At 35.1% G+C, this 72,089-nt stretch overlaps 6 protein-coding genes and 1 pseudogene across 6 annotated transcripts; 4 read left to right on the top strand and 3 right to left on the bottom strand.

Moving 5' to 3' along the window:
- The first annotated feature begins 12,769 nt into the window (after window positions 1-12,769).
- LOC132304059 (probable aspartyl protease At4g16563) lies at window positions 12,770-14,931 on the top strand. The gene has a single exon (XM_059801563.1). It carries the CDS (start codon window positions 13,054-13,056, stop codon window positions 14,533-14,535), a length of 1,482 nt encoding a protein of 493 aa, XP_059657546.1. The 5' UTR covers window positions 12,770-13,053; the 3' UTR covers window positions 14,536-14,931.
- Window positions 14,932-24,334: 9,403 nt separating this feature from the next.
- Window positions 24,335-26,695, top strand: LOC132305438 (uncharacterized). The gene has a single exon (XM_059803080.1). It carries the CDS (start codon window positions 24,335-24,337, stop codon window positions 26,693-26,695), a length of 2,361 nt encoding a protein of 786 aa, XP_059659063.1.
- A 2,911-nt stretch (window positions 26,696-29,606) lies between these two features.
- LOC132304057 (vesicle-associated protein 1-1-like) lies at window positions 29,607-35,840 on the top strand. Its single transcript, XM_059801561.1, has 8 exons — window positions 29,607-29,962; window positions 30,075-30,145; window positions 30,450-30,531; window positions 30,842-30,957; window positions 31,153-31,308; window positions 31,764-31,805; window positions 33,317-33,394; window positions 35,375-35,840. The coding sequence occupies exons 1-8, from the start codon at window positions 29,911-29,913 to the stop codon at window positions 35,483-35,485; spliced, it is 708 nt and encodes a 235-aa protein (XP_059657544.1). The 5' UTR covers window positions 29,607-29,910; the 3' UTR covers window positions 35,486-35,840.
- Window positions 35,841-38,066: 2,226 nt separating this feature from the next.
- On the top strand, window positions 38,067-39,026 carry LOC132304058 (uncharacterized). Its single transcript, XM_059801562.1, has 2 exons — window positions 38,067-38,391; window positions 38,488-39,026. Exons 1-2 carry the CDS (start codon window positions 38,274-38,276, stop codon window positions 38,844-38,846), a joined length of 477 nt encoding a protein of 158 aa, XP_059657545.1. The 5' UTR covers window positions 38,067-38,273; the 3' UTR covers window positions 38,847-39,026.
- A 1,640-nt stretch (window positions 39,027-40,666) lies between these two features.
- On the bottom strand, window positions 40,667-42,530 carry LOC132304055 (23.6 kDa heat shock protein, mitochondrial-like). Its single transcript, XM_059801560.1, has one exon. It carries the CDS (start codon window positions 41,606-41,608, stop codon window positions 41,033-41,035), a length of 576 nt encoding a protein of 191 aa, XP_059657543.1. The 5' UTR covers window positions 41,609-42,530; the 3' UTR covers window positions 40,667-41,032.
- On the bottom strand, window positions 41,512-50,522 carry LOC132304056 (vesicle-associated protein 1-2-like; annotated as a pseudogene).
- Window positions 49,806-50,448, bottom strand: LOC132305437 (26.2 kDa heat shock protein, mitochondrial-like). The gene is made up of 2 exons (XM_059803079.1): window positions 50,286-50,448; window positions 49,806-50,134 (listed from the first exon to the last, which is right to left on the bottom strand). The coding sequence occupies exons 1-2, from the start codon at window positions 50,446-50,448 to the stop codon at window positions 49,806-49,808; spliced, it is 492 nt and encodes a 163-aa protein (XP_059659062.1).
- Window positions 50,523-72,089: the final 21,567 nt, after the last annotated feature.

The following is a 72,089-nucleotide window of genomic DNA, read 5'->3' as shown; positions in this document are numbered from 1 at the left end:
ATTTAAATTATTGAGAAAGGAAGAGGAAATTACTGTTAATTGGTTTTTCCTGTGAAAGAGAATGTGTATTTGTGAACCATCCACTGATGCATTATCTAGTCCCTATGGGATTTTTTTTCCCTCTCCTTTTGGGTGCTGTGAATTATCCATAACTTAACTGCTGAGGCATATGGAAGTTGGAGAGGCTTGTGGATCAGTAGGTGCATTAGTGCTATTTGGCAAGCATCTCCATTTTGCATGGGATTATTATTTTGTGGGAGAGAAATAGCTGTTCTTTTGATGGGGCCGAGACATGTATTTGGGGGTGAAGTATTTCCTGCCGAGGTCCTTATTTTATTGGAATCATCTCTGTTGATAGTTTTTGGGACATATGAGGGTATAGTCATTATCTCACTGCATAGATAGGTTGCAGCCCCTTTGGTGCTCTTTAATAATGTACTCAACTCAACAAAACCTTTTTGTGAACTATTTGGGTCCGCTACATGAATTCTTATCTGGCTAATATTCTTTATTATTTCTGATGAAAACTACCCATTTTTTGGATTTCTGTCGAATAGGATATGGAACATCTTTTTTGCTTCCTTAAAACCTTGGTTGTATACCACTCAACTAGTGGGTTGCACGGCTAAAAAACTTAATAAGATTCACAATGAAGCTCAATTTTTACTCTCGTATAAACCAACTTAAGTTGTACTTGAGTTGATCTCGATTTGAGCTTGAGTAGGTTTGCCTTTAATATAGTTTCAGAATGGTTGATTTGCTTATTTAGCCAAGTTTAAGACGAGTATGATAGATAACGAGCTTCAATGTGTGGTCAGGACGGTCTTTTTAATCTCACAAAATACAAATTAACCTTGAATGAACATCTGAGCCTATCATGAGCAAAGCTTTTGAGTGGGCGGCTTGGTTCATCTAATTCCCCATCTGTACTTTTCATGGAAATGGAAATACTGGTCTTATTTTTGTGTATCTTATATTGTTACCCATTTTTTTCTTTTGCCATGCAAATTTGACATATCATGATGAGGTAAGATGCAAACTAGTTCTCACATGTTTTTTTAATTTCTTTATTTTATTATTTTAAAAATGAAAATTTGATTTCCTTCGTTTTTGAGGGTGAAGACTGAGCATCTGTTATAGACAAATTATTTTGATGGGTTTTGCATAATGTTTGAACTAGTACATTTGTTTCTATAAGACAACATTTGGTTTTTACTGTTGATTGTTATTATAGCTCCTTTTGGTGGATTATTCTACACAAATGACATGTTCAAACTTTAAATGCCCTGATAGAAGTATATATGTGTATATAATTAATTAATCGACTTTGTTTGAAAATTGATAGGCATTACTTGGTTATTCTTTTGGAGTACAGCCTTGAAACAACAACTTCATTGCCTATCACATTGTTCGTTCGAAAATATTTCTAGGCCGAATTTGGCCCAGACCGATGACACACCCACCTTGTGTCTGTCGGCTTGGGCCTAATTCAGCAGGACTCTTATTTGTTTAGGGAAAGTTTTATATACTTGGACAACTTCAACAGTTAGGGTGCCTAAGATCTAAAGTTATTATGGTAGTTCAGTACTCAATGATGTTTTATTTACTGGCCTTCTCAATTTTAGTTGAATTCATGTTATGTTTCGTTATTTATACGGAGCCTCCTATTAATTTATATTGATTGTTTCATTCACATGCACACACAAGAAACACACGCCATCATGAAACTAAAAATATGTTCATGTTGGAAGTTGGATGGATGTTAGAAAATTTAGATGCGTGTCTTTGAAGTAGCTCTTAAAAATATCCACCATAAAATATATTGCTTGAATCGTCTCTTGATATAATATGATCTGATTCTATATATATGTTCTAGCATGGCATATTGATCCACAGAACATGCTAGTAAGTTAGTAGCTAAAATCAGGATTTAGAACACAGTATGTGATGCATAATCTATATGTGTGCGTGTATGAATATATTTACTTCCTTCACTGGTCTTATAATCTGATCTGTGCCCGATAAGTCCCATGAGTTCTTATATTTATTTTTGTTTTTGGAAGTTAAAGTAAACACGTCCCATTACCCACGTGCATATGTTCCTAGTGGGACCTGAACCCAGGCACGGACCCAGTTCAAGACCAGTGGGGACGGATACCCCCACTGAATTCTTTATAATTTACATTATTACTTATCGTTCTAATTAAATTTTCAAAAATGCCCCCACTCAATTTTTTAAAATACCCCCCTTCAAATTTTTACCTCACTAATTTCTCCACTAGATTTTTTCTAATTTATATTATTACCAAAGTTTTGTTGGCTTTTTCTCTGATACCACTTTTTGACTCTCTGATACCACTTTGTTGAAAATAGTGGTCTAGATACACACAATACTCAATAATATTTTGGAAGAGAATGATATGGAGGAATACTTGAATAATTATTTTATTCCACTTCTTCTTTTATTTGACTAGAATACATGAATATATAGGTCACATGAACATAGGTGTAACAATTACATTTAAGTGCCCAATTACTCACACTAACATAACTTTTAGGCTTAACTCCCACTACTCCCACTAACATGGTATTTAGAAGGTTTAATTCCCACTAACATAACCATTTAGACTTAACTCTCATGATCCTTGGTTTTACATAACCTTCACTATCACACTAACTCTCATATACTAATTCTCATTAAAATAATTTACTACCCACTAACATGCTAAATGCCCACATATACTATATAAGACAAATACTTAAAATGATTAATTAAATACTAAAATCAAGTTTATTTTTCAACACCCCCCTTTAAACTTGATTTTGTAAATTGAAAACCTTTCTTATTAATCTTGGGAGCTTGATCAAAGGTTCGATGATTGATCTTCAATTCCACCTCCTTCAATAGCTTCATTCTTCTTGGCCATTTCCATTGATGTGTAGGGCTTGTGAAACTTCTTCAAATGCTTGAATAATGCCCTCTTATGATCAATATTTATCTTCTTCACATAGGCGCATCATTCGTTTTCTCTCTTCTTGAATTCTTGAAACTTCTTAAACTTCTTATGTGCTTCTTCTTTGGAATCAAAAAATAACTCCATATTCACCCAAGCTGTGTCAGTTACCAAATTTTCCGAACTATCTTGTAAAAAATAATTTGAAAAAATTATTATCATCTTGAGCTTCAATCTCATACTTCGTTAGAATAACTTTCTCCAATAAAAGTTCATCATTCTCCACAATATGAACACAATTATCATAATATTTGATTTTGCTTTCCAATTGAGATGAATATGAAAAAATCAAAATTTTATCAAATAAGTTATATCTAACTTCTTTGAAATTGGAATTTGGAACCATACCTGAAACTGTTAACTCACCAATTTCATCAACTTTTGCCTCTTCTTTAGCACTTTCTTCTTCTTTAATTTCTCTTTTCACTTCAATCTCATCCACTTTTTCAATATCTTTTTTAACACCTTTCTTTATCTCTTCCTTATTCTCTATTTCACTTTGGCCTTCAACTTTTGAATCTTCAATTTCTTCAACTTCATTTGTGTTGTACGCCTCTTCATTCTCCACAAATTTCTCCTCAAGACTTTCATAATCAGCCTTCGTAATCTCATCATCCTCAAAGCATTGTACCCAATACTCTATGGGTAGTGATTCACCTATATGATTGGAAATGATAGTCTCGAGCATCTTCCAAACACAACTTGGAGTTTTGGACTCTCCAAAATACTCCCAAATTTCTTGATGTATTGCCTTTTGCAACACTACCAATGCCTTCTCTTCTTTCTTCACACGAATCGTGTTAGACATGCCATTCTTTGGCTCTTCTCCAACAACATCCCACAAATCACATGCTTTGAGGTATGAAGTCATGATGATTCTCATTCTCTTGTAATTAGAGAACATCGTCTTCTCACTAAGAAAATACATTTTCCCCTCTTCATCATCATCAAGGAGAAACATGTTCTTCTTAAAATGTTGAACCTTCTAGGATCAACTTCGTTAGGCCTTCAGGATCATCTAGGCTCTGAACATGAAACCAAACCTAGCTATGATATGGAACCTGGCTCTGATACCACTTTGTTGGCTTTTTCTCTGATACCACTTTCTGACTCTCTGATACCACTTTGTTGAAAATAGTGGTCTAGATACACACAATACTCAATAATATTTTGGAAGAGAATGATATGGAGGAATACTTAAATAATTATTTTATTCCACTTCTTCTTTTATTTGACTAGAATACATGAATATATAGGTCACATGAACATAGGTGTAACAATTACATTTAAGTGCCCAATTACTCACACTAACATAACTTTTAGGCTTAACTCCCACTACTCCCACTAACATGGTATTTAGAAGGTTTAATTCCCACTAACATAACCATTTAGACTTAACTCTCATGACCCTTGGTTTTACATAACCTTCACTATCACACTAACTCTCATATACTAATTCTCATTAAAATAATTTACTACCCACTAACATGCTAAATGCCCACATATACTATATAAGACAAATACTTAAAATGATTAATTAAATACTAAAATCAAGTTTATTTTTCAACACCCCCCTTTAAACTTGATTTTGTAAATTGAAAACCTTTCTTATTAATCTTGGGAGCTTGATCAAAGGTTCGATGATTGATCTTCAATTCCACCTCCTTCAATAGCTTCATTCTTCTTGGCCATTTCCATTGATGTGTAGGGCTTGTGAAACTTCTTCAAATGCTTGAATAATGCCCTCTTATGATCAATATTTATCTTCTTCACATAGGCGCACCATTCGTTTTCTTTCTTCTTGAATTCTTGAAACTTCTTAAACTTCTTATGTGCTTCTTCTTTGGAATCAAAAAATAACTCCATATTCACCCAAGCTGTGTCAGTTACCAAATTCTCCGAACTATCTTGTAAAAAATAATTTGAAAAAATTATTATCATCTTGAGCTTCAATCTCATACTTCGTTAGAATAACTTTCTCCAATAAAAGTTCATCATTCTCCACAATATGAACACAATTATCATAATATTTGATTTTGCTTTCCAATTGAGATGAATATGAAAAAATCAAAATTTTATCAAATAAGTTATATCTAACTTCTTTGAAATTGGAATTTGGAACCATACCTGAAACTGTTAACTCACCAATTTCATCAACTTTTGCCTCTTCTTTAGCACTTTCTTCTTCTTTAATTTCTCTTTTCACTTCAATCTCATCCACTTTTTCAATATCTTTTTTAACACCTTTCTTTATCTCTTCCTTATTCTCTATTTCACTTTGGCCTTCAACTTTTGAATCTTCAATTTCTTCAACTTCATTTATGTTGTACGCCTCTTCATTCTCCACAAATTTCTCCTCAAGACTTTCATAATCAGCCTTCGTAATCTCATCATCCTCAAAGCATTGTACCCAATACTCTATGGGTAGTGATTCACCTATATGATTGGAAATGATAGTCTCGAGCATCTTCCAAACACATCTTGGAGTTTTGGACTCTCCAAAATACTCCCAAATTTCTTGATGTATTGCCTTTTGCAACACTACCAATGCCTTCTCTTCTTTCTTCACACGAATCGTGTTGGACATGCCATTCTTTGGCTCTTCTCCAACAACATCCCACAAATCACATGCTTTGAGGTATGAAGTCATGATGATTCTCATTCTCTTATAATTAGAGAACATCGTCTTCTCACTAAGAAAATACATTTTCCCCTCTTCATCATCATCAAGGAGAAACATGTTCTTCTTAAAATGTTGAACCTTCTAGGATCAACTTCGTCAGGTCTTCAGGATCATCTAGGCTCTGAACATGAAACCAAACCTAGCTATGATATGGAACCTGGCTCTGATACCACTTTGTTGGCTTTTTCTCTGATACCACTTTCTGACTCTCTGATACCACTTTGTTGAAAATAGTGGTCTAGATACACACAATACTCAATAATATTTTGGAAGAGAATGATATGGAGGAATACTTGAATAATTATTTTATTCCACTTCTTCTTTTATTTGACTAGAATACATGAATATATAGGTCACATGAACATAGGTGTTACAATTACATTTAAGTGCCCAATTACTCACACTAACATAACTTTTAGGCTTAACTCCCACTACTCCCACTAACATGGTATTTAGAAGGTTTAATTCCCACTAACATAACCATTTAGACTTAACTCTCATGACCCTTGGTTTTACATAACCTTCACTATCACACTAACTCTCATATACTAATTCTCATTAAAATAATTTATTACCCACTAACATGCTAAATGCCCACATATACTATATAAGACAAATACTTAAAATGATTAATTAAATACTAAAATCAAGTTTATTTTTCAACAAGTTTTAGTTAAAATTTCAAAAATGCCCCCACTCAAATTTTAAAATGGCTTACTTCACTTTTTTTCTACAATTTTTTTTTTTCTTCTTTGACGATGCTCCCTCAAAAAAATTACTGGGTCCGTCACTGCTTGAACCCTCAACCTCCCCATTTGGGGAGGAGAGTTTATACCATTGGGCTACAAACCCTTTGGTCATGAGTTCTTTTGTTGAGATCATTTTGAAATTTTCTCTCATTCTTTCTCAATTTCTCAACTTGCCACATTGATCATGACCCTAGCTCAGCTGAAGTGTTTTTCTTTGTCATGCGAACACACGTCCACAATATTGCCCCTAACAGGGCTCGAATACTCAATCTCTCCTTTGGAGAGTAGAGATCATACAATTTGAACTAATATCCGTTGGTTGGCTCAGCTGAAGATCCGGTTTTTCAATGACCACATTTAAGAAAGTAAGTGGAAGAGCCTTGGATCCCAATAATTCACCTTATATTGCCCCACTCGAGCATGGGAAGGTGGGGCTTTTAGTTAATTAAGTGCCTCTGAAATTTATACTGTTGGACAGGAAATGATCAAGAGGTGAAGAAACAATGATTTATGGCTCGATCATTGATGACATGAGTGACATACATCTAGATTCATACAAAGCTCACAGATGGCAGTGACTTTTGTCTTTGTCATACATGATATTGCAGATCATATGTTTGGAAACCGAACAAGTCTTGTCCATTCAATAGAAAAGTAAAAAGTTACATAGGACTACCGTGAGAAAGTAACATTATCATACATTTCTACTGCTACCTATGATATTCATATCATCTTAATGCCTCGTCTCCACAATCTAGTCCTAGCACCAAAGAAATAGGTTCACATGCATGGCATGTAGTGAGTCTAAAGACAGCTTGCAAAGGCTTCAAGTGGACTTAGGTAGGTTTTTTGTGTTTTTTTTTCCTGGTAAATTGATGTATGCTATAAGTTGCTAACATCTACTGAGTTAAAGCATAGTCACATATGAACACGGTAAAAATATATACAAATAGATGTATAAATTGTTCAATAAATACAGGTGAATGTATAAATTGTTGTTAATAGGGAAATCATAACCATTGGCTTACTGTTGCACATCTATTAAGATATGTAGTGCATATATTCGTTTATATGTATGTCTGAGAATATAGATTTTTTTCTATACACCAAATCTAAGAAAACAATTTCTTAGGTTTGTTGTATCTGAGTTTCTGTTGGGTTTTTTGTTTTTTTTTTTTCGGTAAATTGATGTATGGTATAAGTTGGTAACATCTACTGAGTTAACTTAAAACATAGTCAGGTATTAACATGATGAGAAAAATACATACAAGTATATGTATAAATTGTTGATTGTTCCGAAGATACCAGTGAATATGTAAATTGTTCTAGTGTTGAGCTGCTTTATAGGGAAAACATAGTCATTTACTTACTGTTGCACATCATTGGATTAAGATACGTAGTGCATATATTCGTATAATCGTATCTCTGTTAATGTATTGTGTGTATTTACTTGAGATTGCAATATGCAGAAATAAAACGGTTGTATTTTTACTATGATTGCATATTGTGTTTTGTCCTGTAATGAAGAATATTAGCCGAACCACCTGAACTTATGGGGGTGCTGGAGATCCATATTTGATTATATATATAGTATAATTAGCATAAAAAACATGATGATTAGCATAAGTTGTTATCGTCTAAAGTTGATATATTATATATAGTATTAAAAGGTTTGGTGATCGTAAGTTGTTATCATCTATAATTAGCATGAAAGACGTGATTATTTTTATTCTGAAAACAGAAAAGGAGTTGAAAAATGACTAGTGGTATGTATTTAATTGATGAGAGGTTGAGACACGACGTATTTTTTTAGGTGCACCATACATTAGGTAGAGACTTGTTAGACACACACACGCACACATATATATATATATATTGTTCTTTATACAATTTTAACAAAATGAACTCACAATTTATTACTTAACTCGGTCTCATAATAATTGATAATTTGAAAAATTTAGGCTCACTACCACCTTTTATTTTTGAATCATTTGATATTATTTTTAGTCATAGTCCTTTAATATATTTATATACTACATATATCTCATACTGAAGGTCTATTTCGATAACTTTAACTTGCAAAAATTATGAATCAAAATTTTTAAAGTTGACAACTAATATGGGACACGTTGGTGAGAACAACCAAGTGTTTGCTATGAAATATATTTATTATATATATATATATATATATTTATATATATGTGTCTATATGTATATATATAAATATATAGTATAAATTAGCAAAATATTTGGTGATCCTAAGCAGCTGGCACTTATAATAAAGATGAAAGGGACTCGTGTACGATGGATAGATTATTGACTTTTCTTTCTTTCGGTATGACAATCATCATTCCTATCAAACGGTAAAAATAAAAAATTCCTATCTACGCAGTGAGTAATTTACTTGGTAATGTTTTATTTTTTATTTTTTTATAGATATGTTTTGTTTTTCCTTTCGATAAGTATCCCTAACTCACACACATTTTGTTTAAACAATAATCAACTCACTGGTTAGTCACTTTGTAAGAATTGAAGACAAAATCGAGTGTTTGTCACAAGAGACTCTTTATGCACTGGATCATCTGTGCAAGTAATTTTTTATTCGAGTCTCGAATACTTATTTTAAAACGTTTTAAAATAAAACACACACATATACATACATACATGTATATATATATATATATATATATATATATAATATAACAACAGTTACATACCTCACCTTCATAGTCTCTCTCAGCTACGAAGGAGATAGAAAGAGGTCCCCGTCAAGCATGGTTGATACAGCTGTGGTTGACTGGTGAGGTCATGTATCTAGTTATCTACTACTATCAGAGAAAATAAAGAGGAAGAAAATAAAAAAAAAATAAAAAATCGAAAGTGTTCAAATAAAGTAATATACAGCTGTGTTTAATGTAGGACTAAAAACGTAAGTAATAAAAAAGTTGCTGGTCAGGTACGTTGTTTAAGTTTTAAATGCTGGGCCTAGATTCATTGCCCATTCTTTGTTTAGTACACAAGGTTGGTGAAGAAAGTTAGGGTATGTATTGTATTGTTGGGCCGTAGTGTCTATTGACAGGCACTGTGGGCTCAAGAGAATCTTTCTCGACCCAAAGATAGAGATAAAGATAAAAGATATACAATGATCGAGTATCGGGCCCACATATTTTGGCCCATAAGAGCTGCCCATTTAGCGCCAAAATAAAGGTTTAAAGAATCGTATTATGCCACGCGTCTAGTTCCCACGCTCGTTTGTCTTCATTCTTCAATGAGCTGACTTGGGGTTTTGGTTGCACAGATTCTGAGCATCTCTATTTTGTCTTGGACCAAAATACCCCCATGATTATTTATAAATGACCATGGATTTGTTTCGAATGACTAGTATCAATTGGCTAATATAAAAATTTTGATCTTTAGATAACATACATTTTTGTTTAGCGGAAAATGTTTTTTTATGCTGTGTTTGGCAAACATAGCATGAAATTGGTAAAATTTTTGGTTTACATACACCTAAAACGTGAAAATTAAATTTAGAGATATCTAATTCTCCAAACAATTAACAAGATTATTCATTACTTATATATTTATGTCACTTTATGAGTTGAGTTGATTTGACTTGACTTGACACACCAAACTCATGTATAGTATTAATTTTAATTTTATATTAAAAAATTTTAATTGTAAACTCTAAAATAGCAAGATTTATTTCACTTTCTTGGTATCATTATACTTTACCAAGCATGAAAAAATTAAATAATCTCTACTATAAACTTTCCAGCAAATTGTTTGGAGGAAAAGAAAGTTCTATTAACTTCCATATTATAGCACACAGTCTTGTTTTAGTTTTGTTATTGTTAACTCTGGTCTTGTTAATGATCTTGTCAAGGATTGACCATTAGATTAAGTCCTTGGGTAATACAGCTCATGGGTTGACTCTAGACAGAGCTGGAGCTTAGTTCATGTTTGACCTTATCATTTGTAGCTATTATATATATATATATATATACACACACACATACTATAAGTGTATAATATATATTTGTGGAGTTGTGGTCAGACTTGGAGTATGTTTTGCTTGGCTGGGTTAAGACCTGTCCGCATATATTTCATTAAAGTTCTTCCATTCGTTTGTCAATCTTGTTTGAATTGTTTAATGAAGCTTAGTGATCCATAAATATGATTTGAGCTCATTTATCAGTAGAATAATTGGACTTTGGAGGATTACATGAATCTTATGTCGAGTCACTTTACTTCAAATAAGAATATAATCACTGTACTAGCGTCTCTTTCGTGTAATAAGAATTCTTTCATTTGACCATTTGTAATGAATTTAATACAGTGAGGTGGGTCCCGACTGGTTGCCGACTTGGTCTAGATAATCTAAAGAACTACGAAAAAGAGAGGTCTGAGTTTGTTTATCAAACAATTTTCCCATTTTGTAATAGGTTATATACCTTCTTTTATTAATAATTATTTTTTGAACTAATAAAAAATGTGAGAACTTTATTAATTGTTTTTGTTTATTTTGTTAAGTACCATCTTTTTTTTAACATGCCTTTTTAATTTTGATAATCAAGATGAGAAGTTTGAACTCGATACTTTGACTTCAAACACTTGTAACTTTCATCATCATTAATTATAGAAAAATAATATTTAGGTTCAATGGTCTACCTAAAATAATGGGCCAAGGTACTCATGTGGGTCCTCTATTGCATCCACGTTAGAAGATTGTTGGATTTAAATATCACAACTTTTAAAGGAACACGTTCCCTCCTTGTGAGATCTGATCTTTTTTTGGTTGAATAATGATAAATAGTTCGAAAATTGGATGTATCCAATTGTTTTATGTGAGTGGGGATGACACCATCATAATATCATCCTTTACTTACAGTTTTAGCCTGATCTGTCCGACTTTCTATCATTATTCTTTTTAGTTAACACAATTTTCAATTACCCTTTTAAAAGTCAAGAATTTACCTCGTTAATTTCCATCTATTTAACATAAGAGTTCATGTAAGCATCACTATTGGATCAGAGTGGGTGAATGTTTCTTCGCAATTAGAAGGAGGGTGGTTGTGATGTTCATACATGAATTTTAATTATTTAAATTTTTTTTGAACCATTAAAATATAGAACAGACAAAAAAGTAAAGCCAGAATATGATCCTTTGCTTCACTCGTCACACCAATATTCTCATTGTGACCCAAGCAATCCATCCTTTAGGTACATATCAAAATCAATGTACCTCCTCAAATGGAGCAGCCACTTCTAACGTGCGCCGCTCATTGTCTCCACTTTTCAATTGAAATCGTCATCCGGTAAGTAGTCCTTTTGTATGCATTGGGATGGTTGTGATTTTAATGCTACGTGTTTCCATCTCAACTATTGTACCGCCAGCACGCCTAGCCCTAAATTTTGGTGTTACAGTAATTTTCAGCACCATTAGATTTATCTGTCACTGCATCTAGATCTATCTTTCATTAGTCAGATTTAGCCGGTTAAAAAAATAGATGTAATTGTGTCTATAATGTAAATGTAATGTATTAAAAGTATATAATAGAGGTGCACAAAGAACCATTAGGATTAGGAATCACTTTGATTCCGGTTCGTTTTTAAATATTTGAAACCGTTAAGTTTTGGTTCCGATTCTAAAATGTGGAACCGATTTTGTTCAGTTTCGCTTTCACATTCCAAGAATTTTGATTTTTAGAATTGTCCTGTGTGCACTCCTGATATATAATGCCACTGCACTGCAGAGTCTGCACCCTTACATACAGCAGAAGAGCAGACAGATTCACTTCGATAATAGTATGATCAAGGTCACTCACAGGTGTACACGCGATCACTCTTCTGTATAATAAAACATGGTTAGTGATGACAAAACACCCTATCTGAATCCGTTTAGAGTGGTTTTGGGTAATGGGTTTTAGGGCGAGGAGAGAAAAAAGTCAGCCAGCCTGTTTACGGTGTGATAAATTAATTTCTAAATATTATTGTGATTTTTTGCAATTGAGAATGTGGATATTTATCTAATCCACGCAAAGAATTATTTCATTATTTATCTTTGTTAAATTTATACTATCTGCTTCCTTATTTAATTATTTATCTCGTAAATTATGATTTACGTGTGTGTGTTAATTATAATTTACGAGATAAATAATTAGATAAGTCACAATTTAAAAGATGAACAACTAAAAGGAGACGAGGGAGTAAAACAATTACCTAAAATCGTTTGCCTCGTTTAATAAGGGTTTTGGCCAAAAATTTTTACACTACCCCCGAGTAACAAGGTCTCCCAACAGTAGGATTATTCAATATTCATCAGATGGGTCTCACAATTACATCAAAAAAGTAGGGAGACGCTAATGGCTATGCTAAACGAACCCGTTGCCATCCCTACTTAGATGGTGCTGTTTGTGCAGAGGATTCGCCTACACGAGTACACCCTGCCAACAAACGAGTCGACAACTACTTAGAGCCTTCGTCCTCTTCTCCCTAATCCCCATACCCCCAACCCCTTTAAAACCCCTTCCTCTCTCTCTCTCCTAAATTCAAATTTACTCTCTCTCTATATATATTGCTCTGTTTTCAGTACACTTCCATTTTCATGGCTTCCTCTGTCTTCTTTATCTTCCTTACAATCTTTTTAACATGCATTTCTCTCTCCTCCTCAGAAATGCTACTTCTGCCTCTAACCCACTATCTCTCTACCACCCAATTCAACAGTACCCACCACCTCCTCAAATCCACCTCCACCCGCTCCGCCACCCGCTTCCACCACCACCGCACCCAACGCCAGGTCTCCCTCCCACTCTCCCCCGGCACCGACTACACCCTCTCCTTCTCCCTCGGCTCCGATCCTCCCCAAACCATCTCTCTCTACATGGACACCGGCAGCGACCTCGTCTGGTTCCCCTGTTCCCCATTCGATTGCATCCTCTGCGAAGGCAAATACAACCCCTCCACCATCCCCAACCCCACCCCTCTCAACCTCTCCTCCTCCGCCGCCTCCGTCAAGTGCAAGTCGCGTGCCTGCTCCGCCGCCCACTCTTCTCTCCCCTCCTCCGACCTCTGCGCCATGGCTCGATGCCCATTAGAAACAATCGAGATATCGGATTGTGCGTCCTTCTCTTGCCCACCGTTCTACTACGCTTACGGCGACGGGAGCTTCATAGCTCGTCTGTATAGCGACAGTTTATCGATACCCATGGCGTCGCCGGCGCTGGTTCTCCGGAACTTCACCTTCGGCTGCGCTCACTCTGCCCTCGCCGAGCCCATCGGCGTAGCCGGGTTCGGCCGTGGACTCCTCTCCTTGCCGGCTCAGCTCTCCACCTTCTCTCCCCAATTGGGTAATCGGTTTTCTTACTGTTTAGTTTCTCACTCATTCGACGAGGAACGAGTCCGGCGACCGAGTCCACTCATTCTGGGTCGGTACTCGCTTGATAATAAAGAGAAGAAAGAGAAAGGAGTTGAAAATGAAATTGAGTTTGTATACACTCCTATGCTTGATAACCCAAAACACCCTTACTACTATTGCGTCGGGCTCGAGGCGGTAACCGTCGGGAAGCGGCGGATTCCGGCGCCGGTGAGCTTGAAAAGGGTTGATGGAAGGGGTAACGGCGGGATGGTGGTGGATTCCGGGACGACGTTCACGATGTTGCCAGCGGGATTGTACGAGTCATTGGTGGCTGAGTTCGATCGCAGAGTTCGACACGTTTATAAACGGGCGAGTCAAATCGAGGACAACACGGGACTCAGTCCGTGCTATTATCTTGATGACTCGGTGGGAACGAAAGCAGTGCCTATGGTGGTTTTGCATTTTGTGGGGAATTCCAGTGTGGTGTTGCCTAGGAGGAACTATTTTTACGAGTTTTTAGACGGTGGTGATGATGGGAAGAAGGGGAAGAGGAAGGTGGGGTGTGTGATGCTGATGAACGGTGGTGATGAAGCGGAGTCAAGTGGGCCCGTGGGGACGCTTGGGAACTATCAGCAGCAGGGGTTTGAGGTGGTTTATGATTTGGGGAAGAGACAGGTCGGGTTTGCGAAGAGGAAGTGCGCATCTTTGTGGGATAGCTTGAATCAGCGCTAACGTGCGCATCATGGTAGACATTGCGACACTGGATTGACTTTTCCCGGGTCAGGTCAAAGTGTGCGGGTCGGGTAATTTGTGGTTTGACCGCACGTGGGGTTTTTACAGGCTTGTAAATGGGTTGGACATAAGAAATAAGGAGGGGACCTGTTTGGGTGGTTTGTGAAGGTTAGGGTTACATATATTCCATTTTTGGCTTCTTGTATTCTAATCACACAATGTATATTTTGAATGTTCATAACATAAAATGATTGTACTGTGGATTACAAGAAGCTAAAATTGGAAGGCAAATAGAATAATAAAAGATTTAAATTTGGAAATTAAATTTTTTAGTTTTTACTTAAATTTTGTAAAGACTGGATTCATTTTTCACTTATTTACTAAACAATCTGGTCAATTGGACCTATTTTTAAATTATTTATTTATTTATTTATGATTTAGAGTCACTTTACCTCTTTCAGTTGTTGCAGTATTGACATTAGCATTTGCATGCGCCACCATCTCTTTTACCTGTTAAAGTTTAAAGTGAAAGGTCGGGAGTTAATCCGATAATTATATTTTGTTACTCGTATTATGTACTATTAGTTAAATTTTATTTTTATTAGTTGAAATGGTAAAATTTATCATTGAAAGTTGTGAGTGAACCTCATCAATTACAATGAAGTTGGTTTATAATTGAAATAGTGAATTTTATAGAAGAAAAAAAATATGGATATGAGAAAATTGAAATCCATCTCTCTCGCCCCAATTATTTTAATTATTTATAGACTCTGACATTTGCATCAATATTTTATTATTGTCACATATTCAATACAGATGTTGTCATTTGATTTGGTGAGCTATTGCTGGGATAGATTTTAAGGATTTTGCCTACGTATTATTTCAATGAAAAGGAAGCTCAAAATTTGATTGGTGCCTATAATAGATTGATTTGATTTTGATAGGGGTAGACTTTGATGGTCGGTTAAAAGTGATAATCGTATCCATACACCACAGAAAATGACTAATTTCTAATTCTCTTTTTAATAAATAATGCTAATAAGATAATTTTCTCGTGACAAACATCGTTAACTCTCTAAATTTAACTATTTAATTGAGATATTTTTTTAAAACTTCTTAAAAAGAAATTTTAAAAAATTATTTAATATAATTTTCAACATATTAATTACATGTACATAACTCATAACTCTTATCATTGGTTTATCTTATCAACTGATACGCGAGGCATTTGTCGTTTCGTAATTTCTTTTTAAGTGTTCGATACATCTTCATTAATCAATCAATCTACATTTATATTCGTTAAAATTCGTTATACCGAGACCGCTAGCGTGCAAGCCTTGTTATCACAAGGAGCTCTTTACTCTTTTGTGTGTGTGTGTGAGAGAGAGAGAGAGAGAGATAGAGAGAGAGAGAGATTAAAAAAGCTGTGAGAGAGTTACCCTTCTTTAAGGAGTTGGCATCTTCATTACTACACACTATGTCATCACTGAGATTAACTATACCCTGTCACCACTTTCAAAACATGAGATAAAGGATGGAGTAAATTAAAGAAAGAAAAATGACAGAAATGTAAAAGTGGTGATTGATGGAAGTGGGAGGTAGGATTGTGGCTTTCAATGTTAGATAGCTGCCAATTTTGAGTCAATTGATGAACAAAAACCAGCTGTCCTACTGTAGATGATGAGTAGTCTATTGGGCATAAGGGTAGGCTACTTTTTTCAGATGGGCCTTGTCTTTCATTATTTGAGAGTTAAGACCACTTCATAATCTCTCTTTTACCCTTCGGACCACTCATTTATTTCTCCAATCATTTGTTTGTTCTAGGTAGGAGAATTTTATTACATTAAAATAGTACCATGGTGGGATTGTTGATAATTAGCCCATATTATTAATATTGGCTCCAAAGTAAAATATACATTCAATTCAATTATTGAGGATTGATAGTTAGGATTGTTGGTAACATCTCTTTTAATATATGAATTAAATCTATCCTAAAGTAGACATTATGTTTGTTGTTATTAGTTCTCTTTCTGATTGTTACACTGACAAATTTAAAAAGAAAAAGATGAAATATTTTACATTATTCCGAAAAAAATACTCTAATATGTTATATTTGGTGATATGAAATTATTGTTTCAGAATTAAAATTAAGATAAAATTAATTTAAAATTTAAATTAAATTTTCTTCAATTTCAATTTTATGACAACCAACATAGCATAAATTGCATCACAAACATTGATCAAAAGTTAATGGATGTTTTTTTTTTTTTTTTCCCCTATAAAAGTTAATTGATGTTTAATCACATAAAAGATGATACAGATGTTTGATTAGAGTATTTCACCTACAACTTTTTGGTTGGTCGTCCTTACATCATGCACCTGCATCTTAACTGTGCATGATTGAGTTGAAATATAAACTATGCATTAATGTAACCTTTTCCTAATAATTTCTTGATCTTATATTAGTTGTCACTTTAAATACTATTACTTTCTTCGTTGTAATCTAATTGTTCATTTTTTTTTCATTTCATGAGTTGTTTCAAAATACTTTTTCACCTTTTAAATTTAAACAAAATATTTCACATTCTTTCGTAAATACCTTCAAAGTTTTAAAAAAATTCAAACTTAATTACTTTTTAAGAGGGACATCTATTATGAGACAGGTAGTGATATGTGCACCGATTTATCAAGTAAGAGGATCTCACTTTCTTATTTATTGCATAAATGATCCATTAAAAAAAATAGGTCTTACAATTCACAGCAATAAATTGGTGTAAGTATGATTTTTCATTTTAATAACATCTTGTCCATTTTAACAGTTTTATATAGATAATTAATAGCTTTCATTTCTTTGATAAGGTAGGCGTTTTAACATTCTCTCACTCCTGTTTCTTGTGTTTTTATTTTATTTTATTAATTTTTATTTTAAGGACTAAATCTCTTAGGTTTCGTTTGGATAAATATGAGAAGGGAAAAAAAAAAAAAAAAAAAATGAATCTCATTAGTTATAAAGAGAAAATAAAAGAAATGATAGCAATAATCTTTATACTTGTTTAGATAAATTATAAAAGAAAAGAAAGGAAATGAAATGATAGTATTCGTGTTTGGAAAAGATAGACGAGAGAAAAGAATAAAAATCAAATTACAAATCATAACCTTTTTATAAAATGTTATAAGATGATACTCAAATGTAATAAGAGAGTAGTTTCGGAATTATGAAAATGTTACTTACTCATTTCTTTCCAAATCTTCACATTTTTTTTGGAGAATAACACATGAGGAATTTGGAGAAATAGTTATCCCTCAAAATCTCTCTCAATCCATTCTTTTCTCTCCACTAAAAACTATCAAAACACGATTTCCACAATCAGTGTTTTTTTGTTCTCTCTTTTCAAGTACCTTCAAATCACTCAATCCAAATGAAGCATAAGAATTGGGATGGTGAGGTTTTCTTTATCATCGTATTGGAAGAAGACATTCCACGTCATTGGTATGTTCATCCATTGAAAATGTACCATACCTATTTGTTTTTTGTTTTGTTTTTGAATTTATAGTATTATTTTGTTGCAATTAGTTTTTATAAGCACGTGAGAATAATTTCACTGTATGGTGTATTTTTATGGATAAATTACATTGATTTTTCTTGAAGTAGGCTAATTATATATGAATAGATCATCCAGCTTTTTATTTGTTTGACCTTCGTGAGATTTGGCGCTCAAAGACATCCTAGTGTTTTCTTTTCAATAGATCTTTTCACTAAAATGACACCCCTAATGTTTTCTTTTCAACAGGTCTTTTGGCTAAAATTTTTAAAAAATGACATTTTACTCTTTCCTTATATAAAATGTATTATTATATAAGGATAATAATGAATTTTCATGCTTAAAGTTATTTTTTAAGTAAACGATTTCAGGGAATGTCAAAATAATAAATACAAATAATTTGTATGCCCGACTCACCTAATTAATCAATTATACAACAAATAAGGAAGTAGAACCCTTCACTTAGTTGTATTTGGTATAAATATTTAATTAAAAATTATTCAGTTAAACAATTAACTATTCGGTGTGAGTATCACTACTCTATATTTTTTCAAGAAGTGATACTCACACCGACCACTTGCACTGAATTAATAATTTTTAATTGGTTATTTATACCAAATATAACTAAGTAGTCTAAGTGGATGACTCTATTTCTTTATTTATTACATAATTGACCGATTAAAAGAATAGGTCTAGCAAACAACTATTGGGTGGAATCTAGTGATCATTTTTTTTATATATTTGTCCCTAAATAAGCTTCCATTTGAAAATTTATTGTACTATTATTATTATTATTTATTTTGTATAATATTATCAATTTAACATTTTAACATTGAACTTATAAAAATATAAATCATTACATTATTATTTTTTTGTAATTAATCACTACTAATATAATAACATAATAATAAAAATAATTCTCTAAAAAAGTTTGATTATCGAAACCAATGGAGTAACATTAATAACTTTTTTACTATATATATATAATTTGTTTTTTTCGTTTTTCTTTTTGTTTTCTATCTTACGATCTTTGTCAAAGTGAGAGAGAGTTGAATACGAATGGTACACGTGGCAAAACACGACAAACACGCCGCCAGGAAACTTAGATTGAATGAGACGCATATACTCTGTCAACGCGTTTTCAATTTTTGAAGAGTTCCTCAGTATCATAATATCTCAGCTCATCGTTAGCTGTCTGCCACCAACTTTTCCACACGAGTGGCATGTGGGCCCATTTTCCCTATTTTCAGACAATCATGGACCACGACAAATTCATTTGTGTACCGTTCGTAGCGTCCAAACTTCGAATTTCCTTTAATTTGGTCCATTGCATTGCATATTTTTTTAAAAAAATCATATATTCTCGATTATTATTGATTGATTGATTTTTAATTTTTTTTTTTTTTTTTTTTTTCATATCTTGCACCAATATATTTATTATTTTAGTTAGAATTTTTTATTTCATTATATCGTGTTTAAAATGTTTCTTGTAAATTTCTGATTTGTTTAGTATTAGTATGAATTCGGCAGGTGAAAACTAAGAAAAAAGAGAAAAAGAAAAATGTCAATTTATGTAAAGAAATGCTTGGATGCATGCAGAATACATGACTAATGGAAGTGTGAGTAAGAAAAGCTGAATAAGACAACTAAAGGTTTGATTCATTAAAAGAATGATGGAACAAAAAGTCTCTTCACGTGTAAAATGTGAATTTATGTCGATAATTTTACATTTGAGTCATGTCACATAATGTTTTTAAATTGATTCTCATCTTACATTTTATGCACACTTTCACTCTTATACTTTGCATGGACTCGCATTTTCGTTTAAATTATATATAATTATCTTTTTCACGCCCGCATTTTTTGAACAGAAGAGGGTGCTCTTCCGTTCTTATGTGACTTAGATTTGAAGAAATTTTTTTTTTTTCTCTTTCGATTCCTACTGTTTGTTCATTTATTTTTGGATGGAAAGAATACGGTGAATTGCTTGAAAAAAAGCCTTTCCCTTCATGTTTTGTAGGAGTATATCTTATTCTTGAGAAAGTGAATTCCTTCCTCTCTTCCTTTTCCTTTATATTTTCTCTCATTTGAATTCCTTTCCTCTCTTCCCTTTCCTTTTCTTTTTCTCCTATTTTCTGTGTCACCAAATCCACTCAAGTCTGAAGAATATTTGTCATATTGTCGAAATATGGAGTTGGCATTTGTTTTGTTGAGACTTGAGTAGTTAAAGAGGGCCATAACTTGGTTTTGTTTTGTTACATGCATATCTTTGCAGTACGATTGCACTTTCGCAACAAAACAAATTGAATATGAAGATGGATGTCCCATCCCCAAATGTACATGCACCTTATGCCATTCCAATTTCAAAATTGCCAACAACTCATCAATTTGTTTGTTTTTTTCTTTGCCCACTTGCAACTTCTAAATGAGCAAATATATATATATATACATAGTGATGATAGTCGAGCCTAATTCTAATTTCAAAGACTCAATACAGTACTGTCAAATATATTTTAAGACTATGTTCTAATGTATGAAATTGAAGTATTAAAATTAAAATTTGTAGAATTAGAAAAAAACAGTTCATATAATTGGATTAAATTTTCTCTAATTTCATATAGCCTAATGCAACCTAAATCAAATTTTAATTCGTTGAAATTTATATACATACAATATGATCTTTTGCATGATTGACTAATTGTCTAATATATTTTAATTTTCTTATTTATGACAATTTATATATTTTTATAGAATTGAGAATATGCAGATGCCTCGATAGCCTAGTGGTTAGTACCTCTGGTAGATTTTGGGAGTGCCAGACTTAAACTCTTTGCACCTACTAATTTAACTTCTAACCCTTCTTGCCTTGTAAAAAAAAAAAAAAAAAGAATTGAGAATATGTGAACCAAAATTAAATGAAGGAAAACAAAACCAGCTTTGGGATCATCTTGATCATCAATTTCTAGACTAGATTTTGATCTGAAACATAGATATGATGAATGGAATATTCACAAATCGTACATCCTTCCTATCCACACGTTGTCACAGACATAGTGATAAAAGTGACTTTAATTTTGGGCCTTTGTTTACTCCTTCCCAAGTTCCAGGCTGTTTGTATATTGTTTTTGGTGAATTGATTTTGCAAAATTGTGATTTCAAAACCCCAATATTAAAAGCTAAAACAAGGAAAGATTTATGGATATCATGAGACTTGCAATCTTTGACCATTAAAAATGACATATTATGACAGGAGATAATATGATTAATTTGCTTATTTTAAACTCCACTAAATATTTACTATGTAGTGTTCTCAGTTAATGAAAATTCTCTGCTATCAAGAAAAATAGAAAGTTTAGACGTCTTTCCAATAATCACGTACACAACAAATCTAAGAGAGGAATCAAAATCATCTCTAACCATGTTTTCAGTGATTCCATTCGGTGAGTAAAAATCACTTGATAAATGCACAGGAGAATGTGACTGGAGAGGATTTTAATCCCTGAGAGAGACCCACTAACACTTCATCCACAGGATGGAATCACAAAAAAAATTTGACCGGAGAAAATTTTGATCCCTAAAGAGACACCCACTAGTCCCTTATCCATTCTCGTTCAATCAAGGCGTGGGAGAACAATATCACTAATTGTAATTTTTGTTAGCAATATTGAACTCACACTTTGTTTTGCCAATTAACTATCTCAGTTTACATACCTTTTATTTTAATTATTACTTCATTGTGATCTCAAGATTACATGTTTCAAAATAAAATTTTCTTCTTATAAAAGTAAGACATATATCTAATTCTCCTCAAATCAAATCCTGTATTGACTCATATATTGAACTAACCCTTTAGATGACACTAACAACATACGAATTGTCGATGATGTCACTTTTATAGCAAATAGTAACCTCTTTGAGGGGAGGTCAATTTAGGCACTACAATCATAATGTACAAGTCATTAAAATTATCAAATTCACACAGGGCCATTAATTCTCGCAAGTCATAACAGAAGTATTAACCCGTTCTTAGGCCCCAAGTCCAACCCTAGTCTGCCCGAAAATAGATTGGGCCTATACACCTGAATCCTGATCTGACATGGGTCATACATTGGGCCGATGTACCTGGCTAGACCAGCCTGCTTAAGGTCTGGTGTGAAAAGAAAAAAATTGGACCCCTCTTAAGACCTTTGTCCAAGAGGGAGCATGAAAATCATATTTGATGCTTAGAGAGTTGTCCTTACCTCTTATAATTTTTAAATTATTGTGAAACTGTCTCAGGTCACTACACTATATAATGTTAAACTTGCCATGCCATGGTTCGAGGAATATTACATGTTTTCGGATTATATTGTCTCATCAATCATAATTAATCACGTAAGTAAAAAATTGAATAAAGTTAATCAATTTATTACATGTTATTTTAATTGAAACTGAGGACGCTGAGTGCATAGAACAAGACCTGGTTATTAGCTTCATATGAGAAACCGCCAAAAGTCTATTTCTTTATAAATTTTCCTTTAATTTATGGTGGTTTGATTACGAAAGGAGGTGAGGATGAACATTCATCAAATAATCCAAACATTCATCTTTTGTCGCTGTTTTTATCGTACCATGTAATCCACTTTCTCGTTGTAATCTACTCTCTGTTTTGTCTCTGAATTTACAATTTCATTGCCAAGAAACTTCGTTGAATGCAACTTCCTCAGCATCTATTTAAAGGAGTTTAATTTGGCCAAATATCAAAGGCAGAAATAAGCTAGGAAGACCAAGAATAGCTTTTCTTCTGAGCCTATTTCTTTTTATACTGACTTCGAACCCCACATATATTATTTAAACGGAGTATTTTTTTTTTTTTTTTTTTTTTTGTGTGCGCCTTATTACACTTGGATCGTCTGAGTTTTACGACTCGCTTCAGAAAATACTTGTGCGTGATTGTTACTTGGTATGTGCCTACTATCTCAATGAGCTTAATTACTGAATGTGATAGCTCTGTGTTTCACTCAATGTGGTTAGTCATACAACTATATTCCCTCTACTTTTGTTTTCTTATTTTATTTTACTTCCCTGTTTTTTCTATATTGTTTTTTATTTTGGTGAGAGGAATCAAAATAAATGGTCATGAACTTAGGAATCAAATTTAATTCCAACACCATTCTGTGCCTGTAGTTGTCCTTCAACAGGTTCATATTCCTGGTATATCTGGTTGCTTGCTCTCTAGACTCTAGCTAAGTTTGGTTCCTATTTATCTTTAGTTGAGTTAAGGCTATGTTTGGTAGAAGTGACGGACTCAGGAAATTTTGTGAAAGTAAACTTATATAGTGGGTCTATTTTTATAATTTCAATGGGGTTTTCTTCATAAATTTTTAAAAATTTAAAGTATAAAATGCAAAAAAAAAAAAAAAAATCAGTGGGAGCGAATTGTAATTCTAATGGGGGCATCTTCATAAGTTCTCAAAAAATTGAAATATAAAATGCGAAATAAAGAATCCAATGAGGGCGAATTGTAATTTTAGTGGAGAAATCTTCATAAATTCAAAACAATTTAAAGTATAAAATAAAAATATAAAAAATCCAATAGGGGCGTACACCCCACTTGTCCTATGTTGGATCCATGCCTGTTTGATAGAGTGGAAAAGAAAAGAAATGATAACATTAGATATAAGAGAAAAGAAAAGAAAGGAAAAGAAAATAGAGGATATTGTTAACCACTGGTTATGTTTGGTTCATTAGTAAAAGAAAAGATATCAATTATGTTTAGAGAAAGAAAGGAAAGTAAATTATTTAAATAAATTTAGTATCATACCCTTTTTCATAAATTTTGTCTTTTGTTAAGGGTAAATTCGGTATTAGCAAAGTTTCATTAAAAGTGTTAGTCTTCCTCCCATTTTTGAGAGGCTTACAAAATTAATATTACATACCTAATTTGTATCCTTTCAAACCCTTCCATTTCCTTTAAAAAAATTATACTAGACATGCTATTTCATTTCTCTCCATTACCTTTCTTTTCCTTCTTTTACCGTCCAACCAAATTGGGCCTTAAGGTCACTGTAAAGCAATTGTTTTATTTATTTAAATTTTTGTCATCAAATTAAATCTAATTTTCCCTAATAATGCGAAAATAAACTCCACTTTATTTTACTTTCAAAGTGCTTGTGATTGCCCTGTCAATTCTTGGAGGTCGTACATCTAAATAGTCATAAATACATATACTGCATCAATCACAGGATCAACAAAATAATAGTCACAAAGAAGGAAAAATGGAGAAGATGGAGAAGGTGCTAGAGCTGATTAGCTGCACAAACTCCTGCATGATGGAGGACCCACCTAACTGCACAAAAAGCTGCTGCAATGTCATCATTCAGTTTGCAAAAGGACTGATAGTGCCTCTACAGAAAGTGCTAAACTACGAGCAAAGAATCAAATCACCCATACTTTGGATTGGCAACTATGTTGCACTAGCATCTCTAGCATGCGCCCTTGCAATGGCTGCTGATGTCTTCTACGGTTTTCGCCACAGAAAGCCGTGGTTTCCGTGCAAATTTTTCACTCTCAACGCTGCCTCCTTGACATTACTAGCTGTAGCAATGAAGCTGCCGCTGGACCTGAGTAGCGAAATGCCAGGCGTTGTGGACCAGTTGGCGAAACTTAGTGGCACCGCCTTGATGGCTACGACAGTAGCTAATTTTATGCCATCTTTAGGAGGTATGGATGACCGAGAAATTTTCATGAACATAACAGCCTTGGCTATTCTCGTGATCACCATTTTCGTGAATGTCTGCATCCAATTAGGTACACAAGTAATAAATCAGCTGTGTAGGATAGAACACATTGTTGTTTTGTCTTCCATGCTTGTTTTGCTGGTACTATTGTGTTCTTCAGCTTTGACAGTCTCGACCACTAAAAAGAATATAAAATCAAAGTATGGTGATATGGAAAAAATGACTTCAACTGAAGGGTTCACAGTTGAGAAATTGAAAGAGGATGTGAAAAAATATTCGATGATGGCAGAAACCGGTAGTCCACAGTTTGTGATTGCGCGTTCTGTGACATGCTCTGCTTCAGGGGCATTTTGTCTTCTGACTCTCATCACTCTAGCAGAAGTCGAGGTTAGGGCATTGCTTAAGATATATATTCTGTTGAAACATGCTCATATAGACTTCAAAATTGCTAATACTGTGTACCTAATTGGATCGGATTATAAGTCTGCGACCTTTATTATTGTTGTGTTTCAGTCTGTTGGTGTGATAGTAGGTACAATTGGCCCAATATTCAGATGGTTCACCGCTATAAGATTAAAATTCTTAGAGAAAAGAGTCAAGAGCTACAATACTGAGTTGAAAATAGAGAGTTACTGGATCGAAAGGCTAGCACGGTGGAGAGAAAGCCCCTTGGCATTACGAGTTCGGGGTAAAAGAAGTAGAAAACTTGTTCATACAGCAAAGAATCTAGTTTTGGACTATTGTATGGGAGTTCAGATTGGGATTGTTACTGCTAGCAAATTGATTCAGCTCGTCTCTGTTTTCTTAATTATAAAATTGTTGTCATTTGGACAGAGGCTCATATCTAAATATATTGCCCCAAACAATCACACAAGATCAGAATCGGGGCATGGTACAATGATGGATCTTAGCAAATATGTTTTGCATCTCGAAGGTGAAGAGGAGCTACCTTTACAAATGATGAAATACAAAAGGGACGCTACCAATCATTTCATTCAGAAGGGTAAAAAGCAGCAGCCAAAATATTTGAAAGAGCTTCTAGATAAATCTACGACTTTCGTAGGGGTGGCAAAATTTGACAGTGACCGAGTTCCATCTCTAAATTCTGAAGAACCTCCCAATTGTTGGTCTCTTCCCGTGGTTACCCTAACAAGTATCGCCATTGCACTTCCAAAAAATGATAATCACAAGGTGAAGTGGTTGCTTCAAAGCGTGAGAGAAGGCCTCTTGTATGTCAACCTTGTAGAAAAAATCTTGGATGCCAAAGGAGACTTGGTCAGCATAAGTAGTGCAGCAGATGTAGTGTGGTTGGAAGTTGATCTTTTTTGTAGGTGGCTAGATGAAGATCTCCGAAAAATTGCTCTTGAAGGGAAAAACTCCAAGGATGCTCTTGAGAGACTTGCTGACATAGCTAAAAACCATGTCATCGAGTTCGAGGCAATGATTAATGAGGATCTGAAGGAGAACCCTCTGAATTGGCCCATCAAGGCTATTGCTGCTAATTCAATGTACAGAATTTGCCAAACTGTGATGCTGGATTGTGATGGCAACAATGACCGAACTGATGAGAGACTGTTTGAGCAATTATGTGTTATGATCGCGGATATATTGGGTGCTTGCCTTACCAACTTACCGCTTGCCATAACTATGAAATGCTTTTGCAGCGCCATGGAAGAGAGGGAGAAGCATGTCCAACATGCTGCTCAACTTCTTGGTGAAACGGAAGAGATTTTGAATATCCTTCAACAGCGTGAGCTTCCCGGTCTGAATCCTGATAAAATGGCACATATTGATGAGTGGCGTACACTAATCAAGCAGAAGAATTCCTTGGGTTTAACTTCTTCATCCAGTGATGGCACATCTTCTGATTCTAATGAGTTGCTGATAACTGTTGAGTAGGAAGTTTGTCAACTGGTGCATGTGTTTATTTTTATTCTTATTTTTATTTTTATTTTTTAAATGTATTTGTTTAAAGGATTAATTATTGTTATTCATATAGTTTACCAAATTATTACTTTAATTTGCAGTAGATTTGAACAATTTAAAAGATACAAGGATTATTTTTATTTATTTTTGTTTTATTTCAATGGGTTAAAATTATTAGATGATGATTGTTTAAGAATATGTTGTGCTGATCTCAGAAGTTTTTTAAAATATGATGACTATTCTCACATTTTGAAAGAAATTATATCAATACAAACAAACACTCCAAAGGAAAAATAATAAATTATCACGTAATCAATATTTAAAATAATCTCACTGTAAAAAAAAAAAATAATAAAATAAAATAAAATAAAAATTCATTTCAAAGTAACTATAAAATAAATAATAGAAAGTAAAGAAAAATAATAACTTAGTTTGGTCAAATAAAGTCAATATTAAAGATAATAGTTAGTAAAAGGATTTCAATAAGATGTTTTTTTCACTACATAATTTTTAGGGTAAATTACATTGATCTCCCATGAGGTGTGGGAGGTTTAGATATATCTCACATAAGTGGAGCGTTTCAGATTTATTACTTTGACCTCTTATAAGGTTTGGCCTGTTAGGGTGTATGCTCAGCAACCCTGTTTCCATCAAAACTTAGTAAAAAAAATTATAAAATGACCAACTTGCCCTCATAATTATTATTTTTATTTATTTACAATATTTTATTTAGGAGAAGGTAATGGAGAAGAGAGAAAGTAACAAGAGAGATTAGATAGAAAATTATTTTTTTAGATTTTATAATATATTTTGTCTTATAAAAATATATTATATATAAGGGTATAATTAACTTTTTATTATCTTAAAAGAAGTTATAGTAATAAATTTTAATCACTTCACGAGATTTGTCCAAACTTCAATACAGGTAAGTGTAATTTACCATAATTTTTAGGGCAAAATTTCTCAAAACTCCCAAAACTATTAAAAAGTGATCATAAAACCCCAACCAGTTTAAAAAAAACCCCAACAATATAGCAACGTTATCATTTTACCCCAACTCTAACTCTGGTAATTCGCCGTTAAGGGTACGTGAAATGATTAAATTACCCTTATTATATTCTTTTTTATTTAAAAAACCAAAAAATTCATATTTTTGAAATTACAATATTATCCTCTACAGTGTACCTTACAGTGGGTAGAGTATTAAATTCAAACGATGCCAAATTTATGATGGCAGAGGAAGTAGTTGGCACCTGGCCTCTTCACCTAATAAACTGACAAATCTTGACAAGGAGGATAGGTGTGGTATGGGGTACCCTTCTCTTCTTCCTCAAATACAACATGGATCCCAAACTCCTTTACCTTAAGATTAACACCATACCAAAAACCCACTGAAATATTGACTTCATCGCCAGCTTCTATTAATTGATTTGCAAAATTCCAGTGGCTTAACCATACCATGTCGTTGCAGTCCTCTGGAGTGCCCATGAAAGTTGGGCAGTATGTCCACTTCACATCCTTTGTTCTATTACTCACTTTAATCGTGTATAACTCCTTTCAGTAATCTCCGACAGGATGACCAGGTCTTGCATAGACAACGTATACATTCAAGCCTTGGATCTTCAAATTAGGAAATGAAGGTATATTAAAACGTATTGAAGATCCCATACTCTTCATGCTGAACCAGCCTGGAACTTCACTACCAGGGAGAAAAGTACTAAATATACCCAATTCATACAGTCCCTACAACATGAAAATCATAATTTTCAATTTTTAGTTTCTTACCAACATGAGAGAGAGAGAGAGAGAGAGAGAGAGAGCTCACCTGGATGAGAACTTTTCTTTGAGTTAATTGTTGGTCAACTGAAGCTCCAGTAAATTTGACAAGTTTCCTATCTCCCGTCGATCACCTGAAAACCTCCATTAAAGCCGGCGAGAGCAAACCTCGGAATAGTTTCATCAAGCTTCGAGATACTCGCGAACTTTTCAGCAGCAAACTCTAAAATTTCACCGAATAGTTCCGGTGACTGCAACCAACTTCACCAGTGAGCATGTGTAACGACGACGGCGGTGCGACATTCCATTGCTACAATATAGTCGCCACGATGGTGTAGTACTCCACGGCCATGAAAAACGCTTCAATCTCATGAACTCAGCTTTGGTTAATGTAGAACCGTGCAAGTCTTGGAACTCTGTTGTGTCGCCGTCACCTTCGCCGTCGTTTCAGTTTTAGGAGCTCGCTATTGGGCTTTTGCACTGGTGGGCCGAGGTAGCGTGGACATGCACGTTGTCGGACTGAAGTAGGTTTCGCGGAAAATAAATGCACCGGACTGAAATGGGTTTCATGGACATCCTAAACCTATGACCGAATCCATAACCAACTACCTCATCCTAGACTAATGGAGGAGAGAAGATGAACTAAAACGATGACACTGTGGGTGTGTTTTTACTATTACAAGCTTAGGGGTATTTTCGGTATAACACATTTAAATACATATTACTTGTTTGGCACATGTGACAACAGGGGTATTTTCGTCAGAAAAGTCAATTTGTCAAAGCATTTGTTAATCACGCGCTGGGTTAAAGGGGCCAATTGCCAGAGTTGGGGTAAAATGATAGTGTTGCTATATTATTAAGTTTTTTTAAACTGGTTAGAATTTTATGATCATTTTTTAATAATTTTGGTGGTTTTGAAAAATTTGTCCTAATTTTTATTCACTTCTTTTTCAAATATTGATGTCCGCTTCAATACTTGTAGGATCATGACGGCATATGATTCGTAATAAATTACGTGGCATCAAATCATTGGATGTGATTCACCACATTACGTAACCGTTGCCAAAGATTCGATCTTCCATTTTCGCAGCAATATGATTCATTCGTCGCTACACTGAGCACATGATGTTATGCAAAACCAGCGCACACAGAATTAAAAAAGAAAAAGAAAAATTGTACCGTATTAAAACACCACTCAACAATACTCATAAATTTCTCTTCATTCCCAAAGTAGTAGTACCATCGTTTTCTCCGTTTATGTTGTTGTTGAATTGTTTTCAGAAAACACTTTAAAAAAAACTCCCATTTCTCTTCAGATATTTTCGGATCTCCCTCAAATTTGCTTTCTCAATTCAAAAACAACCACTTTTCACGTTTCATTCATCTCTGTCCCGAAGACATTGCTTCGAAAAATGAGCACAGGCGAGCTTCTCAGCATCGAACCCCTCGAGCTCAAATTCCCCTGTGAGTCAATCTCTCGATCTTTTTTTGTTTGAATTTTCTAGGGTTTCTTTGTTCTTATTGTTATTGATTTGAATTTGTTGTTGTTGTTGTTGTTGTTGTGTGTTTTGATTAGTCGAGCTCAAGAAACAGATCTCTTGTTCGCTTCAATTGTCTAATAAGACCGAGAAACCCGTTGCATTCAAGGTAATTACCACAATTGTTTCGGTAAATCAGTGATTTGATGCTTGTGATAGAAATGCCCTAGCAATGCCATGAAATTGAAATGTTAATTTAGATTTGTTTTTGCATGATTGAGAAATTTGAGCCTCGGGTTGTTTATGCTAAATTGAATTATAATTTACACCGAATACGATAAGGGAATTGCTAATTTGATAGCCGATGTAGTTGCATTTGATGCAGACATTAATGGGTGTGGGAATAGCAGCCCATTTTGTAAGAATTGTAATTTTGTTTGATATTTATAAATTTACACATTGTATATGTTTAGGTGAAGACTACGAACCCGAAGAAGTATTGTGTCCGACCAAACACCGGGATTGTTTTGCCGCGATCAAAATGCGATGTCATAGGTGCTTTTTCTAATCACTTTGCTGAAAAGCTATAATGGAAAAGAAAATCAAATTTTGAATCTTTAATATATGTATATGTGTATATATTGCTGCTCCGAGGAGTACAAAAAAATGTTTCCCTCGAAGCACAAGAAAATGTTTCAACCAATGAAGTCCTGCATTATTTTATTTTTTTTCCCTTCCAGTTCTAAATTGTAAAATTCAGACTCAATATTCATCTAATATCTTTCCCTGCATATTCTTTGCAACTGAATAGTGCGACATTGTTGTTCTTATTTTTAGTTTATCAATTTCTATATTTTTGATTTAGTTACTATGCAAGCACAAAAGGAGGCGCCTCCTGAAATGCAATGCAAGGACAAGTTTCTCCTGCAAAGCGTAGTAGCTAGCCCAGGGACAACCCCAAAGGAAATTACCCCAGAATTGGTATTTATATGAAATTGTCTTATTTACCATGAGATTTTTATGACTAACTATGGGTGGCTTATGGCCCTACCACCAATTTTAGTTTTTGATGCTCTTATTTTGACTTTTCATGAGCTCACATGTGGAGTGCAAGAAGTTCTAAAAGTGAAGTTCCAGTGTTTCTGCCCTTAATATATGAAATGGTATTCTTGATAGTTTAATAAGGAGGCTGGACATGTTGTTGAGGAGTGCAAATTGAGAGTGATTTATGTTTCTCCACCCCAACCACCATCGCCAGTTGCAGAGGGATCAGAAGAAGGCTCTTCACCAAGGGCATCCTTGACGGACAACGGGAATTTGATTGGTTCCGAGGTTGCTTATCTAAGTTTATGCGATATTCAGTTTTTCTTTCTCCTTGAAGTTTTAGCGTTTAACATTTATTTCCCACAATCAATACACACAAAAGATATGTAGTCTTAGTGTTGTCAGAGGGGCGCCTAACCTCCAGGCTCATATGAGCGCAACACTTGTGCCCAGTGTGCCTTTGACGACATTTGCACATTTAATATGGGATATGGATATGCTTTAATAGTAATTTAATTTTTCAATTGTGAGCCTTGCCATGCGCCTAGGCTTCAAAGGACCTCTAGCGCCTTGGTGTGCCTTGGGCTTTTGATAACATTAATTTGATTGAGATTATGGCGTTAGATAGAGTGGAATGGAAAAATAGGATACCCTAAATAGTTGGGGAAGGATTTGTTGAGATGAATGAATAAAGACAAAGAATCAAAGATATTGATTGCACACTTTTTTGTTTATACTTGTAGGTTACGAAAGCATTTGTCGAGGCTCATGACAAATCTTCGGAGGTGAATCTCTCTCTCTCTCTCTCTCCACCTGCATATCTAAATTGATTAGACATGCCTTCTTTGTGTGTTCAATTAGTTATTCAATTGGGATATAATGCCGTAATAGTCAACTTTGTATTTGTGTTGTTCAAGTAGTTATTCAATTGGGATATAATGCCATAATAGTCAACTTTGTATTCGTGTTGTTCATATCAATCTACAAATTTTGTAACATGCTTTAGCATAGCTCAGACATCTGTAATTTTATTAGATACTAGCAAGAGCATGTGAAAATAGCATCATCATCATCACCACCCTTGCCTTAACCCATATGAATGGGCTCAACTAGTTAACCCCATGAATTCCTTTTTTTTTTCCCCTTGTCCATTACAAGCTATATCTCCTACAATATTTAACCTTTTGAAATCATTTTTAATAATTTCATCAATGTTTCAGCCAACTTTTCTGTCCCCTACCTTCTATGTAAATTAGCTGTCCTCTTCTCAGTAGTGCATCTATGGGATTCTTTGTATATACACATACCACCTAAGTCTACTTTTTCCTTATTTTATCATTGATAGGCGCCACTCCTAATTTCTCCATCACATTTTGGTTTGTAACCATATCTTGTTTAGTTACTTCTATTATTCATCTTAACGTGTTCAAATTTTTTTTTTTCTTATTCCCTGAATTAACGTCTTCATTTAAGCTATATGAATTTGTCATTCCTGTTTCTTTTTTAATGCCTGCACTTTGCTTCATATAAAATAGTTGGCTTAATAATTGTTTTATTAAAATTTCTCTTTCAATTTTTTGTTATTCTTTTATTTCATAAAACTCCACTAGCCTGTCTCCGTTTTGTCCAAATTACTCTGATTCTACTAGTTATATGACCATCTATCTTTCCATTTTTTGCGTTATTGATCCTAAATATTGAAAATGGTTACCTTGGATAATCCTTTGGTTTTGAAGTGTGGTCATTATTAAATTGATACTATCATATAGTATTTTTAGTAAATGGTTGCCTCTCTGCTACCTGTTAGTAAATGAAATTTGCATTGTCAGTAGATTGAATTATTCTTGCAATTCTTAGTTTTTAAAGGGTCCCATGTAGCCTCATTACTAGGGTAAATGACGAGGTTGAAATTCAAAGCAACTTCTATTCACTGTCTTCAGCCATTTTTGTTGGTTAATTTTTTGAATTTTGGTCTATGGATTTACATCAGCCACTCCAGAGGTGAAATAAAATTCCCACGAGTTTATCAAAATCAAAAGTGGTTGTTCATGTTTGTACTGTTAAGGTGCAGCTATTTTTTCCTGTGTTCTTTTTGTATTCAACCAGTGTTTTGCTCCATCTAACTTGCAGCTAAGGTTATACTCCTCTGTTGATTGCTTGCAGTTCTAGTGCAGTTGGATTTGTGTCAGGGTCCATATACTTGGAGTTCCACTGCAATTGCTATCAGTAGCTTGTGCATGAACTTTTAGTAGCTTGTATTAATCTGCGTAAAATAGAACTTCTGGTTTTATTTCAGGCAAGAGCTCTTATTTCAAAGTTGACCGAGGAGAGGGCTACTGCAATTCAACAAAGTAACAGGCTTCGTCAGGAACTGGTGAGGGATTCATAAATGACTTCATTCTATAATATTTTATATTCTTCTATATTATTATTTTTGTACTAATATCTTGCATTCATGAGTATTTAAGCTGGAATACTTCTAACGTCCTTTCAATATGGTATCACTGTCTCCCCCGTCTCATGTCCAATTTATATTTTTTCAGTGTAGTCATCTTGTACCTCTTTATATGAGTATTTATATGTATTTTTGGTGTGAATGATTAAGCAAAGGTCATTAGGTTAGAAATATGATAAGTTACATTCTATAAAGTATCATTGTATGGGTAATTGAACAAAATGTTGATGCATGATAGCTTGTTAACAATCAAAAAACAACTGGTGTAATTTATAAGAGCATTGCGTCATTGCTGTGCTAATTTAATGACTTTATCCCTTGGGTGTTTCAACAATGAGAATAAGCTTATATGGGATCTTGACATTAAGTAAACTGAATAGATATTTATTTCTCTGCACAATGCTGAATGTAACAATTATTATCTTAGCTTTGTTTAGTATAACTCACGTTTCATAGCTATGGTTTTTACAAATGCAATTATGTACAAAAAAAACGTCATAACATTGTATAAAAGTAAACAGTTGAAATTGCTAATGTTCTGGTAGTGAGAATTGAATTGGTTTTGGGTATGGTTCAAATCAGGTGGAGGGGTTAGTTTTGGTGCAAGAGCATTTCTATGTTACATGGACTCTTCAAAAAGTAGTGAAGTACCCGTGTCGGAGACATATTGCTCTAATATGGGTATGAGATATGTGTCTGGCACTTTTGGTTGGACGTGTACTTAAAAAGTATATCCAATCATTCAGTTTTATTTATATTATTTCTTTGAAATGAGTTAAATGCCTATACTGAATACTATGTTACATAAAATTATTTCTTTATTCTAGAAAATAAAGTAAAATAATTAAATAAAATGAATATTTAGCAGTGTCCATAGTTCCTTCTGTTTGGAGATTTGACACATCCAGCGCATGGATACGTACCGGTACCCGATACACATACCCGAGTCCATATAACATAGGAGCATTTCAGTGCATAACAATGTATTGTTCTGTTAGAAACATTTTTTAATGGAACATATTTCAAAATGATGCACATGGTCTGTTGGTGAAATCATGGATTTTCAAGGATTACTTGACTCAAAACTTATTAAGGCCTCCTAGTTTAGCAAAGAAGATAACAAATAAAAGAATCCATTTTAAAGTTTGCAAGATCTAAGAGCGAGTTCAGTCTGTTCAGAATAATGTCTCTTGTGAAGAGTTGGCTGTGTAGTTCGTTTTCTTTATCACCTGTACTATAAAGAACTTGTGCCCCCCTTCTTGTAGTTTTAGGTGTGCTTAGTGAATACCAAATCTGCTCAGCAATCATATGACATGCATCCAAGTTGATATGATTTGAGGGGGTTGACGTTCTTCTGGATTCCTTCTATGTTTTTTTCTTTACTTTAATTTTGGAAGTGATAGAAGTTGACCCAATATCAACAAATTATTTTCATTGTATTGGTAGAGATTAAGAATAAAGAATGAACCTTGTGTTCCAAGGTTATCCAGTGGAATGTGCTCTCCAAGTTGGGATAGATTTCTAATAACTCTTTGACATTGTTTGAGCACAGGTTATGTTGTCTATATCTTTAAAATTCACTTTAAGTTACCTCCGCCGTAGTGTATGTTTCTTCCTTTTAAATTAGTTCATTTCTTATTATAAAATGGTCTTAGTTTTGTGGGTATTAGTTTACAAACATGGTAGACATTTTCGGATGTTTGACCACTTTCCTTGAATTTCCCTGAGTTTTCGGATTGGTAAAGAAGAAAAAAAGGAAAACAAGGTTTCAGGGTAGGATAAAATGTTATTCTTGCTTCAAAGCTGTGCTGTTAATATGATAATTTAATTGTTTGTTATATGTTACTGTTTCCTTTGAACCATGGAAGTAGCTCATCTCTATGAGATTACAATGTGTAGGAACTCTTGAGGCGTGACAGCAACAAAAGTTCTGGTAATGCCTCGTTCATGTTTGTCATCATTGTCGGGTTGCTTGGCATCATTTTGGGGTATCTCATGAAGAAAACATAACCGTTAATCCGGTTTCGTTCATGTTTGTCACCATTGTCGGGTTGCTTTGGCATCATTTTGGGGTATCTCATGAAGAAAACATAACCATTCATCTGGTATTCATCTTTTGCCTTAAATTTTTCCCTACAATTTCTGTGTACTCCACCATAAAAAATAAAAAAAAAACAATGTAGAAAAGAGAGGAAATTCAGGAGGGGAGAGGGTAGTGTTTTTATTTAACTTTGGGGCAAAAGAAAAAATGTTTAGGTGGTATAATGGCCTTTGTAGTTATTAAAAACTGCAAACTATTGTTTTGGTGACTCATGCTTCGTTAACATGCATTCTACTGGTAATTTAAAGATTTCTTCTTTGTTTCTCTTGTGGTTCAATACAATAGATCCTGGAAATGCTTGAAATACTGGGCACTGGTTTGGTGCAGTGAAGTGGTTATTATTTTACATTTTTTATTTCTCTCTAATTTGTTGCAATAATCCTGCTGGACTTGTCAATCTTATTCATCTTACGACATGTGTTATAGCTTGCTAATGTTCCAAGATGTGTTTTCTGAAAGTCTCTTACAATATATGGCCAAGAAATGTCTTTTGAGTCATTAAGAATATGGTTCATTTTGCTGTTCTGTTTTTTGGTTCCAATTTCAATTCAGTTTGTTTTGATGGGAAGAATAGAAATAACAAATGCTCCCAAAAATGGGCTTTGAATATATAAATTTAGAGGGCATGTCAACCACTTTCTAAAGAATTCCAACCTTTTTTGCTCACGCCCAAATTCAAATTTTTTCCCTCATTTTTTAGAATAGGGATGTTATACCATTGGGTTACAAGCCCTAACCCGTTGGTAAGACTTGCAAAGTTGTTGCCAATGTTGAAGAGAGGTTATGCCACATTGGCTTAGTTCATTTTTGTGCTATTCACTGTATTTGATTATTTTTGTTGATGGGTTGTCTAATTGATAATAAGGAAGTGGAATGACTTCATTACCCTATTTTTAAGAGAATTATTGAATATATATGTGTATGTGTGTGTTAGCAAACGAATATATTTCTCTTAAAAATAAGTTAATGACTTACCACCTTATTAATGGAGAATTAACCACAAGAGAAAAATTATTTATTGTAATCGTTGCAACGTTGACGTGGTACAAAAAAATATAAACACTTCACTAAAGTATATGTATCAGTTTTTTTATATTATTTCTTCGCTTTTTTATTTTATTGTAAATTCATTTTATTTTGATAGAGTGTCTGTCAGTTGTTTCAGTATATGTATCACCTGACAGCTTTAGCTGCCAAGTGCAATTAATCCTTTAAAAGTGGGAATGAGCCAATTGTGCATCATCTTGAGGGGATTAATGAGTCCGAAAATTGTTTTAGCTTTCATGATGAGGGGATAAATGAGTCGGAAAAGTGTTTTAGTTTTCATGATTAGTGTTTTGGCGGGAAATTTGTCAATTTGGGAAACAAATCTGGTCAACCTCATATACAGTCACACAAACTGAGAATACCACCCATCGGTGCTTTTTGGTCCCAATTTCAATTCAGTTTGTTTTGGTCCGGCCATAGTACTAGGCCATTAGGATCATCAATCAATTATATTTTATTACATAATTAAGAATATACTGTAATTATTTTGTGAATTTATGTACATATGGTACCTTATTCAATTTGTTCTGATACACAAAAAATAACTATGCACCCTATGATATACTTGCCCGTTTACAACTATAACATGATACTCCCGGACGAAGGAATCAAACGACTTTCACCCTACCTCTGCACAATAAATATTTTTTTATTATTTCTCCTTTTTTTTTTTTGGTTTGTTGATCAAGGGTCTACAGAGCATTGAACTTTAAACTAAGTACAGAAATGAGAAGAAAAAAGATCATATCTAATAAATATAAATAAATTAAAAAAAAAAATTAAAATCATGTGTTCACTACCAAGTAAATATCAAACACAATATTCTGGCGTCTAACCAGATCAAACTCCTCACAGACCATTCATTCCGAATTATTATTTGAATAAGGATATTACATTATACTAAAGGTCAAACTTTACAGGAAAATAAAGCAATTTTAATCAACTATAACTAGGTTGCATACAGTTTCTGTACACTCTTAGGGTGTGTTTGGTAGGGTTGATTTGGAGGGATAGGGAGAGAAAAGAAAAGAGAGGATAGTGTAAGTTTGTATTTGGGTAAGTTAAGTGGATGGATAGGGAGGGATAAGGAGAGATAGAGAGATAGCTATCCCTCCTTATCTCTTATTTGTTTTCTCTTCAATTTTGAGAAGATAGAGAGAGAAAGGATGGTGATTTTAGTAATATTTTGATAATACCAAAATTAGCCTCCACAAATCAATACATAAATTTATTATTTCATTCAAGTCCCATGGTTATGAAAGGGTAAAAAAGTAATTTGTCTATTATCATTTCTTTTCTTTTCTTTTCTCTCCTCTGTCTTATCCAAACAAGAATAACTATTTTTTCTTTTCTTTTCTTTTCTCCCCTATCTATCCAAACACAAATAAAAATTATTACTATCATTTCTTTTCTCACTAATACAATCCTTTCTTTTCTTTTCTCTCCTCTCCTCTTCTCTCGTAACTAATACTATCCAAACAGACCCTTGAGTGATAGTAGCACCATACAGTGAGGTCCAAAACTTGATTGAAAACCATTTCAAGTTCGTCTAATAATTATAGTAGGTCTCCATTTCCTTCACTCACCACCTCTCACACACAGTCACACAGTGGAATATCCAGAAACCCCTATAAAAGAAAAGCTCCATCAATGGCGTGTTCAAGACCTCTCACCACCGCGTCAAGCCTCTTCCGCCGCCTCCACCGCCTCACCACTCACTCGTTCAGTACAGGCCATCCCACCAACACAAATTTCCGAAACTCCTCCGGTACTAATCGTCTTCTCACTCAAGTTTCTACACAGTTTCCTTGAAAATCTATATATATGTGTGTGTGTGTGTGATTGATTGTGTTTTTATATATAGGAGTGGGTGATGCGATCGAGGCCAAAAAGAGAATGAAGCTTGTGAATGATAGCTTCTACTGTATCAGCGTAGACGTGCCTGGTCTGACCAAAAATGAATTGAATATGTGGTTGGATGCCAAGAAAGATATACGATACGAAGGAAAGTGCAAGGGCGAAGCCAAGTATGGTGATGTGGGAAGGTTGTACAAAGGAACCATTGAAGGACGTCCATTATTGATCCGTGTCTGTGATATGGACCAGCTCAAGGCGGAGCTCAACCATGGTGTTCTTTATATAACTCTGCCACTCAAAGAAGATGCCAAAATGCACATACAGAGGAAACGCGAGAAGTTGGAGAAAGAGAAAGGGCAGCTTTGATCTTTGATTTGGGGGTTAGGGTTCTGTGTGTTTGATTTGGGGGTTAGGGCTTTGTGTGTTTGATTTTTGGATATATGTTGAATGGAAGAATGGTTTTTTGGGTACTATTTAAGCAACTGATGATGATAATTTATAAAAAATTCACTTAGAAACAAGGATATAATTGAAACAAATATATAATGATATAATTTTCGCATATTTTGTGGAAAAAACATAAGGAGCAAAATAAATCAGTTGCGGAAATATAAACATCTAAAGTTAATACATTTGTTTATATATTGTTTTTTATCGGCCGGGGATAACTTGATAATTTTTGGGTAGTTTTTTATTTGATCTATGTACTGTGTAAAGATTTTAAATAATAGAAAATTACAAATAACAATATATCAATTTAATTGGTGCACAATGAACAATATATTTTTTAATAAATAAATAACCCAATTCAGTATTGGTGGGTTGGTAAGTTCAAGTATTATGGTTCATAACCCAATTCTTGTATCAGTTTCAGCAGTAACAATGACTTTGAAAATGTTTTTGAAGAACAATTATGTTTATTTCAAGATTATTTTAAAAGGTAAAATTTGTCAATTTGAAAAACAAATATGAAAAAGAGATTTCAAAACCTAAAACTATATAATGCTTTTATCAATTTTATACTGTCACATTCTTATTTATAGCTTGGTTAATGAAATTCATGAATGGGAAAATGAAAATGTGCCCTACAGTTTGCTTTAGGTTATGTCAATACCATTACAAATTTTGTTTTTGACCAAAAAGGTTACACTGAATCTGATTTCTTAGAGTTGTGGACTTGCTCTCTGATTTATTTAGTTTAATTCTTAAATATTATATGAAGATTGCTTTGGACATTCGACTTTCAAACGTTAAATAGAAGGTTGTCTCATATTCTGTTTTTAAGTAATATAAATTTATATATAAAATGTTATAAACTTTCTAGCTATTTATTATTGATAAACAATGTACCTTTTCTTTTCTTTTCTTTGCTTTTCTTTTTTTTTTTTTGTCTTTTTTTCCTGGCAAACAGAAAAACAACACAACAAAAATTATCTAGAAATATCCAGCACATCCGGAACAGCAAGATCAATAATTGATGGTGGCACAGAAAGAAGAATCCAATTGGAATGAATAGATTCCGAGATAAAGACGCAATAGCATGAGCCACCTTATTTCCAATACCTACTAAATGTAACTATTGATTAAAAGAAATTTAAAATCATGTGATAAATATTTGATTGCTCTCTATTAAAGACCTGATATCACTTACGGAGTACTAATTAAATATAAACAAGCAAGAATAAAATCCATTAAAACAAAACACTCTTAAAGACGTTTATTGGATAGGACTTAGAAAGAGAGTTTCAACTTTTGGATGTACAAGGAAATGGCCTGACCCGCGCACTGATGGAGAAAGTGGGACTTCACGAATCAACATGCAATATCAAAGAAGAGGTGCTGTCCAGTTTCTATCTAACTCATAGGAGTGAGTCCCCTAAGCACGTAAAGGTAAAGCCACAATAGGGCATGCCCATACGGAATTAGTTGTTACCTTTCTACAAACGACTCCACTCTTTATCTTCATTCATATTTAGTTCACTTTTCATGGAAGAAGTCATTGCCCAATCCTCAGATTTGGCTTGTGATGTGATAGTCAGGGGAAAACCATTTTATTTTCTACTGATGTCCCTCTCAACTATACAAATAGATGTATTTTCACACAAGATGAATTTATTGTCTTTGTATTAAGCTTGTATTAGGAGTGTATTGGTAGATAAATTTTGATGCAACTAAATGATTTTTTTTGGTATTAAATAATTGATATGAGGAGTTCTCAATACAAGAATTTTAATTGCCTTCAACGATTTGAAACTTTCAATAATAGTATACATATAGATTTAATTCTTGGTAAATACAAGCTTCCACAACTTCAACACCAATTGAATGGGGCATCCAAATTCTATGTAGATTGGAAAAAAAATTATATGGTCCAATTAAAACTCAACATGCAAAAAAATAATAATAAATAATTAAATCTGAATAGAGCTGATACATTTACTTGCATCTCGAGTTGTGATTGACTGGCATCATGTAATACTAGGCTATTCGTGTTGATTGCTTGATTAAGAAAGGACAATGAGTTTTTTTTTTTTTCCAAAAATTGAAGCAATTTATAAATATAGAATATGTGCAACAAAATGAGTTCTTTGGCCCAAGACAACCCAATCTGGATCCACGAATGGACCATTGAAACAATCACAAGTAACAAGAAGACTAAGCCCAAATGCAAAGGCACCAAAAGAATCAAAATTTAAAATTTTAGTTTTAGAGAAAACAAAAATAAAAATTACGTACCTGAGTCTTAAAATTTCACTTCTTTTATTGCCAATCCAAACAACAGAAAAAAAGCTACTCCTATTGGCCTGGACATTGATAATGTCTTCTCTCTTTGGAATCTTGACATTGAGCACACCATTCTTGAGGTCCGCTGCAATCTCTTCCACCTTGTAGCAGCCCTGAGGGATGTCCATGTCACCGGAGTACTTCCTCCGACCTAAGGCTGATAAACTCTTTCCCTCCTCCTCCTCCTCCTCCTCCTCCTTTTCCTCTCCATTTACGTGCAGAGTGTTGTTTTCAATCCACATCTTCAGCCCTTCTATTCCCATTCCCGGCATGTCCCACCTTGCATACATGGCTTTCTCATCTTTCACCACCTTGTAGGGGATCGGTGATGACCCTTCTTTCATAAATTGATTCACCAGCTGAGAAACTGCACAACGATCCAGAGTTAGACAAATTAAAATAGTCAAATACAGGGACTAGAGCTAAAACAAACTAAGCCAATAATGTATAACCTCTCTTCAACATTGGCAAAAACAGTAGAATTTTTATTCTTTTTATTTTCCTTCTTGGTACTCACATCACCACCCTCTAAGAAATTGTTTAAAATAGGAATAGACTATTTTTCAATGTCCATCATCAAATGAATTTCTCAGTTTTTAGTTCCGTGATATACATTGGAAATTTTACCCTAATTCTAAAAGAGAAGAAAGGGGAAAAAGTAAAAACAGGTTTAATTCATGGGGAATGCTAAATTGAGGATCCCACCAACCAAGGCTGGAGATCAACGTTTCTACATTTTTCATCGTTGGCAAGGCTAAAGAGGAAAAGGAATCACCTGTGGAACATCTATATTCAATACCATTTTGGGAGCATTTCTTATTTTCTATACTTTCCATCAAAACAAACTGAATTGATATTGGGAGCAAAAAAAAAGAAAAGCAAAATGAACCCCATGTTCTTAAGACTCGAAGACATTTCTTGGTCCTATATTTCAACAGACTTTCAGAAAACACATCTTGGACATCATACTTGGAACATTGGTAAGCTGTAAGATGAATAAGATTGACAAGTCTGGCGCGATTATAGAAACAAATTAGGGAGAAACAAAGAAGAAATCTTTAAATTACCAGATGAATGCATGTTAACAAAGCATGAGTCACCAAAACAATAATTTAAGGCAAAAGATGAATACCAGATGAATGGTTATGTTTCCTCAGGAGATATCCCAAAATAATGCCAAGCAACCCAACAACGGTGACAAACATGAACGAAACAGGAAGAACAGTTTTGTTTTCTTCATGGGATACCTCAAAATGATGCCAATCAAAACCCAACAATGACAACAAACATGAATGAGGCATTACCAGAACTTTTGTTGCTGTCACGCCTCAAGAGTTCCTACACATTTTAATCTCATAGAGATGAGCCACTTCCAGGGTTCAAAGGAAACAGTAATATGTAACAATTGAATTAATATCAACAGCACAGCTTTGAAGCAAGAATAACATTTTATCCTAATAAGAAATGAACTAATTTAAAATGAAGAAACATACACTATGGATGAGGCAACTTAAAGTGAATTTTAAAGATATAGACAACATAACCTGGGCTCAAACAATGTCAAAGAGTTACTAGAAATCTATCCTAACTTGGAGAGCACATTCCACTGAATAACCTTGGAACACAAGGTTCATTCTTTATTTTTAATCTCTACCAATACAATGAAAATAATTAGTGGATATTGGGTCAACTTATATCACTTTCAAAATTAAATTAAAGAAACAAATAGAGAAGCAATCCGTCAACCCCCTCAAATCATATCAACTTGGATGCATGTCACGTGATTGCTGAGAAGATATGGTATTCACCAAGCACACCCAAATGGAGTGCAGGTTCTTTATAGTAAGGGTTATAAAAAAATATGAACTACACACTCAAGTCTTCACAAGAGATATATTCAAAACAGACTGAACTTGCTCTTAGATCTTGCAAACTTTGAAATGGTTTCTTTCAATTAATTGTTATCTTCTTTGCTACACTAGATATATATATATATTCATATAAAGATAAACATGCATCAACATTTGTTCATATAAATTGTAAGTTTACTATCTCAAGTAGCTAAAAATTTATAAATTGTGAGTTCATATAAAATACCACCACTAACCTATCCTTTTTCAATAGGTATGTAATTTGGAGAAATTTTTACATGGTCCAGGACTACATAGTTCCGACCAATTAAAACTTGACACGCAAGAAAAACTCCGAATAAAGTTAACACATTTGCTTACATATCGAGTTGTGATTGATTGGGATTACAAGTAATCCCAGACTCTCTCATGTTCTCTTGACTAATGGACCAAAATTTCTTAGATTTAAGAAATGACAAGGAGTCGGCAGTCGCATTCATTCATAAGAAAGTAGCAATTTTTTGGACAATGGCTGGCAAGCCCTATTTACTTTAGTGATTAATTTCACATTAAACACTCATCCTTCTAGATGAATATTCATTTTTAAAAAAATACTTGCCCACAACCTAAAGTTCCCGAAACTGTTGTTCATATTGTTCCAAGTGAAAACAGTAGAAGAGGTCCGTAGTTGTCTCATAAGAGTGAAAAATGTGGGGTGTGGTTATATAAGCCTCTCAAAGTTCAAAAGGAACACATAAAATTCCCCATTTTGTATAATAAGAAGATATTCTATTTCAAGATTTTATGGGGAAAGAAAAGCCCATAAATATATCACTTTATAAGGGAAAGCTCAAGTATAGGCCTGGTGGAATTAGAAAAATCACAACATACCTGTTTATGATACGAATAGACTATTAGACATGCTTCAACAATGAGTTACTCAGTTTTTAGTTCTGTGGTATGTGATATTGTGGCCTGAATTTGGTGTCAGGTTGCGTTGCGACCCGCTTACAACCCCCGACAACCGAATTTTTTTGACCCATTTTTGCTCATGGGTCATGGACCCCTAATTAGTCTCTTGTAGCCCGATATATAAGGGCTCTTAGGGTTCGGAGTGGTGTAAGAGAGAGACTCTGAAATTCGTACAGAAACAAAGTGGGGCAGAAAACTTGTAATCTCCGATTTTATACATAGTGAAGACTTTTGCCGGATCTTCACCGTGGACGTAGGCAATTGCCGAACTACGTATAAATCTTTTTGTTCTTTGTGATATATTTATTTTTCCGTCGTGTTGCTTGGTTCACTGCGTTTATCGTAATTCTCAAGAAATCCCACAGCATATTATTAATTTCTGCGATGGAGATCAAAGCCTCTGTATTTTCCATCGTCTGTATAGCTGAAGAGGAAAAGGTCTCACCTGCAGAACATATATATCCAATACCATTTTGGGAGTACTTGTTATTTCTATTCTTTACATCAAAACAGACTTAATATTGGGGGATCAAAAAACAGAAAAGCAAAATGAACCATGCTCTAAAGACACAACATATTTCTGGGCCTTATATTTCAAGAGACTTTCAGAAATCACATTTTGGACTCAAACTTGTAACATTGGCAACCCATGTAACACGCATGGTAAGATGAATAAGATTGAAAAGTCCAGCAGGATTATCTGATAATAGCAACAAATTAGGATGAAACAGAAACATAAACACTTCACTGCACCAAACCAGTGCACAGTATTTCAAGCAATTCCAGGATCTCTTGTATTGAAATACCAGAAGAAAACATGTTAACAAAGCATTAGTCACCAAAACAATAATTTGCAGTTTTTACCAACCACAAAACCAAATATCCCACCTAAACTGTTTTTCTAATGCCCCAAAGTTAAATTAAAACACTACCCTTTACTCTGAATCTCCATTTTTTTTTTAATTTTTTTGGGTGGGGTAAAGAGAAATTGTAAGTTATATACGGCAAAAGATGAATACCGGATGAATGGTTCTTTTCTGCATGAGATACCTCAAAATGAACCCAAGCAACCCGACAATGATAACAAACATGAACGAAACCGGACAAATGGTTATGTTTTCTTCATGAGCTACCCCAAAATGATACCAAGCAACCAGGTAATGATGACAAACATGAACGAGGCATTACCAGAACTTTTGTTACTGTCACGCCTCAAGAGTTGCTACACATTGTAATCTCATAGAGATGAGCCACTTCCACGGTTCAAAGGAAACGGTACTATATAACAAACAATTAAATTATATATCAACAGCACAGCTTTGAAGCAAGAATAACATTTTATTCTATCCTTACACCTAGTTTCCCCCTTTTTTTCCCCTTCTTTACCAATCCGAAACTCACGGAAATTCAAAAATACCCTACCATGGAACACAACGTTAATGATGACAAACTCAGGGAGAGGTAACTTTATGTGAATTTTAAAGATATAGACAACGTACCCTGTGCTCAAACAATGTCAAAGAGTAATTAGAAATCTATCCTAACTTGTTGAGCACATTCCACTGAATAACCTTGGAACACAACGTTCATTCTTTATTCTTAATCTCTACCAATACAATGAAAATAATTAGTTGATATTGGGTCAACTTCTATCACTTTCAAACTTAAAATTAAAGAAACAAAAAGAGAAGGATTCCAGAAGAACGTCAACCCCCTTAAATCATGTCAACTTGGATGCATGTCATATAATTGCTGAGCAGAAATGGTACCTAAACACTACAAGTGAAGGGAATGCAAATTCTTTATAGTAAGGGTTATAAAGAAATCGAACTACACACCCAATTCTTCACAAGAGACATTATTCTGAACAGACTGAACTCGCTCTTAGATCTTGCAAACTTTGAAATGGATTCTTTCATATATTATCTTCTTTGCTACACTAGGTAGCCTAACGAAGTTTTGAGTCAAGAGTAATCCATGAAAATCCATGATTTCACCAATTACCATGTGCATCATTCCAAAATATGTTTCCAATTGAAAATGTTTCTAACAGAACAATACATTGTTATGCACCGAAATACTCTTACACCAACGGTCCAACACTTACCCGTCCACCTGAACAGAAGCATACCCAAAAGGCCAAAACCAAATCAACCCTCTCCACCAGAACATAAGCAATTATGACATTATTTTGTACATAATTGCATTTGTAAGGACCATAGCTATGAAACATAAGTTATACTGAACAAGGCTCAGATAATAATTGTTATATTCAGTATTGCACAGAGACAACTAAATATCCATTCAGTTTACTTAATGATCAAGATCCCATGTAAGCTTATTCTCATTGTTGAAACACCAAAGGGATAAAGTCATTAATTAGCACAGCAATCGGCACAAATCTCTTATAAATTACACCAGTTGTTTTTCTGATTGTTAACTAGCTCTAAGTATTCATGCATCAACATTTTGTTCAATTACCCATACAATGATTCTTTATAGAATGTAACTTCCATATTTCTAGCCTCATGACACCAAAAATACATAAATTTATATATTCATATAAAGATATACATGATGACCAAAGACACTGAAAGAGATAATTTTGACATGAGATGGGGTCGACAAAGATACCATGTTGAAAGGACTTTAGAAGTATTCCAACTTAATATGGAAGAATATAAAATATTATAGAATGAAGTCGTAAATGAATCCCTCACCAGTTCCTGAAGAAACTTGTTATTTTGTTGAATTGCAGTAGCCTTCTCCTTTGTCAACTTTGGAATAAGAGCGCTTGCCAGAAATTAAACCAAAAGTTCTATTTTACGCAGGTAAACACAAGCTAATAAAAGTTCATACATAAGCAAGCTACGGATGGCAATTGCAGTGGACCTCCAAGCATATGGACCCTGACACAAATCCAACTGCAGTAGAACTGCAAGCACTCAACAGAAGCGTCTAGTCTTAGCTGCAAGTTGGATGGAGCAAAATACTGGCTGAATATGGAGAGAACATAGAAAAAAATAGCTGCACCTTGACAGTACAAACAAACATGAATGACCAATCTTGATTTTGATAAACTCGTAGAAACTTTATTTCAACTGTGGAGTGCTGATGTAAATCCATAAACCAAAATTCACAAAATTAACTAACAAAAATGGCTGAAGACAACGAATTGCTTGGACTTTCAAGCTCATGTTTAACCCCAGTAATTGAGGCTACATGGGAGTATGGGACACGTTAAAAACTAAGAATTGCAAATTCAATCTACTGAAAATGCTACTTTCGTATGCTAAAAGGTAACAAAGAGGTAACTATTTACTAAGAATGCTATACGATGGTATCAATTTTATATGATGGTACCACACTTCAAAACCAAAGGATTATTCAAAGTAACCATTTTCAATATTTAGAATCAATACCACAGGAAAAAAATATATATATGGAAAGACAGATGGTCATATAACTAGCAGAATCGGAGTAATTTGGACAAGACGGAGACAGGCTACTGGCGTTTTATGCAATACAACAATAACAAAAAAAAAAAAAACAGAAAGAGAAATTTTAATAGAACAAGTATAAGCCAACTATTGTATATTGTGCAAACTGCAGGCATTAAAAAAGAAATAGGAATGATGAATTCATATAGCTTAAATGAAGGTGTTAAAATGAATAATAGAAGTGACTAAAAAAGATATGATTCCTAACCGAAATGTGATGGAGAAATTAGGAGTGGCACTTATCAAGGATAAAATAAAATAAAATAAAAAATACTTATCAAAAAATAAATAAATAAATAAAAGTGGACTTGGGTGGTATGGATATATATATACAAAGAAGCCCTGTAGATGCACCAATAAGAAGAGGGTAACTAATTTACATAGAAGGTAGGAGACAGAGAGGGTGGCTGAACATGGTATGAAATTATTAAAAATCATTTCAAAAGATAAATGTTGTAGGAAATATAGCTTGTAATGGACAAGAATAAAAAGGACATCATGGGCTGAGCCCATTCATAAGGGTTAAGGCAAGGGTGATGATGATGATGATGCTACTTTTAGATGCTCTTGATAGTATCTATAAAAATTACAGATGTCTGAGCTAGACTAAAGCATGTTACAAAATTTCTAGATTAATATGAACAACACGAATACAAAGTTGACTATTATGCATTATATCCCAATTAAATAACTAATTGAACACACAAAGGCATGTCTAATCAATTTAGATATGCATGTAAGAGAGAGAGAGGGAGAGTTTCACCTCTGAAGATTTGTCATGAGCCTCAACAAATGCTTTTGTAACCTACAAGCATCAACAAAAGAGTGTAGAATCAAAAAATTTTATTTTTTGTGTTTATTAACTCAACTCAACGAAGCCTTCCCCCAAATGTTATCATATCATTTGTGTTTATTAATTGTAGGCGAGAAAACTAAAAAGGAGAGAGAAAAATTAAATATTGCATAAGCTTAGAGAACCAACCTCGGAACCAATCAAATTCGTGTTGTCCATCAAGGATGCCCTTGGTGAAGAACCTTCTTCTGATCCCTCTCAATGGTGGTAGGGGTGGAGAAACATAAACCACTCTCAATTTGCACTCCTTGACAAAACGTTCAACCTCCTTATTAAACTATAAAGCATACCATTCATATATTAAGGACAGAAACAGTGAGACTTCACTTTAAGCTTCTTGCACTCCACATGTGAGTGCATGAAAAGCCAAAAAAAAAAATCATCAAAAGCGAAAATTGGTGATAGGGCCATGGGTCACCCATAGTTAGGAATAACAATCTCATAGTAGATAAGACAACTTCGTATAAATACCAATTCTAGGATAATATCCTTTGGGGTTGCACTGGGGCTAGCAGCTACTCTTTGCAGGAGAAACTTGTCCTTGCATTGCACATCAGGAGGCGCCATCAAAAGGATAGATATTAATAAACTAAAAATAAGAACAACAAGGATGCCCTGTTTAGTTGCAAAGAATATGCAAGAAAAGAAAATAGATGAATACTAACTCTCAAATTTACTATTTAGGACTGGAAGATAAAAAAAAAACAATTAACAATTCTGACAAAAAAAAAATGCAGGACTTCATTGATTGAAACAATTTTTTTCCCCTTCCTGAAGCAGCAATACACACACACACACACATATAAAAGATTCAAATTTTGATTTTCTTTCATTTACAGCTTTTCAGCAACCAACAGATGATGAGTAAAAATGAAACCGAAGCAATTAGAAAAAGCACCTATGACATCGCATGTTGATAGCTGGAAAACAAATCCAGTGCTCGGTAGAACACGCAATATTTCTTCGGGTCTATCGTCTTCACCTAAATATATAAAATGTGTAATTTTTACATATCAAACAAAATAAGATTCTTATAAAAAGGTCTGCTATTCCCACAGCCATAATGTCTGCACCAAATGCAACCACATCTGCTGTCGAATTAACAATTCCCTTATCATATTTGTTTTAAATTATAATTCAATTTAGCATAAACAAAAATACAATTCTATTTTTCCATTCCACTCTATCCAACACCGTAGCATCAGGGAATTTGTTACAAATTTTCAAATGTTAGGGATTTATATGCACATACAAAATAGCAAAATTCAACTTCCAAAAGTAAGAACATTAGTAAAGCAGACAGATATAAAAAAAGGAGCCAAAACCAAAAGGATCTATACATCAAAACCCTAAATCCCAAATCAAATTATTCGGAGTATTCCATATTTCTCTGCCATTTCTTAGCATATTCATTGAGTGGCAGAGAAATCCAGAGGACACCATGCTTCAACTCAGCCTTGAGCTGGTCCATTTCAAGGACCCATGGACCATTTTCAATGACACCTTCGTATAACCTTCCCTCATCCTCATACTTGGGCTGGCTCTTGCACCTTCCCTCAAACCTTATAACTTTGTTCTCGTCCACCCACAATTTCAGATCCTCTGCGGTTAGACCTGGAACGTCAAATCTTATGCAGCACAAGTTATTGTTCACCACATTCATCTCATAATCTGGTATTTCCACTTTCACTGGTCCTATATATTAACAGTCAATCACATATATAAGAGCAGCGATATTATACATGCATTCATTTGAAGTAAACATGTACATACATGTATACGTATAGATTGTAAAGGAAGCAGTACTGTAGAAATTAACTTGAGTGAGAAGAAGATTAATTAGTACCAGAGGGGTTTTGGGAATTGACATTGAAGGGATCGCCTGTACTGAATGAGTGAGCCGCTGAGGGAGAAAAAGCAGTGAGACGGTGGTGGTGGGGGTGGAGGCGGCGGTGGATGGACCTGGCAAAGAAGCTTGAAACGGTGACAGCTTTTCTCAACGACGCCATTGTCCGTTTTCTCTCTCTAGTTTCAACCTGGTTAGAGAGAGAGAGTGTGTGAGACATTTTATTCGATGGACTTGAAATTGGTTTTCAATTATTAAACTTTGGATATGGATTGACAGGTATGCCCTCACTGGTACTCTCAAGTCTCAACTAGTAGGTGCCACGTTATTGGACCTTGGAGTACACGGAAACTGTATACAACCCTGTTGTTGTAGTTAAAGTTAATAAATTGTTTTAGAAAATTGTGTTTGATATTATTTGTTTCGATATATATTCACGTGAGGAAGAGGTAGTGAAACAAAAAAAAAAAAAAAACTTTATTAAAAGTTCAGTCTACATCTGGACAAAAAATTTCTCACTGCAGTGTCCAAAAACATACTTTCCCCGATTTAAAATAATTGTCTTTCTTTTTATTATATTTCATTTTAAAATTAAATGTATTATTTTTTATAATATTTTTAAACTATACTCTTATTAATATAATAAAAAATTATTAAAACACCATTACCATATAAAGTTGGTTTCGCCACACAAGAGATGTATATCTAGACAGAAGAAGTATTTATACACTGATTGGTACACACGATACACACACACACAAGATATATATATATACACGCGTCGTACGGATATCAGAGATTTTGTTCCCCCAACAGGGTGCTGCGCACCTTATCAGTACTCTCTCTATTTTTATATATATAGAGACTTATTTAACCATTAGAGATATTTGGTTGGGCAATTTAGTTACACTTTTTAAGGCATCAGGTAACTTTCTAGTTCCTATACATAATTATCCGCACCTTTTTCGATTATATAACCCGATATTCCAATTAAGAATGCATGATCAATGTTTATTTGAATTAATTAAAAATAATTAAACATCTCTAAATCATGTTTCATATTGTAACGACTTGGTGTAAATTAATCGAATTAATTAATTTATGCAGGTGTGTAACGGTGTGAAACTATTACAAAAATATTACAAATCATGATTGATTTAAACCAGTGAGTTAGTCTCTTCATCACAGATTTGTAAATTAAATATATATATATATATATATAGATTTTTAGGAGAAGTCCATTTCTTTAGGTTTCACTTTCACACCTTATATTTTACAAAATATGTGCGATAAATATATAATAATATAACAATCTGCTTTCTATATTGCGAATTTGAGATATATGGCAGTTTATTTTCTTATCGTATTTTATATTTATTTATTTATTATTATGTGGGTCCATAACACAGATTAATTAGTTCATTCATACTGAATCCGATCTCACATGTGCATACATAGATTTGAATGTATATAATATTAAATTAAGTTTGACATTCTCACACATCTAACAATATTAATCTTATGCGACCGGGACTTGGACGAGATGATAAGGTGTTGGCCTGGGCACCCAGTCCGCTCATGTTCGGGCCTTGCTATCTCTTTTATCACTCTCGATTAATTTGGTGTTGTAATTGTCGGGGCCGACTGCAGTATCTCCAGTTTGGTGTCTTTAGGATGTATTTGAAGGGCTTGCCTAGGAGAGTTCTGGGTCATCAAAAAAAAAAAAACCAAATTTATCCGCGTTGGCTTTTATTAATTTATACAAATTAATACTGATAACCTTATTTTAATATTAAATATAATCCTTATTTTGAAAAAAAACCCTATTTCACTTTGACGCAGCTTTCTAGGTTTTCTGGATATTCACTGTGTGACTGTGTGTGAGAGAGTGAAGATGGTAGAGACTGTCTGGGTAGAGAGGTTTTCTTTAAGCTGGCTGGCGAGAGGAAATTACTTTGATGTATCGCACCAGTATTAACCCACTAGACCTCTGGCCGTTGGATGTTTTTCTTGATTGATCAATCTTTGAAAATGGGGAATTCAATTAAAAAGCGAATCAGTTTATTGCTAAACATGAATAATGACTAATTTATTAAAGATGTAATTCACTTGCAGTAGACAGACCCGGGTTGCAAATGAACAAAATCGAGCCTAGTTGTAGGCTGTTCAGACTCGAGTTCGTGACGAGCTCAAAAAATTCATTTGGACTCAGGCTCAACTCTTATAATAAATTAAATAGAACTTATATTAAAGATGTAATTCACTTGCAGTAGACAGACTCATATGTTTGCAAATGAACAACTCCAGACATTTATGAGTGCTCTAGAAAACTTAGCCTTTATAGTTCCCATAGAAGCGGCCCCACTTCAAACTCATATAGGTGACTTCTTATTAAGAGTATCCTACCATACCCCACTTGAATTTTCAAAGTATAAGAGTCATTAAAAGCATATCTTATCCTAATCCTCGTTATAGGTAGCAGTATCTCATTATAGAAATGGGCAAAAGATTTATATCTTCTTAGTGCTTTTGGTGAGTCACTCAGAATTTCTGTTGTCCCTTTGAACCTAGATCTTAGGATCTCCAGTCAGCTAAGTTGAGTTTTCATTAAGATGACTCGTTAGCTTTCGACTTTAACCTTATTTCCCTCGATGATCTGTACAATTGCTCTTTAGTACAACTACACCTTTAATATTAAAGACATATCCACTACTGGATTTGAAGTCTTTAATATCTCATATCCAGATTGCATCACTATTACATCTCAAATTTAGCTAGATACCTCGATTTAGGCAATATTAGACTCAGGGTGTATCTCAACTACCCAATTTATTGCTTTTCAATGATCCTATCCTAGATTGAAAGTGTGCAATTAATCGCAGTTATTAAGATGTCTTACAATCTCAACCAATGATATGCTTTGACTAGTATTTATATTTAAGATTTATATCTACAAAATTTTAGCTAGGTTTTGTTATCATAACTAATATTATGTCAATCTCACTCTATTGAGAATATATTATGTCATTAGATGTTAAATCTTTCATATCAAATATACCAATTTGTATATCATTAATTTTTTAAGACATACAATGACTTATGCATCACATTTATGTCATTATCTCGGTAGTAGGTTTAATCCACTCAGAGACTTATAAGCTTGCACATTTAACTTTTCAACTGGAAAAAGAACTCTTCTAGTTGTTCCATAATGCTTTCCTTGTAGGAAATAACATGTTCTATTGTTATAATACTATAAATATTTTTTGGTTCTATCCTAAAATTCTTAGGACTCAGTACCCCCCACATTTATAAGTATTTCTTTTAAGATGAGGTGACTCGTAACAAATTTCATCTATAGATAATATCTCCACAACTTTGGTGATGTATTTATTATGATTTTTCAACTCTGAAAATACCGTATATGAAATACTTCACCTCATTTATCTTTTCAAGGTTCCATATTTGCTTCTCAACAAACATGTATAACAGTCTCTAGTGCATATGTACTCACTTTATCACTAGCTTATTCTTATAATAGTTTACTGACATTACTGTGAATTAATACTAGAGATATTGGTTAGATTGACATTTAATTAATATTTGCTTCTACATTTATCGTATTTATGACTTGAGTTATTTATGTTTAGGTTCATGTAAAGTCAGTCATATTAATATGTCATAACATTTTATATGTCACACATCACATAACTCAATCATTTAAGCAAACAACTCACTTATTGTTTAAGCTTTGGATATATACCACATAGTGAGCACTCACTTTTCAACTATCATTATTAGTTAAAAATGAGTTCTCAGTATCATTACTCGCTTAGATTAAGCACACTCTTCTTATTAATCACTACTATCTTATAGTGAACACTCACTTCTTAGCTATTACCACTAGTTTGAAGTTAAGTTTGCTCAGCTATCATTTCTAGTAGCCTTAGCTTTAGTAAACCATTTCATTGACTAACAATATTTTGTAGCAGAGGAATTTGTTTGGGAAAAAATTATCCAAAATCTACTACTTTACAAGTAATATTCTTCCTTCTTACAGGAGCAGATATGATGTATAATTCAAATAGCTTATGGCTAAAATGGCTACTCATCACCCTCGTGTTTTTTACTACCAAGTTGAAAGCTAGAACCAACTAACGTCTCTAAGGTTCTATGCACCTCAGTGATCACTTTAGCTTATAGTTAAGCTAATTAGTTTTCAACTTAGTAACATTTTATCTTGATTTAGCTTGTCTAAGTGTACTATCTTAGTGTATCTATAATTTTGTTTTTATTATATGATTTATGCACAAGAAAACGATATGCACTACTGTTATGAGCATAACTTATCAAAGATTTTATGTAACGATCCACTCCACCACATGATATGATATTGTTCCCTATGGGCCCGAGCCCGCACGGTTTTTGTTCTTGAGTTTTATCCTAAAAGGCCTCATATCAATTGGAGATAACACCACCACATAAAATCACTTCACTTTTCTCTTACCTAAACGATATGGGACTATGCACCTGTAACTAGCCCAGAATGGTAGCCTGTCAGTGTCTCTTACACCCGCCCACAAAGTCGTCACATTTTAGGTCCCACTTTAACTTTCTTAGATGTAGGAATTATAACCTTAGCTAGACACCTTCACACTTTTAAGGATTTATAGGAAAGTTTTTGACCTTTCCATAATGCATATGATGTCACATTAGTTTTTTTTAGAGGTATTTTTATTGAGAACATAGTTTGTAGAAAGCAAAACTTCTCTCCACAAATTATGAGTTAAACTAGAACTTACCAACATAGCATTCCTCATTTCTTCATGGATGATACCATGTTCTGAACAAATATCAACACACGGTGTTTTGTATTCATCACCTCTATCATTTCTTAACACCTTGATCTTTTTGCCAAGTTGATTCTTCATCTCATTTTTGTAATATTTAAACACTTATAAGGTTTCATTTTGTTTCGTAAAAAATATACATAACAGTATCATGTGTAATCATTGATAAAAGTAACGAAGTACCTTTTTTTACATCTTGTTGGTACATATTTAAGGTAATATAATATACTAAATAATATCATATTATAAAATTAAAATAATTCAACCAATATTGAATTATATAAATAATTCAATAATCTATCTTCAATTTCACATAATATTGAACACATCAATTTAGCATATTATCATATACTAATGTATACAACATTATTTTATTACATCGTAATTATTAATATAATCTCTACTTGTTTATTTCTTAAATAAAAACATATAATAAAATATACGCAAGGAATAAATTGTCTTAAGATTGTTAGAAAATATATATTTTAAATAATATTTAAGATATAATTAACCTTATACTAATATGTCATAAGATAATTAATAATATGTTAAAAATAATTTATTAAATATTCAACTCAATATTTAATTAAACATGCAAATTAAAGTAATAAAATAATAATAAATAAATAAAGACCTTGACCGAAGCTAGTATTGGATACTATATCCTTAAGACAATTTACGCTCTGCATGATGCTGACGGACTTTGTGACGCTTATCTCCTAGGATACAACGGTCTAAATCCACCAATAGCAGCACAACAAACTCGTGGATACGGCGAACCTCCTCCATGTAATACCCTCTCTAACTCAAAAAATGCATCTATAATAAAATATAAATGCTGAATTGGATGCAATCCAAACCAAATGGTTCGAACCAATCTTAATATGGCTTTAATGAAATTGGATGAGGGAATAAGTGGCTCGGACCACTTAACCTATGGTTTGAACCCACTTGGGTTGGGTTCAAGTCTAGAGAAGGAGAGAGAATAAAATGAATTGAACGAATTGTAAATGGCAGCCCAATAGGGTATTTATAGAAATGGAAGTGCCTTTTCGGATTTGGTGTGTCTCTTCATCATTGGACACAACCATTTATATGTATCTCTTCATTACTGGACACAATAATTCCAATTGGTTGTAATGGTTCACACAGTGTCTGTTCACCACTAAACACATCCACTCTAATAGGTTGCAATGGTTCACACAGCGTCTATTCACCACTAGACACATCCACTCCAATAGGTTATGTCTTGTTCGATTGTACCTTTTCAACCAACACACCCATTCATGCACGCATTGTAATCCAATGCATCCTTATAATTTATTAACCGTTTCTAATCAATCCTTAACCACATTAAACATTAAGAATACGATAAAGAATCGGTAAAATGTTATGTTAAATAACCTGAATTTTGAATTTGAATGCAACCTTTTACACTAAGATATTCACGTTGTAATCTAACGTGATACACATAGACACCCACATATAAATTAGTTGCAGATAAGTTTCATTCACACTTGAAACACTAGTTTTCATAACTAGTTTCCAACATTTTTTTCCTTTGTAAAAAGTGCTGGAAATAGGTCAATTATAGTGTTCTTAGTACTATTGCATAACAAAGACGATTTTCTTTGGTGAGAAAACTGTAAACAGATTTTTTTTTTTTTAAAAAAAACATCTTGGTCTCTTGTTTTATAAGCTTTCCGTGCGTATATTATTTGCAATATTTAGATGTACGGTTTGTGAGATATGAATTGTTGAAGCTCGAAAAAATTAAGATTTAAATAAAAGGGTATTTTGGTCCAAATATCAAATCTTTTACCCCTTAGATAGTTGGGGGGGGGGGGGGTTAGTAAAAAAAATTATATAAGGGAGATTTATTGAAAAATGCTACAAGTCAAGGGGTACTTTGGTAAAAAATTAGATGAGGAGTTTACTGAAAAATGCTATAAGTCGAGGGGGGTTTTCTATACTTTACCCTTGTTTTAATTATTATTTATTAATCTCTTTGACATAAAATTAAACTAGTCTTAGTGAATTGAATTTACAATTTCTAAAGTTTTTATAGTTTAAAAATAATAATAATAATAATTTATTTTCCATTTTTTTGTGGTTGCACTGTTCACTGAATAAAACGCGGTTTCACTATTCACTGTAATAAAACCGGACTTAAGCAACTTAACGGACTGTAAGAAAAAAACGCAGTTTCAAAGGGTCCTTACCAACTTATCCTCCAAGAAAAGCTCCATATAAATAAAGTAACAAAAGAAGAAAATTATCTTTATTGCTACTTTAAGATGATAGTGATAGAAGTATTTAGTGCAGTTTGCCAAGAAGAAAGGCGGCTAGAAAATGGTAACAAATTTCTTTATTTATATGTAGAAATAAAAAGGGCAAAAACATCTAATTGAAAGTCAGTTTTAAACCCTTATTTTTGAACCAATTCATGATGGGATTTGAGGATTGGGTTAAGCCTTAATGTTTTTGGTATATAACAGGTCCTACAACACCTTCTTGAGTCATTTCGGCGGACCGAAATGTCATTTCGGTCGCCCAATGCCTTTTGTGAACTTCATTGAATAATAAAACACACATTATAGTAGCCAAAATTACTGTTTGGGTCCATTTCGGTTGACCGATGCTTCATTTCGGTCTACCGAAGTGACCTCCCCTCAAAAACCAGCTTTCAGAAAAATTTCTGTTTATTTCAATCCACCGAAATGGCATTTCGGTCGACCTAAATAGCTCTCATGCACCAGCCTTCCAGATTTTGTTTCAGCATTGTTGTTCCGACTTCAAACGGTCATAACTTCTTCATTTCTAATCCAAAATGGGTGATTCTTGAGCATTTTGAGTCAGCTTTCCAATGGTACCAATGCCATTCTCAGATTCAAATCACAGTGGGAGTTATTCATGTTTTAGTGACACAATATCAGATTTTGTTTAAACCGGAATGGACATTTTGTGGGATTCTTGGTTAAAGTCCTTAGAATCTCTTGAAATGTTGTGAAATGATTAGTTTAGGTTGTACAGACCTCATTTGACTTGCTTGGAGTCAAATTTCTCTTCTTATTTGTAAATTGACCATTTTATCGTTGATTAACAGATTTTGCCCGTTTTAACACTAGTTTCCTCTTTCGTTCTCTTTAAGTTCCGTGACTTCATGGAATGTCACATTAGTGTCTTATGGATGGCTTCTATTTCTAAGGACTATGGTTTTATCTTTCATTTCTGTATTTCAGATCCGTTACCGAGTCAACTTTTGGGTCATCACTAACGCACCGAGTTGAAAAACATGGGCTGACTCATGCAACTTAACAGACTGTAAGAAAAAAAAAACGCAGTTTCAAAGGGCCCTTACCAACTTATCCTCCAAGAAAAGCTCCATATAAATAAAGTGACAAAAGGAGAAAATTATCTTTATTGCTACTTTAAGATGATAGTGACAAAAGTATTTAGTGTAGTTTGCCAAGAAGAAAGACGGCCAGAAAATGGTAATAAATTTCTTTATTTATATGTAGACATAAAAATGGTAAATTTTTTTTTTTTTTTTCTTTCTTTATCATTACATTTTCTTTTCTTTTCTCCAATTTAACTTTCTTGATATCTAAACGGAATAAATCGTACTCATGATGTGTATTTTTTACTATTTTTGTGATTTTATTTAATTTTGAATAATAAAGTCTATAGGATTATAATATATTCAGACTATCTTTGTTTTGTGTATAGCTTTGCCAATGATGGGAATATTTCAGCAGATATATGGAAGAATTTACAAATATCAGTTGGTTTAATGTTATGTTGTGCATGTTTTCTTTGTCACATTGTATATTCCTACAAACTAATAGTTAAAATCACGTGACTGAATAACACTTGAATATCTTCATATTTCCTACTCTTATGTGTCTAATTATAGAGCATTATTATTATGAATTGTATAGTGTAATGACCCGGTCATTTTCCTTTTTTTCTTTTTTTCGGTAAATTCTTTTCTTTTCTTTTTTTGTCTTTTCCCTATTTCGTCTTTTTCCCGTTTATCATTTTTCCTTGCACAACCTCACTATTTGTGCTCGGATTTGATTCTGGCTTTGCATGCATTTATGATATTTAAATTCCAAGATAATTGTATTTTTACTTTCATAGAAAATACTTTCTAGTTGCTTACTTTTTTGTAAAGGGTATGGATGCATACCTTCTTGGAAACATTCTTAATTTTTGGGATTTTAGTGTAATTATGTAAAGTAATTATTTTTCGTTTTCGGGACCATTTTGCAATTTAATTTGAAAGATATTTTGAAAAAATGACCTTTTTGTAATTTTTGAATAGTGTGATAAGTGTCATACTCTCATGGAGCTACTTGTTGGCATCGGGGTTGGTAAAAAAAATTATATAAGGGAGATTTATTGAAAAATGCTACAAGTCGAGGGGTACTTTGGTAAAAAATTAGACGAGGAGTTTACTGAAAAATGCTACAAGTCGATGGGGGTTTCTATACTTTACTCTTGTTTTAATTATTATTTATCAATCTCTTTGACATAAAATTAAACTAGTCTTGGTGAATTGAATTTACAATTTCTAAAGTTTTTATAGTCTAAAAATAATAATAATAATTTATTTTCCATTTTTTTGCGGTTTCACTATTCACTGAATAAAACGCGGTTTCACTATTCACTGTAATAAAACCGGACTTAAGCAACTTAACGGACTGTAAGAAAAAAACGCAATTTCAAAGGGCCCTTACCAACTTATCCTCCATGAAAAGCTCCATATAAATAAAGTAACAAAAGAAGAAAATAATCTTTATTGTTACTTTAAGATGATAGTGACAGAAGTATTTAGTGCAGTTTGCCAAGAAGAAAGGCAGCCAGAAAATGGTAACAAATTTCTTTATTTATATGTAGAAATAAAAAGGGTAAAAGCATCTCATTGAAAATCAGTTTTAAACCTTTATTTTTGAACCAATTCATGATGGGATTTGAGGCTTGGGTTAAGCCTTAATGTTTTTGGTATATAACAGGTCCTACAACACCTTCTCGAGTCATTTCGGCCGACCGAAATGCCCTTTCGGTCGACCGATGGCTTTTGTGAACTTCATTGGACAGTAAAACATATATTCCAGTAGCCAAAATTACTGTTTGGGTCCATTTCGGTTGACCGATGCTTCGTTTCGATCTACCGAAGTGACCTCCCCTCAAAAACCAGCTTTTAGGAAAATTTCTGTTTATTTCGGTCCACCGAAATGGCATTTCGGTGGACCTACATAGCTCTCATGCACCAGCCTTCCAGATTTTGTTTTAACATTGTTGTTCCGACTTCAAACGATCATAGCTTCTTCATTTCTAATCCAAAAGGGGTGATTCTTGAGCATTTTGAGTCAGCTTTCCAATGGTACCAATGCCATTCTCAGATTCAAATCACTGTGGGAGTTATTCATGTTTTAGTGACACAATGTCAGATTTTGTTTAAACTGGAATGGTCGTTTTGTGGGATTCTTGGTCAAAGTCCTTAAAACCTCTTGAAATGTTGTGAAATGATTAGTTTAGGTTGTATAGACCTCATTTGACTTGCTTGGAGTCAAATTTCTCTTCTTATTTGTAAATTGACCATTTTGTCCTTGATTATCGGATTTTGCCCGTTTTAACTCTAGTTTCCTCTTTCGTTCTCTTTAAGTTTCGTGACTTCATGGAATGTCACATTAGTGTCTTATGGATGACTTCTATCTCTAAGGACTATGGTTTTCTCTTTCGCTTCCACATTTCGTATCCGTTATCGAGTCAACTTTCGGGTCATCACTGACGCACTGGGTTAAAAAACTTGGGCCGACTTATGCAACTTAACGGACTGTAAGAAAAAAAAAAAAAAACCGCAGTTTCAAAGGGCCCTTACCAACTTATCCTCCAAGAAAAGCTCCATATAAATAAAGTAACAAAAGAAGAAAATTATCTTTATTGCTACTTTAAGATGATAGTGACAAAAGTATTTAGTGCAATTTGCCAAGAAGAAAGGCGGCCAGAAAATGGTAAAAAATTTCTTTATTTATATGTAGAAATAAAAAGGGCAAAAATATTTTCGTTCTTTCTTTATCATTACATTTTCTTTTCTTTTCTCCAATTTAACTTTCTTGACATCCAAACAAAATAAGTCGTACTCATGTTGTGTATTTTTTACTATTTTTGTGATTTTATTTAATTTTGAATAATAAAGTCTATAGGATTATAATATACTCAGACTATCTTTGTTTTGTGTACGGCTTTGCCCATGATGGGAATATTTCAGCAGATATATGGAAGAATTTACAAATATCAGTTGGTTTAGTATTATGTTGTGCATGTTTTTTTTGTCACATTGTATATTCTTACAAACTAATAGTTAAAATAGCGTGACTGAATAATAATTGAATATCTTCATGTTTCATACTCTTACCTGTATAATTACAGAGCATTATTAGTATGAATTGTAAAATGTAATGACCCGGTCATTTTCCTTTTTTTTTTTTTTTTGGTAATTTTTTTTTTTTTTTTCGTCTTTTCATATTTCATCTTTTTCCCGTTTATCATTTTTCCTTATATAACCTCACTATTTGTGCTCGGATTTGATTCCAGCTTTGCATGCATTTATGATATTTAAATTCCAAGATAATTGTATTTTTACTTTCATAGAAAATACCTTTTAGTTGCCTACTTTTTTGTAAAGGGTATGGATGCATACCTTTTTGGAAATATTCTTGATTTTTGGGATTTTAGTGTAATTATATAAAGTAATTATTTTTCGTCTTCAGGACCATTTTGTAATTTAATTTGAAAGATATTTTGAAAAAGGATCCTGGGAAATAAAAGTTTAAACCTTGGGAAATAAAAGTTTTAAACCCCTGTTTTTGAACCAATTCATGATGGTATTTGAGGCTTGGGTTAAGCCTCAATGTTTTTGGTATATAGCAGATCCTACAGTTCCTTTTCGAGTTATTTCGGCTGACCGAAATGCCATTTCGGTCAACCGATGGCTTTTGAGAACTTCATGGAACAATAAAACACACATTCCAGTAGCCAAAATTACTGTTTGGGTCAATTTTGGTTGACCGATGCTTCATTTCGGTCTACCGAAGTGACTTCCCCTCAAAAACCAGTTTTCAGGAAAATTTCTGTTTATTTCAGTCCACCGAAATGCCATTTCGGTTGACCTAAATAGCTTTCAAGCACCATCTTTCCAGATTTTGTTTCAACATTGTTGTTCCGACTTCAAACGGTCATAACTTCTTCATTTCTAATCCAAAAGGGGGAGATTCTTGAGCATTTTGAGTCAGCTTTCCAATGGTACCAATGCCATTCTCAGATCCAAATCACTGTGGGAGTTATTCATGTTTTAGTGACACAGTGTCAGATTTTGTTTAAACCGAAATGAGCGTTTTGTGGGATTCTTGGTCAAAGTCCTTAGAACCTCTTGAAATGTTGTGAAATGATTAGTTTAGGTTGTATAGACCTCATTTGACTTGCTTGGAGTCAAATTTCTCTTCTTATTTGTAAATTGACCATTTTGTCGTTGATTAATGGATTTTGCCTCTTTTAACACTAGTTTCCTCTTTCGTTCTCTTTAAGTTCCGTGACTTTATGGAAGGTCACATTAGTGTCTTATGGATGACTTCTATCTTTAAGAACTATGGTTTTATCTTTCGCTTATGCATTTCGAATCCGTTACCGGGTTAACTTTCGGGTCATCACTGATGCACCGGGTTGAAAAATATAGGCCAACTCATGCAACTTAACGGACTGTAAGAAAAAAAAACACAGTTTTAAAAGGCCCTTACCAACTTATCCTCCAAGAAGAGTTCCATATAAATAAAGTAACAAAAGAAGAAAATTATCTTTATTGCTACTTTAAGATGATAGTGACAAAAGTATTTAGTGCAGTTTGCCGAGAAGAAAGGCGGCCAAAAAATGGTAACAAATTTCTTTATTTATATGTAGAAATAAAAAAAGGGCAAAAATATTTTCTTTCTTTCTTTCTTTATCATTACATTTTCTTTTCTTTCTTTCTTTATCATTACATTTTCTTTTCTTTTTTCCAATTTAACTTTCTTGACATCCAAACGGAATAAATCGTACTCATGTTGTGTTTTTTTTACTATTTTTTGTGATTTTATTTAATTTTGAATAATAAAGTCTATAGGATTATAATATACTCAGACTATTTTTGTTTTGTGTATAGCTTTGCCCATGACTGGAATATTTCAGCAGATTTGTGAAAGAATTTACAAATATCAGTTGGTTTAGTGTTATGTTGTGCAGGTTTTCTTTGTCACATTGTATATTCTTACAAACTAATAGTTAAAATTACATGACTGAATAACACTTGAACATTTTCATGTTTCCTACTCTTATCTGTCTAATTACAGAGCATTATCAGTATGAATTGTATAGATTAAGGGAGCTTTCATATTTGTGCTAGTTTGGGGGATACTTACTTTGTTTGTGGCCTTCTCAATAATAGTCTTTTATTTTTTTTTGGCTTTATTGATTGGCAATTAACAGTATTTTTTTTCTTCCTTTCCCTACCCTCTCCAGGGACAGAGTGGCTGCATTATTATCTAGGTGAGAGAATTGGGGAATTCGTGTTAGTATAATAATTCATCATAAAAACTTTCTTTTCTCATAGTTTTTTTTGAAATTCTAACTGTTTTTCATTTCTGAACCATGGTGAGTGCTCATTTTCCCAACATTTTCTGCTTGCACAAATTGACTTCAGTTTTGCCTTGCGCTTAAAACTGATTAAAACTTTATACACATGAAGTTATCGAGTTTTTCTTGTGATCCCCTCTTGGTGTGTGGTCAGACTCTCAGCTGGAAGTGCTAATCCAGAATTGGCTCCTTTTACAGTCATAAATCTTCACTTTCCAGTAAATAAGACACTCAAACCAGAGGCTCTTTATCAATTAGTAGAAAGCATGATCAAAGAAACTCGAGACTCATTTATAACTCTTCATTAGCCACACATAACCAACCAAGATTTTCCAATCCCAATCTTTCCAATAGGCCCATCCCAGTCTCTTCTAGTAGCTTATTAACGCATGACAGGAGCTTTATTCCCTACCTTTAGGAGTATAATAGTAGTGCATGACGAGTTTTTGGAGACGTACAACTTGGGGCTAAAAGAGCATGTAATTTCCCATTACTACACTGCCATAGGAAAAGTTGGATTTTTTCAAGTTTTAATACTCCAAAGTTCTATCTCAAGCTAAATTCCTGCGCATGACTATTTTTGCAATTATTTAAGTGTTTTTTGTGTTCACAGACTGGATTCAGAATCCGCATTGTTAGATGAGGAGGCCCGATAGGACATGGGCCGGATATGACTTGCAAACGCGGCATTTAGTCTGTACAGGTGGGTCAGGCCCATAAAAAGGCACTACCATGTGGGCCGAACGCGCATAGGCCCATCAAAGAGGACCGAGACTCATGGAGGAACGGGCCTAGATCCAGCATTCCATCGACATGTGTAAATCTCTATAAATAGGAGGAGTAAGGAAAAGAAAAGGGGATCTTTTTGGGGTTGAGATATAGGAATTCTAGAGAGAGAGGGGGAGAAGGAATTTCTTGTATCTTCAATTGGCGCCGTCTGTGGGAATCGCATGGAAGTTTGGTTGATCAATGAGGAATATCGCGTGGATTCAGACCAATTCGGTTGATCGGGACTCGATCTTTGGGAGTTGGATCCAGATCTGAGCGATTGTGACCTACTCTGGAGGAATTTCAGTTCCTGAAGCTTTGGCAGAAGTGGCTTCAGATCTACGCAACAACGAGTTGTTCGATTGTGGCAGGATCTGACGGATTTAGAATTCGGACAATTCAGATCTCGTCAACGGTGAGCATAATTCGGAGAATTCGAAACCGGATCTGAAAAATTCCCACTCACGAAGCTCGGATCTACTCGCGAACTTGAGATTAATGCCTTTACTTCGTTCAGGAATAATGATAGGTGAAAGCTCCAATCCGATGGAGGCTGTCCAGCAAACAAAGCTTGAGGAGTTGATGAACTTGATCGAAGCTCTCAAAAAGATAATGCAGAATTGAAAGCTGGAATGCAACATCAGCAAATACCTGCGGTTTCGCATCCACTTCCGGTCGGTGAAGGAGGTGTTCAATCTAATATCGCGCGTCAAGGCGAGCAGGGCGAGAACAATCAGTCAGCTCCCCACCGTGATGAAAGGATGATGGACAATTTGCCGCCAAATGTTCGTCGAGTTGAGGATCACGAAGGATCAACTCACGTTGATCCGCGACATGAGCAGATTAGACAGAATGAAGCCATAACCTTCGATCCGCATCGGGAAAGGTTCGACCGAGAGGAAGTGATAGAGGTTGATCGCCGTCGAGTAGCGTCGCCTTGGCAAAGAGAGTTCATAGAGGAACGGTCGTTCGATCCGTTTTACCGGCCCTCCATGGCTACAATCACTCATCGCGGTTCGGAGGGCAGAACTGTAACTCACAGAGCTACCGCTGGACTCTAGAGAGAGAATGAAGCTCTCCGATCCGTAGCTCGGACGGTTGATTCACCATTCACCGACGAGATCCTGAATGCCCCACATCCAAGGAAGTTTACTATGCCAGTCTTTATTCTGTTTGACGGAACAACCGATCCGATCGATCATGTGTACCATATCCAGTTGAAAATGGCCCTGAATACGGAAAACGACTCTTTAATGTGCAAATGTTTCCCTACAAGCCTAGCTGGACCGGCACTCAGCTGGTTCAAAAACTTGCCTAGGAGCTCCATTGGTAGCTTCAGAAACCTGTGCGATCGGTTCATAAGCCAGTACTATGGGAACAAGCGTCCGCCGAAGGACATCTCGAGCCTATTCACAATGAGACAGCATAAAGATGAACGTCTCCAGGCTTTTCTCACCAGGTTTAATCTCACTAAGAGTATGGTGATCGAATGCCACCCTTCTACAGCAGTTCAAGCCTTCAAGTTAGCCATGACACGTGGAACTCCATTTCACACCAGTCTGGTAGTGAACACGCCGACGATTATGGATGAACTCAATGAAAGAGCTGATGGATTTGTGCGCCTAGAAGAAGAGGAGGCAGCCAATGCTCGGACAGCGTCGCTCGTGTCGACCGAGGAAAAGTCCAAGGCAAAGATCAGGCAGAAGCAGGCTCAGCCGCAACGTCAGACCTCCTGGAAGACAGAAAAAAGGTCCAGGGAGGAAGAGCTGATTACTCCGCTGAAGGTCACTCTGGCGAGGCTATATCAGGAGAACAAAGATAAGTTTCATCCACCACTGCCAATTAGGCAACCCCTCGAACAGAGGGATCAGACTAAACATTGTGCTTTCCATTCCGATTTTGGTCATCAGACTAACGAATGCAGGAATTTGAGGAGGCAAGTGGAGATGTTGATAGCTAGAGGGGAGTTCGCGAGTTATGTTCAAGGCTCGGCGATAGAGCAGAATCGACCGGTGGAACAAATAAAAAGGAGTCATAAACAAAGCTCCCACAATTCACAACCAGTTCGTATAATCAATGTTATCCACGGTCGACCCGAGCCTAGCGAAGAGTCAGATGAGCTACTCCGAGCGCGCCTACGGCAGGCGCAGATGAAGAAAAGGGTCAGCAGTGTGAATACTCTACACCAGCAGATCCCGTCGATGCAGATAAAGTTCGACAGGACATGAAGACCCGTTGGTAGTCATTTTGACAGTGGCGGACTGCTTGGTGCGTAGAGTTCTGATCGATCCCGGGAGCAGTGCGAATGTCATGCCGAGGGACACATTTGATCGGCTCGAGATTAAACCAGAGAGGCTCAAGCCCACTGGAAATCCCCTGTTAGGGTTCGATGGCAAGAGGGTGGAGCCCGTCGAAATGGTGGAAGTAGAAGTTCAAGCTGCAGAACGGGCTCTTATGGAAACTTTTGTGGTTGTAGAAATTCACCCCTCCTATAATCTCCTGATGGGAAGAAGATGGATTCACAGAGTCCAAGGTGTACCCTCAACTCTGCATCAGGTCATGAGGTGCCTCGAACCCGATGGAGATAAAGTGATAGACATTCGGGGGGATCAGGTTGCAGCCAAAGAGTGTTATTCCGTCACACTAAAGTATGCTGGGAAAGGGAAGGCGTTCGTCCGACCGGCAAGCCCCAGATAGCAATTACAGGAACCTCCGCCCGAGCAGAACAGGGTGGAGGAGTCAGTTGACTTGACCGAAGAGCCCCTTCTGGATGTGCAGATCGATCAGTGCAGGCCAGAACGAACTACCAGAGTAGGAATAAGACTGACCAGAGAAGAGCAGCAAGAGCTAGTGGACTTCTTGTCCCACAATGCCGACGTATTTGCATGGAGTCACCTGGACATGCCTGGAATTAATCCCTCCGTATCCTGTCATTCCCTGAATGTCAATCCCAATTTCAAACCAGTGAAACAGAAGCAACGAAGATTTGCTCCAGAACGCAATCAAATCATAGCGGAAGAAATTGATAGGCTGCTTGATGCGGGATTTATCAGAGAAGTACACTACCCTGATTGGTTGTCCAACGTCGTTGTCGTGCAGAAGAAGAATGGGAAATGGCGAGTATGCATTGATTTCACCAATTTGAACAAAGCCTGTCCGAAGGACAGCTTCCCGCTGCCTAAGATTGATCAAATGGTGGATGCCACCACCGGGTATGAGCGTTTAACCTTTCTGGACGCTTATTCAGGTTATAATCAGATCCCTATGGACCCCACAGATGAAGAAAAAACTTCTTTTGTAACCGAGCGAGGAACATACTGCTACAAAGTTATGCCTTTCGGACTAAAGAATGCGGGAGCAACTTATCAAAGACTTGTTAGCAAAATTTTCAAGAATCAAATAGGAAAGATTGTGGAAGCCTATATTGATGATATGGTGGTAAAGAGTAGGAAGAAGGATGATCATCTGAAACATCTGCAAGATGTATTTGATGTACTGAAGCGATATGGGATAAGGCTCAATCCAACCAAGTGCTTGTTCGGTGTGAGTTCCGGTCAGTTTTTGGGACACGTGGTCAACCGCAGAGGCATCGAAGTTAGCCCCGCTCAAGCAGAGGCTTTGATTAAGAATGCCGAGCCAAAGACGATCAGAGAGGTGCAAGCCCTCACAAGACGAATAGCTGCATTAAGTCGATTCATTTCAAAATTGTCAGATCGCCGCAAGCCGTTCTTTGACACGATTCGGAGCCATGGAAGACAGGTCTGGGGGGATGAGCAACGACAAGCATTGACCCATTTGAAGGAATATATGCAGAATCCACCAGTCCTGTCAGCCCCGGATCCAGAAGAAAAGTTATTTCTATATCTTGGAGTATCTGGTGTCGCGACAAGTGCCGTTCTGATTCGTTGCAAGGAAGGGGTGCAATACCCGGTATTTTATGTAAGCAAAACAATGACAGAGGCAGAACAAAGATACTCAAAGGCCGAACGGGTGATACTTGCACTGGTAAATGCAAAAAGAAAGTTGAGGCATTATTTCGAATCCCACCCTATAGCTGTTCTAAAACAACTTTTCCAATCAGAACGCTTATGCACAAGCCAGAGCTCTCGGGCAGAATGACAAAGTGGGCCATGGAGTTAAGTTCGTTTGACATAACGTATGAGCCGAGAACAGCTGTCAAAGGGCAAGCGGTAGCCGATTTCCTGCTAGAATGTGATTCCGAGGATACGGAAGAAGACCTTAGATGCGGCTCTTGGAAACTTTTTGTGGATGGCTCCTCTAACCAGATGGGGGCTGGAATTGGGGTCAAACTGCAAACCCCAGAGGGTACTTCTTTGAGTCAAGTACTCAGACTTGAGTTCCGAGCCACCAATAATGAAGCGGAATACGAGGCGTTGCTGAATGGGTTAAAGTTGGCCAGAGAGCTACAGGTCAAAAGTTTGACTGTTTATAGTGACTCGCAGTTGATTGTTCGGCAGGTAAATGGTGAGTACGCGACCAAGGATGACACGATGGGGGCATATCGTTCTGCCGTTCTGCATAAAGCCAAGGACTTTGCAAAGATTGAATTCATACAGTTACCGAGGGAACAGAATGCAGATGCAGACCGGTTAGCATGTAGTGCTTCGAGTTCCGGTGAAACATTGGCGAGGGTGATTCCAGTAGGAATATTGACCCAGCCATCTATTTTCGAAGAACCCTTGGACTCTGACCCTTGGCAAGTCAACGTCATACCGTATGAACCGAGTTGGATTGACCCCATCATTACTTATATTCGAGATGGCGTTTTGCCTATGCAAAGGGATGAAGCTAGGAAACTCAAAAAGAATGCTGCAAAGTACGCCATCGTGCATAACCAGCTGTACAGAAGATCCTACTCTGGCCCATACTTGAAGTGTGTCACCCCCGCGGAGTCGCAGCAGGTGTTGCGAGCTATTCATGAGGGTATGTGTGGCAATCATTCTGGGGGAAGATCGTTAGCGCATAAAGCAATGACACAAGGGTATTTCTGGCCAAACATGTCAAGAGATGCGGAGGAGTTCTCTCGAAGGTGCGATAAATGCCAACGATATGGACCATTGATCCACCAACCACCTGAGGAATTGCACGTAATGGCCTCGCCATGGCCTTTCGCGCAATGGGGGATGGATGTGGTCGGTCCTCTGCCAACTGCAAGAGCTCAGAACAAGTATGTGTTACTGGCCACGGATTACTTCACTAAGTGGGTGGAAGCAGAACCATATCCTAGTGTGACTCAGACTCATGTGAGACGATTTATTTGGAACAATATTATCTGCAGTTTCGGCGTTCCAAGATCAATAGTCATGGATAATGGCACGAACCTCGACAGCAGGCAAGTAAGAGAGCTGCTGGAGGAGTATGGAATCAACCAGAAGTTGGCTGCAGTAAGTCATCCTTAGGCCAACGGACAAGCAGAAATCACAAACAGAACCATTTTCGCCTGCATTAAGAAGAAGCTGGAAGACCATAAAGGGAAGTGGTTGGATGAGCTCCCGAACGTCCTATGGGCTTACAGAACCACCCCAAGGCGGCCGACTGGGGAGAGCCCGTTTGCAATGGCATATGGTACTGAGGCGGTTATACCGGTTGAGCACTTGGTCCCAACTATCAAAAGCTTAGCATGGAGTCGAGATCAGAACGACAAGATGTTAAGATTGAACCTCGATATGATAGATGAAAGGAGGGACGCTGCAGCTATAAGGTTAGCATCATATCAGCAAGTATTGGCGAATAGTCACAACAAAAGAGTGAAACACAGGGATTTTGCCCCTGGCGATCTGGTTCTGAAAAGAAAGGTGGGGATAGTCAAAAAAATGATGCCTCCCTGGGAAGGCCCATACAGAATTGCAGAAGTCATAGGCAAGGGAGCATATACGTTTGAAACCATGGCGGGAAGGTTGGTCAGCAAGCCCTAGAACGCCACGTCTCTGAAGAGGTACTACCAATAAAAGCTAAGTTTCGGCTTTAATTGGATGTTGTTTGTTGTCAATCAAGTACGTATGAATGTACAAATTACTGAAGTTTACAAAAGTAACTTTCCTCTTCAATGGGTTGCTAAAAATAAAAAATAAAAAAAAATAATAAAAGAATTTTTTTTTTTTTTATAAGCCAAGTGGCAAGTGGCATTCTAACCGAGCGCCAGGCACTTAAGCAAGATAAGTGGCAGCTGGCACCATAAGCCGAACGCCAGACACTTGCTAAAAATTTAAAGCCAAGTGGTAAGTGGCATTCTAGCCGAGCGCCAGGCACTTAAGCAAGATAAGTGGCAGCTGGCACCATAAGCCGAACGCCAGACACTTGCTAAAAATTTAAAGCCAAGTGGCAAGCGGCATTCTAGCCGAGCGCCAGGCACTTAAGCAAGATAAGTGGCAGCTGGCACCATAAGCCGAACGCCAGACACTTGCTAAAAATTTAAAGCCAAGTGGCAAGCGGCATTCTAGCCGAGCGCCAGGCACTTAAGCAAGATAAGTGGCAGCTGGCACCATAAGCCGAACGCCAGACACTTGCTAAAAATTTAAAGCCAAGTGGCAAGTGGCATTTTAGCCGAGCGCCAGGCACTTAAGCAAGATAAGTGGCAGCTGGCACCATAAGCCGAACGCCAGACACTTGCTAAAAATTTAAAGCCAAGTGGCAAGCGGCATTCTAGCCGAGCGCCAGACACTTAAGCAAGATAAGTGGCAGCTGGCACCATAAGCCGAACGCCAGACACTTGCTAAAAATTTAAAGCCAAGTGGCAAGCGGCATTCCAGCCGAGCGCCAGGCACTTAAGCAAGACAAGTGGCAACTGGCACCATAAGTCGAACGCCAGACACTTGATATAAAATGAAAAGCCAAGTGGCAAGTGGCATTCTAGCCGAGCGCCAGGCACTTGAGCAAGAAGAGTGACAGCTGGCACCGCAAGCCGAACGCCAAGCACTTGCCATAAACAAGCACACGACAAAGTTAATATAAAAGAAGAGAGAGAAAAGGTATATATGTATTGAAAATAGGTTGAACAGAGCACAACACAAAGGAAAAAGGGAAAAAGAGTTCTGTCATTTCATTCATAATAAGCATTGAGTTTACAAAAAATGAGATATTCAAGTCACATTGTTACAAAAAAGTATGGAATCGAAGAGTCCGGAGGAGTCCTAGCTAGCTGCCTCAGTACCGACAGCATCCTGGTTGTGCCGACCCGCCTCCTCGGTCCCGTCAGCCGTCTCACCCTCACGAGGTGGGGAATCAAGATGAATGACAGAATCATTCTGCTGGGGGTCAACGTCTGCAGTGGCTATGGGAGGTACTACAGTTGACGATTGAGGAGCGGTTAGAGGCAGAGCGGTAGGAGGAGCTGTAATGATCCTTGAGGAAGCAATGTCCTGGCACTCATCAAATATGCGCTCCGCTTCGGTGGGTTCTAGGTCAACATAGACCCCCAGAGGGTCGATCCCTAAATCCTTGTCGACCTCATCTGGAGTGGAGCTGGTCTGTCCCTCATCCGGAACTCGGTCGG

The sequence above is a fragment of the Cornus florida genome, unplaced genomic scaffold, assembly GCF_030987335.1.
Source record: "Cornus florida cultivar Cherokee Brave unplaced genomic scaffold, ASM3098733v1 CherokeeBrave_3.0.0_Hap2_Chr04, whole genome shotgun sequence".
Classification (NCBI taxonomy): Eukaryota; Viridiplantae; Streptophyta; class Magnoliopsida; order Cornales; family Cornaceae; genus Cornus; species Cornus florida.
This window is presented reverse-complemented; position numbering and strand designations above follow the sequence as displayed.

What these genes read in the sequence shown, in the direction of transcription:
- LOC132304059 (XM_059801563.1), top strand. Translation starts at nt 13,054, where the DNA reads ATGGCTTCCTCTGTCTTCTTTATCTTCCTTACAATCTTTTTAACATGC.
- LOC132305438 (XM_059803080.1), top strand. Translation starts at nt 24,335, where the DNA reads ATGGAGAAGATGGAGAAGGTGCTAGAGCTGATTAGCTGCACAAACTCC.
- LOC132304057 (XM_059801561.1), top strand. Translation starts at nt 29,911, where the DNA reads ATGAGCACAGGCGAGCTTCTCAGCATCGAACCCCTCGAGCTCAAATTC. An exon ending in CCTCGAGCTCAAATTCCCCT is followed by an intron (nt 29,963 to 30,074) that starts GTGAGTCAATCT and finishes TGTTTTGATTAG; the next exon opens with TCGAGCTCAAGAAACAGATC. An exon ending in AGGAAATTACCCCAGAATTG is followed by an intron (nt 30,958 to 31,152) that starts GTATTTATATGA and finishes TATTCTTGATAG; the next exon opens with TTTAATAAGGAGGCTGGACA.
- LOC132304058 (XM_059801562.1), top strand. Translation starts at nt 38,274, where the DNA reads ATGGCGTGTTCAAGACCTCTCACCACCGCGTCAAGCCTCTTCCGCCGC. An exon ending in AAATTTCCGAAACTCCTCCG is followed by an intron (nt 38,392 to 38,487) that starts GTACTAATCGTC and finishes TTTTATATATAG; the next exon opens with GAGTGGGTGATGCGATCGAG.
- LOC132304055 (XM_059801560.1), bottom strand. Translation starts at nt 41,608, where the DNA reads ATGAAAGAAGGGTCATCACCGATCCCCTACAAGGTGGTGAAAGATGAG.
- LOC132305437 (XM_059803079.1), bottom strand. Translation starts at nt 50,448, where the DNA reads ATGGCGTCGTTGAGAAAAGCTGTCACCGTTTCAAGCTTCTTTGCCAGG. An exon ending in CAATTCCCAAAACCCCTCTG is followed by an intron (nt 50,135 to 50,285) that starts GTACTAATTAAT and finishes GTTAATATATAG; the next exon opens with GACCAGTGAAAGTGGAAATA.